General features: G+C 46.6%; 1 protein-coding gene across 1 annotated transcript; it reads right to left on the bottom strand.

The window, feature by feature from the left end:
- Positions 1-34,815: 34,815 nt before the first annotated feature.
- LOC130022403 (zinc finger protein 420-like) lies at positions 34,816-36,513 on the bottom strand (the record flags this gene model as incomplete). The annotated part of the gene is made up of 1 exon (XM_056113156.1): positions 34,816-36,513. A coding segment is annotated over one exon (1,698 nt), but the record flags the coding sequence as incomplete, so codon positions are not given.
- Between the last annotated feature and the right edge of the window lie 35,576 nt (positions 36,514-72,089).

Here is a 72,089-nt window from a genome sequence, read left to right as displayed (position 1 = left end):
CCCTCACCCGCTCCTCACCTTCCGCAACCAGGCGACCCGCTGGTACCTCCCCACAGAATGCCAATCCCTGGCGGATAAAGGTCGTGGATTTTGTGATGTCACCTGCACGTTCGCCCAGAGCCTTATAGGGCCAGGCTTCAAATATCCCTGACCAGGTACTTGCCTGCTCAGAAAGGTTCATTTTTCCTCATTTTCGGGATAGTATCAGGTGATCCAGATAGCTGGGGGTCGCCAGGTCTGGGATAGATAGAGAGGGATGAGCTGAGCAGATAACATGTCGAGCAGAGAGTCTTTTTATTTACGAAGGAAATAAAATTCACAAAAGTACTTTGCAAACAGCCACCAAGACCATCTCTGTGAGTCCCGATGTTCATGCATATATTCATTTACAACCCTCAGCCACATGCTAGAAATAGGTCCCCAGGAATCTTTCTTTTTTAAGTAAATAGATTTCATTTGGAGGATTTTTAAGCTGTGGAGTGGGGGGAAAGAATGAAAGAAAAAGAGAGAGAGAGAGTAAAGTTAGACATGAAAGCATGAATGTACACATCCCAAGAGGGGAGATGCGGGCAACACATGTGCTCGGGAACCACATGTGCTCGGCCATGTGGGTGCAAGCAGCACATGGCTCCGGCAGCATATGCGTCCCCCGGGAATCTTTCTGGCAGGTGCCAATAAAAAAGACGGGCTTCAATAAGGTCCCTCACCATTGGGGGCTGAGGAGCTGCCCCTCAAAGTGATCTGGCAGTTTCACACACACATGTCTACACTGAAAGCTGTGGGACAGGGCCTGGTACAACCCCTGCTTGAGAAGTCTGGGATGGTTAAGACTTCTTCCATCAGCAGGTCGGGATCCTCGAGACCCACAGCCCCCCATGTTCAACTCCGCACACGGGCCATGCTGCCCTATCGCAGAGCTGGAGACGAATATGCCCCCAAGCTCACACCCGAGACCCACGTGCCGTGTTAAATCCTCCCAATGCAACCAGCAAAGCTCTACATTCTCCTAAAGCCTCTGGAGCAAGGCAGACCCCAGGAACCCACTGGATATGGATGAGGGGGACTGATAAACAACAACAAAATTGTCCTGAAAGCTGGAACGATCCCATTGGTCACATTACAGGCACTGAAGGTGAGAGGTCCTCATGTCCTGCCACTGATTGGCCTTCAGTTTCCCCCCTTCACCTGAAGTATCAGTTTGTTCTTTAAACGCTTGTCTGTATGAGGCCTGATCCACTTGACATCATTAGGAAGTAAAGGTGCATATGGAAGACTCCAGTCTGTGACATCATCCATTTCACGAAGAGCCTTAAAGTGCTAGGTTCCAAGTGCAGACAGACCACTATGGCAGCCCAGGTGAACCAGTGCAAAGGGAATGAGCTCAAATAAAAAAGAGGAGAGGCAAGTGCTGGAGGGGCTGTGCCTGATAGTCTTCTCGTCAACAAAATTCTAGACCTGCAGGATGGTTTCTAACATTTACCCAACTCGGTTGCAATTCTGACCCATGGATGGATTTTTCCAGGCAACGACCTAACGTTTCAGCAAGATGGACAAGCAAAATAGACGGACGGCAGGTCACATAGCTGTGTGATTTTTTTCCAACTCAAAGAACAGACACAGTAAATGGAAATAAGTCCCTCTGCAGAAAATTGAAGCACCACTTTAGAGTGAAAATAAAAGGGGCCCGAGACTAGGTTTGTTACTAGCTTAGTGTGAAGCTTAGTGGGATAGCTTAGTGGGATACACGTGCGAAGGCAATGATGCATCCTCACACAGCCGAGACAGAGCTTTGAAAACATCTCACCTGAAGCAGATTCCTCTCGAGGATCAATAAGTTTTCTGTTATCTTGTTCTCTTTACTTAGGTGGGGAGAGGGTCACACCAGCAGTGCTCAGGGATTCCTGCTGCTGGGACTCTCGGGGCCGAGAGAGATAACCACGTAAAACCCGCCTTTCTTCGAACACTCTTGAACTTATTCGCCAACGTGGCTTGGCACATGCCTCAGGAAACAGCAAGCGAACGTTCAAGCTCGCAAAACAATGCAGAGAAGCCATCAAGGATGACCTCAAAGACAGGAGAACAGCGATGCTGGTAGATGCGGCAGAAGCCATGAAAAGCCTTCATAATGCCTGCCTGTCCATCACCAACTACAAGACCAAGATGACTACCCTCCAACATCCTGATGGATCTATCACATCTTCCAGAAGGGCAATGGAGAAGATTATTCATGACTTCTACTCAGATCTCTTTAATAGCCACGTCCACTTAACCACATACCACATTCTGCACGATTGACATATTTCTCCCAATGTTCTCCCTTCCAAATTTCAACACGCCATCTCTTCGGTAAAGAAACAAAGAGCAGCTGGCCCTGACAAGATCAGACCTGAACACCTGAAGAACTTACCATCAGTACTCATCAATACACTGGCTCAGCTCTTCACACGCTACCTGTCTGAATGCAAAGTTCCATCCCAATGGAAAACCAGCAAGACTGTACTACTATACAAGAAGGGAGACATCTATGACATTGGCAACTATCGCCCAAACTGCCTATTGTCTGTCATCTGCAAACTGTTCACTCGAGTCATCTTGAATAGGATCAGCAGAACACTAGATGAAGAACAACGATGTGAACAAGCCAGGTCCCGAAAAGGATTCAGTGCCATGTACAATATCCACACGATTACTAAGCTCATTGAGGTTTCTCAGGAGTTCAACATGCCGCTCTGTCTAACGTTCATTGATTTAAAGAAGGCCTTTTTTTCTGTTGAGATGGAAGGGGTCATAGAAGCCCTAGCCAATCAGGGTGTACAAACTCAATACATCAGGATCCTCCATGAGCTGTATTGCGGATTCACTACCAGGATCTCACCATTCTACAAAGAAGTAATTATCCATGTCAAGAGAGGGGTTGGGCAGGGTGATACAATTTCACCAAAACTCTTCAGTGCCACCCTTGAGAACATCATGCGATGACGGGAATGGGAAGGAATGGGAGTGAAGATAGATGGTCGGCAACTACACCACCTCCGCTTTGCTGATGACATCGTTCTAATAACACTAAACATCAGCCAAGCGGAAAAAATGCTGACTGACTTCGACCGTGAGTGTCGAAAGGTCGGATTACAACTAAATCTCACAAAGACAATGTTCATGAGAAACAGTCTTGTTTCTTATGTTCCATTCACTATCAACAGAATCACCATCTCTGAATGCAACATTCAGCACCCACTGAGGTTAAGGACCCTCTAGTCCCAGCATTAGGCTCCAATATTTTTCCTGTGATGCTGAGACCATAGATGTGGTTGTGGGTATGGAGCCGGACCCCACCTTTCATGTCGCATGCTCGGTCCACTGAGCACTCCAATGGGATAATAGTTAGTTTCAACAAGAGAATCTTAAAGCACACTTGTATGCAATACCCCTGTTCCTAAAGAAATTGCTGTAATGCCACATTCTAAAACTGTGATTTGAGTTCTGAAATCAAACAAAATGCACAATGAGAATTAGTCCAATGTTGAATGGAATGCATTTGAATGACCAAGCAGGTGGAGGACAACTCTATATTTCTCACAGTCCAAGCAAGTCTACAGAAAGGGAAAATCTGCGGGAAGTGTTGCTAGGAGGATCTCGGCAATCCCTAAAAATGCCTTTTGGGTTTTGTTTTTAATCAGACCCAGTGATGCTTGGGATACCATAGGGGATGCTGGACATCGAAGGTAGGCAGCATCTGTAAGGCGAGAACCCACCGTGATGCACTGCTGTTCTCGTCCTAATTAACTTCACTATGGGCTCACAGTAACAATTTAACACACACACAATAGAACAATATTTGGTGCGTACAAGCGTACAGCAGGTAGGCATTTGCCTTGCATGAGGCTGACAGTGGTTGATCCTTGAACACTCTCAAAAGCAACTTACGAGAACCACCAGGAATAACTGCTGAGCATCCCCAGGCCCCAAAACAAAAGAAAACTAAATTTCTTCCCATATTCAAAACCCATGGCAATGATCCAAAGGCAAAGATATGCATGGTGTCAGATTGACTGAGAGGAGTCCAGAAAGGGCAACCGACCCTTTAGGTGTACAGCCAGGCTAGTTATATAGCCAGGGACACAAGGGCCTTGAAACACATGGACTACTCGACATACCTTACAGATAAGGAAGTATGACAACAAAGTCAAGAAAGCAAAGCACAGGATCTATCCGTAATAAACAGCTCCGGGGAGAAGACACCCCTACCCCACGCCACACCTCCACATAACATCGTCTAGCGATGAGAAGGGGGTACTCAATGTCCAATGAGAAACTCAAAGATGTTGTGGATTGGAGGACTCCTGGGATGGCCACATGCAAGGCAAGCATCCTACTTGCCCTACTATTTCTATGGCCATTTCTAAATAAATGGGAGAAAACGGGAAAAAATGGGAGAGCAATTAAAAAGCTTTCAGGTTTAATTCTCGGTCATACAATGAAACACCCGTCCCTTCACCGTCCCCTTTTCCCACCACTAAAAACCCAAGTATACCGCCATTCCACAGCCTCCCACTAACTGTGGGGTAGATAATTTCCACATTCTTCTCTCTACTTTGATTACATTCAATATTTTGTCACGAGACCACCAGTATTATTTGGGATTTTACCCCAGCACTCAGATCTGGCGAAAACACAATTGACAATTCTTTTTCGATTGCTGGTTATAAATAACATATGATTTTGGAATTCTGAAATTGTAACAACTAAATCTGGAGGGATTTCTGTCAAAACCTGCTGGGTTCCGAGATTTGTTCCAGAGGCTCTGGAGTTATGGCCATTAAACAGCTTTACCATGAGCCAGAGAGGCGGTTCGTGGGAATGACATAGGCTCTTGTTGGGGAGGGGAGGAATTGGCCGGCTCCACCCCATCCTGAGATGTCCCACGTATCTTCCTGAGTGAGGGCGCAAACCTGACTTTCCAAAGGCCTTTGGAGTTTGGAGGCCACCGAGCCGCCAAATGGGAGCAGTTGGGGGGACAGCACCAATTTCCCCTGGGGTGGACCAGGAACAGTAACCTACTGCAGGGTCCAGATGCATTTCTGCTAAAAGGCACTGGGTTTCAAGATTTGTCTCTGAATCTCTGCGATCATGGCCATTAGGTACCTTGATCATGAGCCAGAGAGTTCAATCATAGGTGCCAGACAACTCGGGGTTTCGTTGGGGTGGGGAGAAAAGGGCCGGCTCCACCACCATCCAGTTAGGCCCTGCACGTCTCCTCACAGCAGTCCCAAATTGAACCGTCCAGAAGCCATTAGAGATGGCGGCCACTGAGCCGCCAGGCACGAAACCTATTGCCACCTGAAATACCCAGCTTTGGTAACCTACTGTGCGGACCAGACACATTTCTGCTAAGAGCCGCTGGGTTCCGAAGATTTGTTATTGAGACTCTGGGATCATGGCCAAGTGATCAGAGCCAGACAGTCCATACATGGGTAGCAACTTGGGGTCTCATTGAGGGGGGGAGTAAAGGGTAGAGTCCGCCCCAATCCCATGAGGCCCCACATGTCTTGTCACTGCAGGCCCAAACCTGTCTGTCCAATGGCCTCTGGAAGATGGTTGCCACTGAGCCACCAAGTGGGATCAGGCGGAGATACACACCCTTTGCCCCTTGTGGTGGTCTGTAACTGGCAGCTCATTGCGGGAACCAGACACATCTCTGCAAAAAGCCGCTGGGTTCTGAGATTTGTCTCTGAGTCTCTGGGATCATAGACTTTAAGCAGTTTGATCAGGAACCAGAGAGACCTTGCCTCCAATTATATAGTTGAGCCGGAAATGGTTTGTTGGTGTGTCTTGCACATACCTAACTTTTGGCCGTTTACTTTCTTGGAAGACTTTGCCCAAAGTTTTTGTTGTCTGGCCAAAAGCACAGCATCTATTTCGGAGTATCTGGAAGTCTGATGGTGCCATCATTCTGCTAATGCACTTTCCTTACAGGCACAGATTGACCTGCTGGTGGTACCAGACACCCGGGAAGTAGAAATTCTATATTTGGAAAAAAAACACCAATATTGGGGTTGGACTCACTATAAAGTGAGTAGGATGCTTGCTTTGCTGATCCAGGTCAAACTTCCCTATCCCATAGGAACCCAGAAGCACTGCAGAATAATTCCTGAGCTGCAGAACCAGAAGTAAACCTTGAGCATCAAAAAATCCCTTCCAACTCCCCTGAATTTAAAAAAAGCTATTGAAATTAATCCAAAGTGGGGCTGAAGTGATAGCAGAACAGGTAGGACGTTTGACTTGCACATGACCAACCCGGTTTTGAATCCCAGCAACAATATGGTCCCCTGAGCTTTACCAAGAGTAATTCCTGAGTGCATAAGCCAGGAGAAACCCATGTGAAACGCTGGGTGTGACCCAAAAAGCAATAAATAAATAAATAAATAATAATAATTCAAGGAGTAAATTTTCAGAGGCAAATATCTCTCACTTTTCCAAACACGCCCCAAAGTCCCAAACCCAGCACGGAAGCCAATGAAAATGACTGACGCCAAAAGTGTCCCTTTCCTTTGGGGGCTGCCCGTGAACATACCTGGAGTTTCGATAAGTGTTATGTCCAGTCCAAAGGCTCCAAACATGGTCCTGCGCAGTCTCGAGTAGGGAGGAATGAGATGGCCAAGACCCCCACTCTCTGCAGGCTCCTCACACCAAGGCCTGAAGTCCATGTGCCCACCCTCCAGTGCCATCTTGGATATGGTTGCGATCATGGCTGCAGGAGCCCTCAGAATAATGCACCCTCACCCATGGCACTTGAGCCAAAGAACAGCCCCCAATGCACGCCTCAAAAGCTCCACATCCTCTAAAGCCTGGACATCCAGAACAAGTAAAAAAAGCATGAAAGTGCCCTACAAGCAGGTGTGACCTGCCGCTCAAGTTCCCAAACCGGGATTTTCAGGGTGCTCAAGCATTCCAAATTCTAACACAGGAAAGACTGAAGAATGAAGGTTTACCTGTTTTTCCATTTTCAAAGAATTCAGTGCTGCATCTTGGTTGATTTCTGCCATAATTCCCACCAAACAGCCCCTCTGGGCCAAGCCAGAAGCATAGCAAACAATAAGAGAGTAGTGAGCCGTGACAGCTCTGAGCAGGGGGGTGTTTCTATACCTGTTCATTCAGTCACCTTCCTCCTTATTTTCGTCACCAGGACCCATTATTTACAAGTTAACACACAAGCAATTCTAAGCCCTAGAGTACTGGCATAGGTGCAGCCCGGGTGAAAATCAGCAGGTACATTTCAATGACAAGAGAAGCCTGTTCCGAGCAGGCAGGCTTACTTCCCTGTTAACTGCACTTTTTTTTAACACCCTTGACCATTGTGTCCAAAGGAAACTTGCTTGTCTGACTTGTCCTGTTCTGTCCTTAGAGACCGTTATTAAGGGATCAAATCATCTGGTATGAATTTTTATATGTTTATTATGGCGTGAAGGGTACATGAAGCCCTTCCCACATTACTGGCATATATGCAGTTTGTCTCCAGTATGAATTCTCACATACTGAGTAAGAGAATAGCACCAAATGAAGGTCTTCCCACAAGTCGGACACTAATAAGGTTTCCCTCCACTGTGAATTTTCCCATGCTTAGCAAGGATTTAGAATGGCAGAAGGCCTTGCCACATTTCTCGCATATATAAGGTTTTTCTCTGGCATGCTTGAACATACACACAAAGCAGTGCAGCTCGCACTTTGTCCGAGCTCGCAAAGCAGTGCAGAGATGCGATCAAGGAAGACCTCAAAGAGAGAAGAGCAGAAGTACTGATAGATGCGGCAGAAGCCGCGAAAAGTATTCGTAACGCCTGCCTGTCCTTCACCAACTACAAGACTAAGATGACTGCCCTCCGACGTCGTGATGGATCCATCACATCCTCCAGAATGGCAATGGAGAAGATTATCCATGACTTCTACTCAAATCTCTTCGATAGCCATGTCCACTTGCCGACATACCAAATTCCACAGGATGGATATGTCATTCCCAGCATTCTCCCTTCCGAAATCCGACACGCTATTTCGTCAGTAAAGAAACAAACAGCACCCGGCCCAGACAAGGTCAGACCTGAACACCTGAAGAACCTGCCGTCAGTACTCATCAATACACTGGCTCGCCTCTTCACCCGCTACCTGTCTGAATGCAAGATTCAGTCCCAGTGGAAAACCAGCAGGACCGTACTACTGTTCAAAAAGGGAGACATCCATGACATTGGCAACTATCGCCCGATCTGCCTATTGTCTGTCATCTACAAGTTGTACACTCGAATCATCCTAAATAGGATTGGCAGAACACTAGATGAAGGAAAACCATTCGAGCACGCTGGGTATTCATAGTGGAGAGAAACCATGAGAACGCTATTCAGGTCTCCCAAAGAAGAATAGAAAGAGCTATGCTTGGAATACCACGTTTCACTCAAATGAAGGAAAGAATCTGGTGTTCTGACATGCGTCGACGATCAAGAATCAGGGACGCTGTCTCGTTTGCCAAGATGTCAAAAATCAGATGGGCTGGTCACGTAATGAGATTTAAAGACGACCGCTGGACTAGAGCTGTTACTGACTGGATTCCATGGATGTCAAAAGACCGCGTGGCCGCCCACCTACCAGATGGTCAGACTTCTTCGTGAAGATCATGAACGATCGGTCTGAGACTCTTCGTGTTCCCAGAGCGAACAGATGCCATTGGGCTACACTAGCACACAACAGGGACAAATGGAGATGTTACTTGCGCCAGCTAGAGCAAATCGACGACTAACAGGAAGTTAAGTTATTCTCTGGCGTGAATGCTAGTTTGTACACTAAATCTGTGGCTTCTCAAAATGCCTTTCTACATTTCTTACATGTATATGATTTCTCTCCTGTGAGTATTCTCCTATGTACATTAAGTATTGAGGACAAACAGAGGCCTTCCCACATTCCTTACATATAAAGTTTCTCTCCAGTGTGAATTTTCCTATGTACACTAATATTTGAGGTTGTAGCAAATGCCTTCCCACATTCCTTACATATATATGGTTTCTCTCCACTATGAATACTCCTATGTACAGTCAATTGTGAGGAAGAAGTAAAGGCCTTTTCACACTCCATCCATATCTAAGACCTCTCCAGTATGAATTCTCATGTGCAGAGTAAGGGAAGAGAACCGTGTGAATGCCTTTCCACATGTCAGACACTGATAAGGTTTCTCTTCAGTGTGAATTTTCCTTTGTTCATGAAGTGTTGAGGCTGCAGCAAAGGCCTTCCCACATTCCTTACATATATGTGGTTTCTCTCCAGTGTGAACATTCCTATGTTCACTAAGAGTTGAGGCTACAGCAAAGGCCTTCCCACATTCCTTACATATATACGGTTTCTCTCCAGTGTGAATTCTCCTATGTAAACTAAGTCTTGCGGCCCAAACAAAGACCTTTCCACATTCTTTACATCTATACAGTTTCTCTCCAGTGTGAATAATTGCATGTCTACTGAGGCTTGACAACTGAGTAAAGACCTTGCCACACTCCTCACATATATAAGGCTTCTCTCCACTATGAGTTTTCATGTGTCTATTAAGATATAAGGTCTGAATAAAGGCCTTCCCACAAGTCTGACATTTATATGGTTTCTCTCCTGTATGAATTCTCCTATGCAAAATAAGATTCGCTGATCTACTGAAGGTCTTTCCACATTCTTCACATGTATAAGGTTTCACTCTTGCATTAATATTCATATGGTCATGATGGGGTAAACCTTGACTCACACTTTGCTCTTGGGGCTGACTTTTCTGGGATTCTGTTCACTGTGGTTTACTAAGGGAAAAACACAGTGCTGGGAACATGGGGAGGCTACCCCACCTTCCTTACACCTAGATGGGTTCTTCTCACAGTGATTGTGGTTGAGGGTATGTTGCTGTGAGGGACTCACTATAAACAGTGATCCTCTCCCTAGCAGGTGCCCCATTGGGGAAATTTTTGCCTGTGAACTGAGAATAACGCACTCCAAGGAACTTTTTCCAGGAGAGGACTTCTTCAGAGTGAGGTAGCTCTCACCATTTTGATCAGCCTCAGAAGACATCCCGCCTGTCTCGGCGTTCTCATGGGGCTGAGGGTAGGATTGCTCACTAGAGACATTGTCACACAGTGTAGGATCAGAGACATTCCACTTGGGGTGGCAGTTTTCCTGTAGAACAACAGAGGATTCTAATTATTGACTGAGATTTCCTGACAAAAAATGAGCCCTTCAGCTGTGGTTTCACACATATGCACCACACAAATGCAATTTCTGACAAATGAATTGTCTTACAATAGAATAATTTCATGTAACTGTAAGTTGGACACACAAAATGGATGGATGCAGAGTCAGTAAATTCTGTGGCTTTCTCCCCTTTAAATTAATGAAGGAATACAACTGGAAATAATTCCTTCTATAGAAAATGGAAGCATCTATTTCAAGAGAAAATGAAATAGATCCACATGCGGGTTTGGTTAAAGTTCCGTGTGGAACCTGTGATGCAGGGGTGAAGACAACGCTGCATCATCACGCAGCTGAGACAGACCACGTGGCCATTGCAAAGCTCTCACCACAAGTGATGGCTTTCAGGATCAATGAAGTTTTTTGTTCTTTCTGTTTTGTAGTTTCTATTTATTGGGGGTGGGGTTGGTGGAGGGGAACACCATGCAGTGTCTAGGATGATTTCTGTGGGTCTATGCTGTCTATAAGGTGTGCTGGGTAAGGAATATCCGTCCATGTGCAAAGCAATTATATTTCTCACTGCACCATCTCTAGGGCGCAGAAATTAGCTTTCTAACCAACTACCACTTTCAAGCAAATCAAAACTCACAGTATTTTTAAACATGGTTGATTTCAGCACCTAGTGAAGCTAAGGGTCCTCTACTTCAAGCATCAGGTTTTGGAATTCCTCCCTGCCATTCCCAGCCTTCCATCTTAACAATCACATACTTGGTCCACTCCTGCTGGCATAATAACATTTATTCTGAATTAGCGAATATTACCAACTCACTCGTACTTGCTGACCCTATTCCCAAATCAAAGTGCTCTAATGCCAAATCCTGAAGTCGCGGTGTCCGTTCTGAAACTGAACAAAACATGCAAATCAAGCACATGTCAAAAAATGTAGCATAATGATGCCATGTACTTAACAGTACATCTCTGTGGTTCTCAAAGTCCAAAGAGTCCCACACTAAAGAAAAGATTCGGATAGTGGAAAACTGTGAGGATCTTGGCAATTCTACACTAGGTTATGTTTTTGTTTTTGAGTAGACCTGGTAATGTTCAGGGAACCAGGTTATTGAACAAATTATAGAACAGGTCACCTTCAGGCACTGCAAGGCACTCCCTGCTGTACTATCGTTCAGATCCAAACTAGCTCTGTTATGGTCTTACTTATTCAAAAGCCATGGAAGCAAATTACAGGATCATTCTGTGACTGACAGTCCAGGGAAATGAAGAGCAGCATAAGTGCGGCACAGACCCAAGGATCCAGGAGACCAAGGCCCCGGTCTCAGCAGCGTGTTTCCTACATGTTCATCGCACCCATACACTGCACAGGGCCTGAGCCAGGAAGGGTCCTCAGACACTCACCCGCACATACGCCTCTCCTCCCCGACATCAGGGCTCCTCCTTCCAGCCAGGAGATCACCGCAGGTTTTATCCCAGAGTGCCCTGCCCCAACAGAGATAGAGGCATGGATAAGTGACAGGGAGATGGTGACAGGTAAATCCCCATATTTTCCTGATACAAGTGGGCATATATCTGAAAAGCATGAACAGAATGTCCATTTCCAAAATGCCACATATTTTAGTTATTCGAGAGGTAAGACCCAAGAAAATACCACAAATACTCTAGACCTGACCTTGTGTATGGCCGACAGGGGGTTGATCAGCACAGTATGTTGTTGGTTTTTGTCTTCTTTGGGGTCTCACCTGGCCATGCTGAGGGGTGACTCCTGACTCTGTATTCAGAAATCACTGCTGCTGGTGCTTGGGGATGACATGGGATGCCTGGGATTTAATCCACGTGCACCGCTTGCAAACATCTGCCGCCCAACCCCAGGGAGCCTACGCGGGTCTGTTTAGACAAGGTTGGCTCCACACTGCTCTCACCGACAGCCTGCAGATGCTGGTAGGTCTCCAGCATCACGTCACTGTAGAGCTTCCGCTGAGAGTTCTCCAGGCATGACCATTCCTCCTGGGTGAAGTTCACAGTCACGTCATTGAAGGTCACTGCATCCTGAGTCAGCACACAAAAAGGGTGGGAGTCAGAGTCTATCTTAACCTCATTCCCACTACTCTGAGGCTAGGTACCAGGGTCCTATATTGTCGCAGGGCCTTTCCATTCCAAATGAACCAGCCTCCATGCACACGCATGACTGACGGGCCCCAAAAATCACATAAGGCAACTGGATCTGCTAAAGTGGGAGTAAGTTTTACAGAAGGTTCTTGGATGTATCTGCCTTTCCTGGTAACCCCCCGGCCAATTCGAACACCACTGGTCCAGTGAGCACTGTAGAGAGGATCACCTGAACACAGAATTGTACGATCCAAAAGGCTATCCCGGGGTGTAGCAAAAACCACTGCACGCTCACCAATGCAACCCCACAGCACATGACCACTAGGATTGAGATCTCGACAGTACATATAGACAATTACTCAGAGCAGTGCATGGCATGTGTGCCTGTAGGAACTCACTGCTCAGGACTGCCCAAAATCCTGCTCAAACAAGGTAGAAGTTTTGTGACCCCAACATCTCTACTGGCCGCAGAGATCCTTGGCTCTTTCTCCTTGGGATCGGCGCATGCCCAGAAATCCACACACAAGATTATGTGAACGCAAGACTGTATGACCGAGCAGGTAGTCTCTCCAAAGTAGGAAGGACAAAATAGGAGAAAAGCAAGTCTGGGGGCCCAAGTCACTGTAGTTGCCAGTACGCAAACGAGGCCATCACACCCCAGGGTGCTCTGAGGCCAGTCAGTTGTGAATCTAGAGCAAAGAGTCAAGAGGAAAGCTGATGACAAAAACAATGCAAAAGAAACCAAAGAAACAGGTTGGCGTAACACGACAGCTATTCTGGGGACAGCATGTAGGACTGGCGATCCCGGACATCCCATATGGTTCCACAAGCACTGCCAGGGGCAATGCCAGAGTGCAGCACAGGGAATGATTGCGAGAATCCTTGCTCTGCCACCCCTAATAAAACAGAAAACCCAAGATGAAACCTTTGGACCTCCAGCATCCCATTGATCACCTAGACCTTTCAGGAAAGAGCATTGAGCACAGAGCTTTGAGTACTCCTCATGCACCACTGGGTTGGCCCCAAAGCCAAATAAAACAAAACAAACATACACAAAAGCAGCTTCAAACACCAGAATGGGACAGTCCGATCAGAAGTCTCATCTTGGAATCCGTCCAAAAGAAACTCAAAACAGAAGGCCCAGGAAACCTGGGCACTCCTGATACTACCTCATGTCATTCTATCCGTCTACTTCTACCTGCGGACGGTTTATCAGAAGCCGTGTCACCATCTTCTACTGTCACTATTGTTCTGAGTATCAGCAGGGGGCTCCGTGCAAAGACCTGGAGAAATCAGAACAGTGAGCACCAGAGAGGAGCACCTCCTCCCAATTCTGAGCCAGACCAGCCATACCCTCGGGCACAGGCTCACAAATCCACCTCTGGGAGACAATGGAAGAAGCTCCTGTCTCCGCTGGGGATGCAAATTTTGTTGGCATCTGTGCTGTACTTCAGGAGAGGAGCCTGGGCCCAGGCTACAGGGGAGGAAAAGACAGCCTTCTCTGATTCCCGGATTCTTCTCTGGCTCCCACAGGAAAGTCCCAATAGGCCCTGCCAGGGGCCGACTCTCAGTCCAGGAGCTCCCAAATAATAGCGCCCCCATTCAGGCTGGCAGCAGTGCAGCCCCCAGGGAACCGTAGCCTGGAATGTGGCTCCACCATGTGACTTAGAGTGGACAAATCTTTGACACTCGTTTACAGGGTGGAAAAGGACATGAACCTGGGCACTCTGTCCCGGGGACCTCAGTATTTACCACAATGGCCTGTGTCGTCTGCTCAGGGAGAGATAAAGAGTCAGGGGTGCTTTGCAGCTTGATGTGAGGGAGCTGAAATTCATGAGCCTAAAACAGATATACAAGTATTGTGGTTAGATGGCAATAATGTGAATTGGGCGCTTGACTAGATGAACCGATCAATCCTCTGCATCCCATATGGCCCCTAGCAGCGCCAGGGACAATACCTGAGCTTAGAGACTCGAGTAAGTCAAGAGCATCTCCGGGTATGTGCCCTCTCTCCCCCCTTAAATATAAAGAACCAAAATAGCCCCGCCCAAATACATTTTCATTGGCAAACCTCAGCCACCTGCAGGCCACCTTCCCCCTCACATACCCCGCATGATCGCGGCTCTCATGGCAGACAATGAAAATGACCAGCAACAAGTCTCCTGCCATTAGGTGGAGGGGCTGAAGCTCTGCCCCTCAAATCTGGAGATTCCGCAGAAGCGAGCTTAGGGCCGATGGTTCAACCATGGGACTGCTGGGACGGTTGGAACAGCCAAGCCCTCGGATGATTCCCGCATTCAGCCACTGTTGCCCCATCCCGGAGCTGGAGACGATCATGGCCAAAGAGGCACCATAGAATCACGAACTCAAAGCTGTCACTCCTGAACCCTGAGACAGACCCCCCTGCACCCCCAAAGCTCTGTGTCCCCCTAAATCCTCCACCACACCTCACGATCCACCTGGATGTTGGCGAACAAGTGAAAAACCAGTGAAAAAGTAACCCCCAAGTTGGTTCGGCCCCTTCTCTCAGAGTTTGGAAAAGGGAAGGCGCGGGGTGCACACAGGAGGTTGCTTGAGTCCGGCAACTAAATCCTTCTTCAGACTCCCCCTTCCAGGATGGGGCACAAATTTACTTGTCCCTTGCCAAGTGAACAACAGTCCCAGTATCTGATTCAGGGATGGAAAATGAACCATGACATTTATGACATCACTTATGACATCAACTTCTGTTTCCATTAGGTACCTTAAAGAGCCAGAGTCTAGGCCCTGAGAACCTTTTTGCCACCCAGGTGAATCTGTGCTGCAAGGTGGATGGACTCGAAAAAAGGAGTGGAGAGGCAAATGCTGGACTGGTCAGTCACACAATGGGGGCCTGGGGGTAAGGAGAAGTCCCCTGATCCTGCATTGTCACCTAACATTGAACCAATGATATCTAAACACAGAATGTTTCCCTGACTCTTGTCAAATGATCCCTGAGCTCATAGACAAGAGTAAACACTGAGCACTGTAGGCTGTGGTGAAAAATTTAACAAGAAAAAAGGCAAATTCTACCGAAGGGAGGGGGGAATTGATGTACAAAGAAAAATTTGAGAGTGAAACATTAAAAGAGTCAAATTTCTGGTCCTTAAAAATCCCCTATTCTTGGGGCTGGAGAGATAGCACAGTGGGTAGGGTGTTTGCCTTGCACGCGGCCAACCCGGATTCGATTCCCAGCATCCCATATGGTCCCCTGAGCATTGCCAGGAGTAACTCCTGAGTGCAAAGCCAGGAGTAATCCCTGTGCATCGCCAAGTGTGACCCAAAAGAGAAAAAATAATCCCATATTTTTGATCTATCCGTGCTACAGAAAGTCACAGTTTCTCCTGAATCCCTGTTGTTCTTTCACCATTGTGCATATATATGTGTATATGTAAGTGTGACTTTGTTTAATTTTTGTTTCAAGGCCATAACCGGCAGATTCAGGGCTTACTCCTAGCTCTACACGCAGGAATCACTCTGGTACAGACCATATGGGATGCAGGGCATAGAACCTGGGTCGATTGCTTGGATGGTTCCTTACCCACTGTACTATGGCTCCGGGTCTAAGTAAACGTGCTCCTAGCACACCCACTAGGATTCCTGAGCAAATGTCATTACTCCTGGAAAACCAAAACTTTCTTGCTTAAAAACAACAAAATCCTTTACCCTGGTTGGATTCTAGTTCTAAACAATTTAGGTTTAACATTGGTTCATCATTTCTCCTCTGCTACAAGGAGCTGAGGCTTACTGAGTAACACCCATCCCAATCACACCCATTTCCTTAGTATTCATCTTTAATTCCATGTGCTCTGCTTCCCCTATACATTATTTACCCATTTTCCCTAATCACAACCTGTGAATTGTAAAGTCAGATTCTCCAGAGATCTCTGGATTTTGTATTTGTAAATAAAATGTTGACTTTCTCTTTCCTTTATATCCTCTACAGTTTACTTTAGAAAAATATCCTTTTTTGCTCCTGAACAAGGACCAGTGCAGTCCCAAGTTGGGAAGATTGTGCTGGGAGGATTGGGATGGCCATGCCCCTAGCCCTCAGCTTTGTCTAAACAAAGGAAGGCAATATTATGCTTTTGTAACTTCAGAGTTAATTAACTGCAGATACTATATACTCCTGGGCATTGTCATGTATATGAGACTTAAGCCTCATCTGCCCTTTGTTCTTAGCACCCCAAAAGCAAGAGACTGGATGGACCCAGGAGAGCTGTGAGCTACCCTGGCATCAAAAAGGGACAGGTAAGCACCATACCAGAGGGGTGACTGATCATTTATGCAGATAAACATTTGGCAGAGAAAATTCTCATGGGGAGATTTACCCAAGGAGACACTCTGTCTCCCAGGGACATCTACGTTGCTTTTATCTTTTCCTCTAGTTGTATAAGTTATCAACATTTGTAGTTGTTTGGATAAACACAGTAAGAGACAAATATCCCAACACTTATTTCTCTGGGCTTTGACAGCAAATAAGACTTTTTTTTCCTTTTTGCTTGTTTGGGTCACACCCGGTGATACAAGAGGATACTCCTGGCTCTGTGCTCAGGAGTTACTCCTGGCATTGCTCAAGGAACCATATGAGATGCTGGGAATCGAACCCAGGTTGGCCGTGTGCAAGCCAAACACCCTACCTGCTGTGCTATCTCTCCAGCCCCCAGAGCAAATAAGGCTTTTAACACTTACTTCTCTGGGCTCTGAGAGCAAGCAAGGCTTTTACTGTAAATCCCAGACTAAGTGTTCAGGCCAGTTCACCTTGTCCTTCCCCATGGGGATCCTGTCTCTGATGTTGTAAGTGTTTGCATCAAGACCATGCACACATGCTTTCTAGAATGTTCCATTTCGAAGCTGGGGTAGTTTTCCCACTTGCCCCTGGTCCATACAAGTTCCTCGGCAGAACCTCCCTTTTGGGGTGTTAGGAACTACAGTAACTGAAGCCCGAGTCAAGTATTTATGACCAAGCAATTATGCCCAGGAGTAGATATACTTGAGTCCATCTACTCTGAAATACTAGGAGTATAAGCATTGATGGTCTTTCTGTGTTTAACCAAAGAACAGTGCTGTAGAGTGAAAAAATAAAAATGCTATAGGGGAAACAGGAAAGCAGGTACAAATACACAGCCACTTCAACTACAAAGCAGTACAAATACAAAGTTGAGAATAACCAGAAAGTTATGGCATATAAGTAATCAAGACTGGCCTGGGGAACTGAGACAACGCGAAGAAAAATACAAAGGAAATGTTAAAGATAAACTTTAACTAAATCAGGGATGTTAGCAAGGACATGATAAGCTTCTCTGGGAGGAGCAAAAGGGGCAATTCACAGATGAAGCCTAAGACACTTTCGGTTAATATCCAGCAGATCACCAACAGCCTGGCCCGTTTCCTTCTTTGATCCTCTGTTACCCTTCATCGGCCAGGGTAGGGAGACCAATCATAGCCTCCAAAGGCATGCAGCGCATGTCCAGACATTATTTGAACACAACTCTCAGTGTAATAGCCGGGTTTTGCCTAATCAGGGAGAGATGAAGAGTCGGGGTGCAATTTTCACATTGGTTTTAGGATACAGAAATTCTACGTTAGAAAAAACAACAATGTGTAGTCAGAGATATTAAGCTGGGAGGGGCGCTTCCCATGCTGACCCTGATTGATATTCAGCATCTGACATGAAACCTAAAGAACTTAAAATAAAAAGAATTCCAGAGTGCTGCTCCTTAAGGAAGCCCCGAGATTACATATTTGTGCCCAAATACAACTAAAAATAGCCCCAAAGTAAATTTTCAGTTGCAAACCGCAACCACCCCTAGAACCCCACCCAAGGGATGGTCTGGAAATCAAGGGTACTAATGAATAGTGACTGAGGGCTACAGTGTCATTTGCCATCAGGGAGCTGCCCCTCAAAAATGAACAGTCCTTTTATAGTTTTGGAGGCACCACCGGCGATATGGACTTGAAACTTCTAACTGCGCTCAAGCACCCATCCTGGTCGAGCTTGGAGATCGATCTTGGGTGGGCCAGATGCAAAGCAAACGCCCTAACCGCTGTGCTATCTCTCAGGTCCTCTAAGTGAACCTGCAGCTTCTACAGCAGTGAGGTTGGGGCCAAAGCGTCTAAGACAGGGCCCAGCGCAGTCCCGAGCTGGGAGGGTAGGGACTGCCCAGCGCCCGCCCCACCCACTCGGCCCTGCGCCCACCTGCCACCATCCCACGACGGAGCTGCAGGGGATCCCCAGAATCACACACTCAAACCCGCGACCCCTGTGCCCCAGCACAGGCCCCACTGCACTCACCAAAGCTCCGAGTCCCACACAAAACCCCGCCGGGCGGCAGGAACCAGGAACCGCGTGGATATCAGTTGAAAAAGCTTAAAAGTGTCCTTAGAGCTGGCTTGGCTCCACCCCTCAGTGCAGAAACTGGGAGGCGCGGTGCAGGGTGCTCACGGGAGGCTGCTAGTGTCCCGCCACGAAACCGGCCTTCACAGACCCCTTCCACGACAGACAGACAGCCTCTTCTCCCTTCACCTGCTTAACAAATGGAGGCCTGATCCAGCATCTTGCACGCAAACATGTAAATGCCCTGCTGTGTGGTCACTTCTGCTTCTGCAAGCAGCCTTAAAGGGCCAGACACCAGCTGCACAGAGAACAACTAGGAAAATGCAGGTAAATGTGGAAGGCTAGTTGGCTGGAGCGAGAGCACAGTGGATAGGGTGTTTGCCTTGTACGCAGCTGACTCAGGTTCAATCATCTGGATTCTATATGGTCCCATTTTGGTGTATAAGAGATTGTTAGGATTTTACTGCTTACAAAGTGTAAGTCTCAAAACATTCACCCTCAATGTTTGTGTAAATCAAATGGAAAACTGAATACAATGAGTGCAGATATGCTACAGCGAATGAAGTGCTTCCTTGCATGTGGCTCTACCTGGACACAAATTATGGACAGCACTGCGGGATGTGACTCCCGGAACATAACAGAGAAGCGCCTGAAGAATAGAGGTTTGGCTGTGTATACAATGGCAAAAATGGCTAACCACAGCATCCTGATTGATCTCTGCCATGATCTATGCAAAGCAGGGCCTCTGAGCCAAGTCAGAGTCACAGCCAAGAATGAAACCATGGTGAGTCTTTACAGTAACCAGCAAAATGCAATGTTTGTACCTATTTACTTCTTATTTAATTCCGTCCACCTTGCATTATCACTAAGATCCATTATTTACCAGTTAACATACTGGGAAGTCCACATGCCAGGACATTGTCATAACCATGGTGCAGGGGATAATCAGCAAGTACCTTTCACTTACGGTACTAGTATCATAGGAAGCTTTCACGTATAACAGGATTATTTCCTTCCTTACTGTACTTTTGTATCTATCCCCCACCTACTTGTTGAAACTAAAATTGTTTTACCTAAGGGCCCTGTTCTGACGCCGGCCATTGTTATCATGGAAGTGATTGATCCAACATAACTATTATATTTACTAAAGCTTGAGGGAACATGCAAGCTTTCCTATATTCCTTACGTACAGGACTTTCTCCAGGATTTTCTTTAAAGTTACAGGTGAGAATAATTCCCTTTCCACGTTCTTACATAAATATATATATATATTCTTACATATATAAATATGTATATTTATATATAACTTCTCTCCAGTGTGAATTCTCCTATGCATAAGGCCCGAGGATCCAGGAAAGTCCTCCCCACAGTCTTGACATATGTAGTTTTTCACTGCAAAATGACTTTTCACATGTGCAGTAAGGGCTGGAGACAAACTGAACACATTTCCACATTCCTTACACTTATGAGATTTCTCTCCACTGTGAATTTTCCTGTTCAGAAAGCTATGCCAATTGCATCAAAATCTTCCTGCAGTCATTTCATATATAAGGCCTCAATCCAGGATAAATTTTTCTCATGCAGAAAAAGGTTGAGGATTGAGTAAAAATCTTCCCACACCCCTACATATGTCTTCATCGAGAATGAATTTTCCTATGTTTAATAAGGAGTTAGGGGAAAGTGAAGGCTTTGCAAAAGTCACAACAAACATAAGGTTTGTCTCCTATATGAAAATTTCAGTGTCACAAAAGGATTGTGAAATAAGCAAAGGCCTTGCCACACTCCTTACATATATACATGGATTCACTGCAATGTGCGTTTTCTTATGGACAAAAAAGTTTGAATAGTAAGTGAAGACCCTCCCACAGTAGTGACACGAACAGTGTTTCATTCACCTGTATGAACATTCCTATGCTCAGAAAGACCTGAGATGAAAGGACTTTCCACCAACCTCACATATATAAGGGTTTTCTACAAAACAGAATTTATGAAAACTAAGACTTCAGGAAGAAGCAAAGGCCTTCCTACATTGCTCCCAAATATAAGTTATCTCTCCAGTGTTCCAGTGTGAGTTTTTCTGTGTAGTAAGGCTTGTGGAATAAGCAAAGACTTTCACTGTGCATATGCATATGGTTTCTTTCCAGTGTGACTTTTTCTGTGCATACTAAGATGTATGAGGCAGAGAAAGGCCACAGCACATTCCTTACATGCATACGGACTCTCCAGTATGAAATCCCCTATGTATAAGGTATGAGGATCCATCAAAGGCCTTCGCACAGTGCTTAAACAGTTTCTCTCCTGTGTGGATGTTCACATAGTCCCACCGGGATCATGCTGGACTCAAAAGTTTGTCCACAGTGCTTACATTTCTGGGAATTCCGTCCAATATGGGCTTCTATGGGAAAGTGACAGTGCTGAGGTCATGGGAAGAGTGATCTTCTGATCACCCTGAGAACACATCCCACCTGTCTCGGCATCCCTGTGGGGATGAGGGCCAAATTGCTCACTTGAGCCTTTATCACAGTGTGCAGGAAGAGACATTCCACCAGGGCTGGCTACTGCCATGTAGAAGAACACAGGATTGCACTCATTAGTCTTTGCCATGAGAGTTTTCATGTCAAAAGAAATTAAGCTCTGTAGGTAGGTAGCTGGTAGGGTACGGAACAATGAGTTTCTTGGGGAAATAATAAATCCAGATGGGGATGAAAGCAGTGACTCCGAAGCCAACCCTGAGGATTCAGAGAGGAACTGGCTTAGTAGAAACCCAGAGAGCTGGAGACATGGAAGAGGAACAAAGGCTGGTAAGAACATCAGAGAGCAAGGTCTGGCCAAAGTTATACCCCTTGACAACACGCGAGCAGTGGACTCTCAGCTTCAAAGAAAACCCCAGGAGGCAGTTTCAGAAACATGATTTCAAACTGAGAGTATCAGGCTAGTACAGTGCGCTGCATGCAGTCAATCTAGGTACAATGTCCAGAATTCCAAAGGGTCCCCTGAGCACCATTTGACTAATAGATGAATGGAATTTTCCTTTATCCAATCGTAAATGTTTCCTTTTTACCTCTATTATTAGTAAAATAACATGGGTGGGATCCAGGAATCTGACCATCCTTGTGAGAAATCACAGGTAAACGAAATGGTCTCCTGGGATGTGGAGAGCTTGGGACCTGACCCATATTCCCACTTATAAAATATTTCATCATGGCGCCCCTTCTATCCTTTAAAACAACATTCTGTGCACAGTTACATGTATATAAACTCTCCAACTGAGACCAGAGCAACTGTAGATCTGGGTAGGGCGTTTTTTGCAAATGGCCAACCTAGGTTCAATCCCCAGGATCCTGTAGTTTCCAGGAACACTATCAGAAATAATACCTGAGTGCAGAGCCAAGAGAAACCATTGAGGATCACCAGGTATTGTAGTATAATAGTGGTCTGCCCTTGCTCCCTGGCAGGTGAGATCTTATGTTTCTTGATTGCCCATAACCTTTCAATTACCTTTGTCAACTGATCAGACTTTGACTTGTAAATATTGTCTTTCTCTTCTCCTTAATGTCTTTTGCATGGGTAGCTATTTCAGAGCAATTGCTTTTTGAATGGATACAGGAAGACAGTTACAAAGAAAAGCCTGAGCTTGAGAGTTGGTCTCCAGATAATATTACCTCTTGGACATCTGCTCTCTAGACTGAAGCCTCAGCTGCCCTTACTTCCTCAATCTCATAAAGAAGGGTCCGATGTGGGCAAGTGGTGAGCTAGCTACGCTGGGATCGAAATGGGCCTGGCCAAAGTACCATAATGCTTATCTATAAGAGCCTGGTCATGGACAAATTTTGTCACGAATCAAAAAGTAATAACTAGACTTGAACGCTGCTGGGATTGGGAGTGATTGATCCGGCCTGAGTCTGAATCTGTGGTGAGAAGTCCCCAGGAGAGTCACCAACAAGTCTAAAAGTTTCTACGACTATGTCCATACAAAATGTTAATCATTAGGAAGTAAAACTAAATATGTCAATTAAGTTGCTGGTCGAAGGAGAGGAGTAACACACCTTTAGGGCTGCTTTTTCTTCATGGGCTGCAGGTAATGGGGAAGTCTAGAAAATCATTTTTCATTGCGCTTCCCGTGGGGAGGCATGGATTGTGGTCGTGGTGAGAGAAGAAGAAGAGCAGCTTCAGGGAGACAGGGGGAATGAAGGAGACTGAGAAAAGAGATGGTCCTCCTCCACTCAGATCCCCTATCTTCCAGTATATAGGCGTTACATCGACCAACTGCCCCCGGTGCTGTGTAATCCCATTAATGGCCAAGACCCAGAGACTATAAAACCCTGCTCCTGAAAGAAAACACGCAGTCTCCTGCCTCCATGTCTGGCTTTCTCACTGGTGCCTTTTGGAGGAGGGTGTGTTGAGTTTCCCTCCCAACCCCGAGCAGAGCCCCGGCAGCTCACGACCTCTGGTTCGAGCCACAGCCATGCTTAAGACCACTCTCCACAAGTTCGCACAAGCCTCACACATGAAGAACCGGCAGAGGAACCCAAGTGTGCAGGACCTGGGCCTGAGATCTCCAAGCTGCACTGGGACTGGGCCTCCTCCACCCAGATCTCCCATCTTCCAGTATGTAGGCGTGACACCCACCAACTCTCCCCGGTGCCGTGTAATCCCATCAATGGCCAAGACCCAAAGACTATAAAACTGTGCTCTGGGAAGTGCACGGCCACACGAAATTTTTTTTTATCTAGTCTTAATCTGGAAAAACTGGCAGGCTACCAGAAGTATCCTGCCCACACCGCAGAGTCTGGCAAACTCCCCATGGTGTATACAATATGCCAAAAACCAGTAACAATCATGGTTCTCTTTCTCCTGACCCTGAAAGAGCCTCAAATGTGGTACTTCTTAAAATCTCAGGGATAGGAAGAAGGAGACATTACTGGGGCCTGCTTGAGTCAATCCATGAACAACAGGATGACGAGAGAGTGAGAGAAGAAGAGACACAGAATTAGAGGACACGGTTGCGACATAAAGAGAAGGCTGAGAGCTGAGAGTAAGAGTGGCTGGGGAGATTGGAGAGGAGTCACAGAGAGCATTGGAGAGTGAGTTAGAGAGAGGGTTGGATAGAGCTGGGAGACAAGAGACTGAATAAACTGCAAGTAATCAGCAACCAGCCTGGTCCTCATTCTACTTTCATCGGTCCAAAGCAACAACTGTCCAGGGTGGAGAAGTGGCTCAAGAGCACAAAATGTGGACAGTGAGAGAGAGCTACCAGGAGAGACCTGTTAACGTGTAAATCCTGTTCAAACTCCCACTTCTCATAGGTTCCCCCAGGCCCCCCTGGAGTGACTCCTGAGTGCAGAGTCAGGAGTAAGCCCAGAGCACTTCTGGCTGTGATCCGAAAACAAAAACACAAAAAAGTGTTCTGGGGGGGGGGGCTGGGGCGATAGCACCGTGGGGAGGGTGTTTACCTTGGACACGACCAACCCAGCTTTGATTCCCAGCATCCCCAATGGTCCCCCAAGAACCGCCAGGAGTAATTCCTTAATGCATGAGCCAAGAATGACCCTTGTGCATCACTGGGGGTGATCCAAAAAGAAAAAAAAAAAGAAAGTGAATTGTGTAGTTAATCAGAAAAAAGAACACAACTATCTCGACTTAGCAAAGAAGCATTTTTATGATGGCTACAGAGAAAGCACAGACCACGAGTTGCTTGTCTGGCACATAGCTGACCGAGGTTCAATCTCTACCACCTCACAGGGTCCCCAAACCTAGCATTATCAATGAGAACAGAGCCGAGGTAAACTCTAATCTCCCTTGGGTGTAGTCAACCAAAAATAAATCAATAAATTTAGGTGCCACAGCTATAGTCTGGTAGGGTACTGGCCTTGTACACGGCTGACCTGTATACCCCGGCACAACACTGAGTACCATTTGTTACCTTTTGGCAGCAACCACAGGGTATGACTATATATATATATATATATATATATATATATATATATACACACGCAGCCAACATGGCCGACCCGAGTTCGATTCCTCCACCCCTCTCGGAGAGCCCGGCAAGCTACCGAGAGTATTCGATATGCCAGACACAGTAACAACAAAGTCTCCAATGGAGACGTTACTGGGCCCGCTCGAGCAAATCGATGATCAATGGGAGGGCCTTTACTTTACCATTACACATATATATGTATACATATACACATATATATGTATATATACACATATATGTGTGTGTTTGTGTATGTGTGTATATCTATATCTACGTATATATATATATATATATATGTAATTTGTTCACTAGTCAACCTCCACCAACCAGTTTTGTAGAATGCAGGTTTGGATTTTGCTAAAGGTGGCAGAACTTTGAGCTTACCTGAGAGGTGCTTGGAGGAATCCTGCTTTTTACAGGAGACTGTATTATGGTAGACTCCTTGCAAGGATAGGTCTTGCATTCCTGGCCTATCTCTGACTGCAGGAATTCAAATTCTATATAAATAATGTGAACCTTGTGAGAAAGTTACAGCAGGGGGCAGGGCTGAGGCCCAGCTGGTAGATAGAGGTCAGGACAGGGTTGCTGGCACCTGGGGCCTCCTGGTGCAAACTTGAGCCAGAAGTACAGGCTGCAATTTCAAAGGCTATCAGCGGCACGAAAGAGCTGACAGTGAGTGGCAGGGCATTTGTCATGAACGCAAAAGACTTAACTTCACAACCTGAATTGCCAAGGAGTGATCCCGGAGAGCTGCTGGGTTTGGCAAAATCCCGCATAGCCAATCCTCCTGCCCAAATAAAGGCAATGAGGAGTTAACTGCCAACAGTAGAGGTGCAAAATCTAGTAATATGTTCTGAACGATCAGTCCTCTGGGTTTGTTGTTTCGGTTTTGGGACCACATCCAGAAATGCTCAGAGCTTACAGGCCAGGTTTTCAGGCTATGATTTACCTATGGGTACGTGATTTTATAAAAGAAAAAGAGGATGAAAAATTATACTTGGAGCCAGAGTGATAGTACAGTTGGCAGGGCATATGTTCGGTCCCCGGCATCACATACAGTCCCCCAAGCACTCCCAAGAGTGACACTGATATTTGTGATTGAGGGGTGGTTTTTGTACCCTTTTACTTAGTTCCTATTTAATCAGATTTCCCCTGAATTCCATCATCAAGACCCATTATTTACAGGGGCTAGAGCAATAGCACAGAGGGTAGGGCGTTTTCCTTGCATGTAGCTGACCCAGGTTCGATTCCCAGCATCCCATATGGTCCCCCGAGCACAGAAAGGAGTGATTCCTGAGTGCAAATCCAGGAGTATCCCCTGAGCATCTCTAGGTGTGACCAAAAAAAGGACCAATTTTTTACAGGTTAACATACAAATCAAGTCCAAGTGCTGGGACACTGGCATAGGAAATAGTAATCATTACTATTATTATTATGGTTTGCTATATAAGGAAACTCAGGAGGTTAATTCAGGTTCACCAGGAGCTCAGACCTTAGTAGGCGTATGAAAATACACAGTGGCAAGAAATCTTAAGAGTTTACAGAATGGGAAGATCTTTGTGTTTCCCTGAATTGCAATCATCAGCAATTCCCTTTCCCTCATAGTACTGAAGACACCAGTTTAATTTGAACTTGAGAACTGTAACGTAAAGAATGAACTAGGAGTGTATATTTCAGACATCAAAAGGTTGAAGCCGAGTGTTTGCCGTAGGATCCCCCAAGCACCACACTCCCAGAGTAATTCCTGAGTGCATATTCAGGAGAAACCCCTGAGCATCACCCAGGTGGGACACAAAAATGAAAAAAATGGTCAAAGGGCAAGCCATGAGGAACCCAGAGATAACGGAGGCATTGTGTATCCCACCCAAAGGCTGGGGGAGATTGAATGATGCATTCAAGGTAAATCGAAATTTAGATTTTAGGGACTGCTGGGAGTTTGTCTTGCAGGGGATGACAGGATATAATCCCTTTCCCTCCCAGGCCCACCTGGAGTTATCCTGCCTGGGGAGCCAGAAGTAACTCCATTTCTGGTTGTGCCTTATCCCCACCCCTACAAAATAGTACTTGTTTTATGTATTGAACAGAAAGCGCTATGTCAGGGGGATCAGGTTTATAAATTACAGATGTGAGCGATTTCAGTGATCCCTGTGATCAAGGCTTTCTCTGCCTGTAGAAGTTTTTTCTGGGCTCACCTCCAGTATCACATGGTCCCCTGGTACCACAGGGAGTAATCAGCTACCTGGGAAGCACCGGGAACCTTAGGATTTGCATCTTTGGGGAGGGAGACATAGTCAACAGTGCTCAGGGATTATTTATTCCTGCCTCTGCACTCAGGAGTCACTACTCTGGGGCCAGTGTTGAGGGCTCCTAACGTCCTAAGGTCCAGCAACTCCTAATGGTTTGTAGGGAATTGATGTAGGCATGCAGGCAGATAGGGATGGCTCCCCCTCCCAAGGTAAAGGCAGTAAATTTCCCGGGAATAGCTCTGAAGTTGTGAAGGCCAACCTTGCAGAAAACAGGAACTAAGGCCTGATCACCTATGATCACACCCTCACCTATGGCCAGCAACAGACCCAGAGAAGCTCCTGCAGAAAAAAAAGGCCAGGAAAGGAATTTCAAAGAAGATCATCACCACTCTCAACCTGCCTAGGCAACCTCCTTAGCAATGGGACTTTGACCTAGGTAAAAGCCTACATTGGATTCCCTTCTGTTCGAGGGAGACTTCTCATTGGCTTTCGCAGACATTTGCGGGAGCAGGGCAAGTGGAGGTTCCCTGAGTGTGGGAACCAAAGTCGAACTCCAGAAGGATGTGGGGCCCCCCAACACTGCTTCCGACCCCCTCACTCAAATAATATAGTCAGATCAGGAGGTGTGGACCAGGTGGGGTGGGGTGGGGGTTGGGGGATGACCCCAGACCTCAATGGTGCTGCTTCATTCTCGTGGGGTCCGTGTGCCAAGAGCCACCTCTGATGGATTCAACTCTCATACACCCGCAAAGTAAGAGAGGGGATGAGAGAGTCCAGCATCTTCCGGCCCTGGCCGCGTGTGACTGAGCCTTGGGTCAGGGAATAAACTGGGGATCTGTGTCCGGGTGTCCCTGCTGCCTGAGGCTTGCCCCACTCACTCTATGTGTGGAAGGATACCCAGTTAGCAGTGCTCCAGAGCCAGCTACCCGAGAGCGAACAGGGTGACACAGGAGAGGCTTGCCTTCCTGCAGTACGATGTGTCCAACCAACTTAGTTCTAAAGGTCTCCAGACCCCACTTCCACATATCACAGCACCCCACATTGCTGAGAGTGCCATCTTCTGTCCTGAGTTTTGAGGTTCTTATACACATGAGAAGTCCCATTTCTTTTGTTCTCCATGGAGGAGAAGCCAGATTCAACTCCAGCATCTCCAGATGTCTGGGGTAAAGGTAACAGCAATCAGAGAAGGTAGGGTGTGTTAAGGAGAATTTTAATTAACATACGTGGTGAGAGGGTCACACCAGCATTGCTCAGAGATTCCTGCTGCTGGGACTCTCGGGGCCGAGAGAAATAACCACAAAAAAAAACTGCCTTTCTTCGAACACTCTTGAACTTATTCGCTAATGTGGCTTGGCACATGCCTCAGGCAACCACAAGCGAACGTCCAAGCTCGCAAAACAATGCAGAGAAGCCATAAAGGATGACCTCAAAGACAGGAGAACAGCGATGCTGGTAGATGCGGCAGAAGCCGGGAAAAGGTTTCATAATGCCCGCCTGTCCTTCACCAACTACAAGACCAAGATGACTCCCCTTCGACATCCTGATGGATCTATCACATCATCCAGAAGGGAAATGGAGAAGATTATTCATGACTTCTACTCAGATCTCTTTAATAGCCACGTCCACTTGCCCAAATACCACATTCTGCACCATGGATATATCATTCTGAATGTTCTCCCTTCAAAATTCAACATGCTATCTCGTCGGTAAAGAAACAAAGAGCACCTGGCCCAGACAAGATCAGACCTGAACACTTGAAGAACTTACCATCAGTACTCATCAATACACTGGCTCGGCTCTTCACAGGCTGTCTGAATGCAAGGTTCCATCCCAATGGAAAACCAGCAAGACCATACTACTATACAAGAAGGAAGGCATCCACGACATTGGCAACTATCACCCAATCTGCCTATTGTCTCTCATCTACAATCTGTTCACTCGAGTCATCCTGAATAGGATTAGCAGAATACTAGATGAAGAACAACCATGTGAACAAGGTGGGTTCCGAAAAGGATTCAGTACCATCTACAATATCCACACGATTACTAAGCTCATTGAGGTTTCTCAGGAGTTCAAGAAGCCGCTCTGTCTAACGTTCATTGATTTAAAGAAGGCCTTTGCTTCTATGGAGACGGAAGCGGTCATGGAAGCCCTAGCCAATCAGGGTGTACAAACTCAATACATCAGGATCCTCCGTGAGGTCTATTATGGATTCACTACGAGGATCTGATCACTCTACAAAGAAGTAATTATCCATGTCAAGAGAGGGGTTCGGCAGGGTGATACCATTTCACCAAAACTCTTCAGTGCCACCCTTGAGAACATCATGCGACGACTGGAATGGGAAGGAATGGGAGTGAAGATAGATGGTAGGCAACTATACCACCTCTGCTTTGCTGATGACATCGTTCTAATAATACCCAACATCAGCCAAGAGGCAGAAATGATGATCGACTTCGACCGTGAGTGTGGAAAGGTCGGACTACAGCTGAATTATGAAGCATCACAATTACGAAGACAATGTTTATGAGAAACAACCTCGTTTCTGATCCTCCATTCTCTTTCAATGGAACCATCATCTCCGAATGCAAGTTATATATACCTAGTTCGAGAAAGAAACATGATGAATGACCTGGCACCTGAGTTGCGCAGGAGGATGAGAGCGTCTTGGAATGCCTTCAAGAACGTTGAAGAAATAACTAAGAGGACAAAGAACCTCCAGATTCGAGTACATGTCTTCAATTCCACTGTTCTTCATGCAGTAACATATGCCTTAAAGACCTGGGCCCTATGAAAACAGGATGAGAACGCTACTTGGGTCTCTCAAAGAGGAATCGAAAGAGCTATGCTTGGAATATCACGCATCACTCAAATGAGAGATAGAATCCGGAGTTCTGATCTCCATCGACGGTCAAGAATCAGGGACGCTGTCTGATCTTCTAAGGTATCAAAAATCAGATGGGCTGGACACGAAATGAGGTTTACAGACAACCACTGACCTAGACCCATTACTGACTGCATTCCACGGGACGTCAAAAGACTGCGTGGACGCCCACCTACAAGATGTTCAGATTTCTTCCTCAAGACCCTGAGAAATCGGTTTGAGGCTCTCCATGTTCCTAGAACAGATGTCATTGGGCTACACTAGCACGCAACAGGCATGCATGGAGACGTTACTGACACCCACTCGAATAAATCGATGAATAAAGGGAGATCAATTGATATATTTTTTAGGTTTTAGAATTACTGCTTTTATGCACCAACATGGTTGGAACTGGAAGATACTGTTTTGAGTGAAGTTAGCCAGAAAAAGAAACAAAAACAGGATGCTGTTCACTCATCTGTGGAATACCGAACACTGGATGTGGAAATGTAATGTAAAGGGGCTGCTTAAATCATCCCTGATTCCAGTGTTTAGAGAGAAGCCGGACAAAGAAGGAAAGAAATTTGGGGCGGAAGAGACCCGGAAGTTTACAGGGATCAGGGATTCATTGATGCCAGTGACATGAGTGAGGGGTGTAGCCATTTACCCAAAACACAGATGCAACAGAACTGAAAACAAGAGATCTAAGCTGTAACCACTGAAACCTAGTCATATGCTTGTCCAGATGACAGGTGGGGGCAGAGTGGGCACCTGGGTGGGGAGGGAATACGGGAACACGGGTGGAGGGAAGTTGATGCAGGAATTGGTGTTCAAAGACTGTACGCCTAAATACAACTATCAATAACATTTAAAATGCTGGCATTTTAATAAAGAGTTTTAAAAACAATACAATAAAATAAATTTCCAGATTTCAGCACCCACTGAGTTTAAAGACCCTCTAGTCCAGGCATCAGGCTCTGATATTTTTCCTGTGATGCTGAGACCATAGATGTAGTTGTGGGGATGGAGCTGGACCCCACCTTTGAAGTCGCATGCTCGGTCCACTGAGCACTCCAATGGCATAATAGTTTAAACAAGAGAATCTTACAGCACACTTGTATGCAATACCCCTGTTCACTAAAGAAATTGCTGTATTGTCACATCATAAACCTGTGATTTGAGTTCTGAAATCAAACAAAATGCACAATGAGAATTAGTCCAATGTTGAATGGAATGCAGTTGAATAACCAAGCAGGTGGAGGACATCTCCATAGTTCTCACAGTCCAAGCAAGTCTACAGAAAGGGAAAATCTGTGGGAAGTGTTGCTGGGAGGAGCTCAGCAATCCCCCCAAAAATCCTTTTGGGTTTTGTTTTTAATCAGACCCAGTGATGCTTGGGATACCATAGGGGATTCTGGACATCGAAGGTAGGTGGCATCTGTAAGACGAGAACCCACCGTGATGCACTGCTGTTCTCGTCCTAATTAACTTCACTATGGGCTCACAGTCACAATTTAACATACACACAATAAAACAGTTTTTGGTGCATACAAGCGTACAGTAGGTAGGCATTTACCTAGCATGAGGCTGACAGGGTTTGATCCTTGAACACTGCTAAAAGCAACTTATGAGAACCACCAGAAATAACTGCTGAGCATCCCGAGGCCCCATAACAAAAGAAAACTCAATTTCTTCCCATATTCAAAAAACCATGGCAATGATCCAAAGGCAAAGATATGCATGGTGTCAGATTGACTGAGAGGAGTCCAGAAAGGGCACCCGACCCTTTAGGTGTACAGTCTGGCCAGTTATACAACTGGGAAAACAAGAGCCTTGAAACACATGGACTACTTGACATACCTGACAGATAGGGAAAAATCACAATAAAGTCAAGAAAGGAAAGCACTGGATCTGTCCGTAATGAACAGCTCCAGGGAGAAGACACCCCTACCCCATGCCACACCCCCACATTACATGTTCTAGGAATGACAAGGGGACGCTCAATGTCCAATGAGCAATGAAAAGATGTTGTGGACTGGAGGACTCCTGGGTTGGCCACATGCAAAGTAAGCATCCTACTTGCTCTACTATTACTCTGGCCATTTCTAAATAAATGGGAGAAAACAGGGGAAAATGGGAGAGCACTTAGAAAGCTTTCAGGTTTAAGTCTCGGTCATACAATGAAACACCCGTCCCTTCACCGTGCCCATTTTCCATCACTAAAAACTCAAGTATAACGCCATTCCACAGCCTTCCTCTACCTGTGGGGCAGATAATTTCCAATTATTCTCTCTACTTTGATTACATTCAATATTTTGACACAAGACCCACCATTATTATTTGGGATTTTATTCCGACACTTAGATCTGGTGAAAACGCAACAGTAGACAATTCTTTTTCAATTGCTGGTTATAAATAACATATGATTTTGGAATTATGAAATTTTAACAACGAAATCTGGAGGAATTTCTGCAAAAACCTGCTGGGTTCTGAGATTCGTTCCTGAGTCTCTGGGATTATGGCCATTAAACAGCTTTATCACGAGCCAGAGAGGTGGTTTGTGGGAATGACTTAGGCTCTTGTTGGGGTGAGGAGGAATTGGCCAGCTCCACACCCATCCTGTGAGGCCCCACGTATCTTCGTGAGTGTGGGCCCAAACCTGACTTTCCAAAGGCCTTTGGCGGATGGAGGCCACTGAGCCGCCAAGGAGGAGCAGTTGGGGGGACAGAACCAATTCCCCTTGGGGTGGACCTGGGACAGTAACCTACTGCAGGATCCAGATGCTTTTCTGCTAAAAGGCACTGGGTTTCGAGATTTGTCTCTGAATCTCTGGGATCATGGCCATTACTCACCTTGATCACGAGCCACAGAGGTTAATCGTAGATGCCAGACAACTCGGGGTTTCGTTGGGGTGGGGGGAAAAGGGCCGGCTCCACCACCATCCCATTAGGCCCTGCATGTCTCCTCACTGCAGTCCCAAACCTAACCGTCCAGAAGCCCTAAGAGATGGCGGCCACTGAACCGCCAGGCACAAAACCTATTCCCACCTGAAATACCCAGCTTTGGTAACCTACTGTGGGGACAGAACACATTTCTTCTGAAAGCCACTGGGTTCTGAAATTAGTTTCTGAGACTCTGGGATCATGGCCGTTAAACAGAGTGATCAAGAGCCAGAGAGTTCGTACATGGGCAGCGACTCGGGGTCTCATTGAGGTGGGGAGGAAAGTGCAGAGTCCAGCCCAATCCCATGAGGCCTTGCATGTCTTGTCACTGCAGGCCCAAACCTGTCTGTCCAATGGTCTATGGAAGATGGTGGCCACCGAGCCACCAAGTGGGATCAGGCAGAGACACACACCCTTTCCCCTTGTGGTGGTCTGTCGCCGGTAGCTCATTGCGGGTATCGGGCACATCTCTGCAAAAAGCTGCTGGGTTCCGAGATTTATCTCTGAGTCTCTGGGATCGTAGCCTTTAAGAGGTTTGATCAGGAACCAGAGAGACCTTGCCTCCAATTATATAGCTGAGCAGGAAATGGTTTGTTGTTGTGTCTTGCACATACCTAACTTTGGCTGTTTACTTTCTTGGAAGACTTTGCCCAAAGTTTTTGTTGTCTGGCCAAAGGCACAACATCTATTTCGGAGTATCTGGAAGTCTGATGGTGCCATCAGGCTGCTGATGCAGTCGCCTTACAGCACAGATTGACCTGCTGGCAGTACCATAATCCCGTGTTGTAGAAATTCTATATATGGGGAAAAAAACACCAATAGTGGGGTTGGAATCACTGTGAAGCGACTAGGATGCTAGCCTCCCCATCCGATAGGTACCCAGCAGCACCACAGAATAATTCCTGAGATGCAAAACCAGAAGTAAAACTTGTGCATCAAAGAATCCCTTCCAACACCCCTGAATAAAAGCAGCTATTAAAATTAATCTAAAGAGGGGCTGAAGTGATAGCAGAGCGGGTAAGAGGTTTGACTTGCACGTGACCAACCCGGGTTCGAATCCCAGAAACAATATGGTCACCTGAGCTTTACCAGGAGTAATTCCTGAGTGCATAAGTCAGGAGAAACCCATGCGAAACGCTGAGTGTGACACAAAGAGCAAAAAAAAATTATAATCCAAAGAGTAAATTTTCAAGGCATATACCTCTCACTTGTCTAAACACACCCCAAAGTGCCAAACCCAGCACTGAATCCAATGAAAATGACCGACGGCAAAAGTGTCCCTTTCCTTTGGGGGCTGCCCATGAACATATTTGGAGTTTTGATAAGTGTTATTTCCAGTCCAAAGGCTCCAAACAGGGTCCTTCACAGTCTCCAGTAGGAAGGAACGAGATGACCAAGACCCCCACTCTTTGCAGGCTCCTCACACCAAGGCCTGAAGTCCATGTGCCCAACCTCCAGTGCCGTCTTGGACCTGGATCGATGGTGGCTGCAGGGGCCCTCAGGATAACGCACCTTCACCCATGACACCTGAGCGACAGAACAGCACCCAATGCACCCCTCAAAAGTTCCACATCTACGAAAGCTTGGATATCCAGAACAAGTAAGAAACAAACTTGAATGCACCATACAAGCTGGCTAGACCTGGCGCTCAAGTTGCCAAACCAGGGTGCTCAAGCATCCCAAATCCTAACACAGGAAATACTGAAGAATGAAGGATTACCTATTTTTTCCATTTTCAAAGTATTCAATGCTGCATCTTCGTTGATTTCTGCCATAATTCCCGCTAACCAGTCCCACTGGGCCAAGCCAGAGCATAGCAAACAATAATAGAGTAGTGAACCATGACAGCTCTGAGCAGGAGTTTGTTTCTGTACCTGTTTATTCAGTCAACTTCGTCCTTATTTTCATCACCATGACCCATTGATTACAAGTTAACACACAAGCAATTCCAAGCACAAAAATACTGGCATAGGTGTAGCCCGGGTGAAAATCAGCAGGCTTCAGCAAAGTACTTCCCACATTCCTTACATATATACGGTTTCTCTCCACTGTGAATTCTCCTATGTATAGTCAATTGCGAGGATGAAGTAAAGGCATTTCCGCATTCCTTACATATATTATGGTTTATCTCCAGTGTGAATTCTCCTATGTACACGAAGGCTTGAGGCTTCAGCAAAGGACTTCCCACATTCCTTACATATATACGGTTTCTCTCCAGTGTGAATTCTCCTATGTACACTAAGTTTTGAGCCCAAAATAAAGGTCTTTCCACATTCCTGACAAACATAGGGTCTCTCTCCAGTGTGAATTTTCCAATGTTCACTAAGTCTTGAGGCCAAAGCAAAGGTCTTTCCACATTCCTTACATATATACGGTTTCACTCCAGTGTGAATTCTCCTATGTTCACTAAGTCTTGAGGATTGAGCAAAGGCCTTCTCACATTCCTTACATATATACGGTTTCTCTCCAGTGTGAATTCTCCTATGTATAGTAAGGCTTGAGAATTGAGCAAAGGCCTTCCCACATTCCTTACATATATACGGTTTCTCTCCAGTGTGAATTCTCCTATGTACACTAAGTCTTGAGGCCAAAACAAAGGCCTTTCCACATTCATTACATATATACGGTTTCTCTCCAGTGTGAATTCTCCTATGTACATTAAGGCTTGAGGCTGTAGCAAAGGCCTTTCCACATTCCTTACATATATACGGTTTCTCTCCAGTGTGAATTCTCCTATGTACATTAAGGCTTGAGGCTGTAGCAAAGGCATTCCCACATTCCTTACATATATACGGTTTCTCTCCAGTGTGAATTCTCCTATGTACACTAAAGTTTGAGGCTTCAGTAAAGGACTTCCCACATTCCTTACATATATACGGTTTCTCTCCAGTGTGAATTCTCCTATGTACATTAAGGCTCGAGGCTGTAGCAAAGGCATTCCCACATTCCTTACATATATACGGTTTCTCTCCAGTGTGAATTCTCCTATGTACACTAAGGTTTGAGGCTTCAGTAAAGGACTTCCCACATTCCTTATATATATACGGTTTCTCTCCAGTGTGAATTCTCCCATGTACACGAAGGCTTGAGGCTTCAGCAAAGGACTTCCCACATTCCTTACATATATACGGTTTCTCTCCAGTGTGAATTCTCCTATGTACACTAAGTTTTGAGGTCAAAATAAAGGTCTTTCCACATTCCTGACAAACATAGGGTCTCTCTCCAGTGTGAATTTTCCAATGTTCACTAAGTCTTGAGGCCAAAGCAAAGGTCTTTCCACATTCCTTACATATATACGGTTTCACTCCAGTGTGAATTCTCCTATGTTCACTAAGTCTTGAGGATTGAGCAAAGGCCTTTCCACACTCCTTACATATATACGGTTTCTCTCCAGTGTGAATTCTCCTATGTACACTAAGATTTGAGGCTTTCGCAAAGGCCTTCCCACATTTCTTACATATATACGGTTTTTCTCCTGTGTAAATTCTCCTATGTTCACTAAGATTTGAGGCTTTCGAAAAGGCCTTCCCACATTCCTTACATATATATGGTTTCTCTCCAGTGTGAATACTTCTATGTATACTGAGGCCTGAGGATCGAGTAAAGGCATTAGCACACTCCTGACATATATAAGGCTTCTCTCCACTATGCATTTTCATAGGTCTATTAAGACTAGAGGTCTGAATAAAGGCCTTCCCACATGTCTGACATTCATGAGGTTTCTCTCCTGTATGAATTCTCCTATGCATAATAAGATGTGATGATTGATCGAAGGCCTTCCCACATGCTTCACATGCAAAAGGTTTCGCTCCTGAATTTATATTCATATGGTCATGATGGAGTAACCCTTGACTCATACTTTGTTCTTGGGGCTGACATTTCTGGGGATTCTGTCCACTGTGGTTTTCTAAGGGAACACCACAGTGATGAGAACATGGGGAGGCTCCCCCACATTCCTTACACCTATATGGGTTCTGCTCACGGTGACTGTGGTTGAGGGTATGTTGCTGTGAGGGACTCACTATAAACAGTGCTTCTCTCCATAGCAGGTGCCCAATTGGGGAATTCTGTGTCTGTGAACTGAGAATAACACACTCCAAGGAACTTTTTCCAGGAGAGGGCTTCTTCAGAGTGAGGTAGCTCTCACCATTCTGATCACCCTCAGACAACATCCCGCCTGTCTCGGTGTCCTCATGGGGCTGAGGGCAGGATTGATCACTCGAGACATTATCATACAGTGCAGGATCAGAGACATTCCACTCGGGGTGGCAGCTTTCCTGTAGAACAACAGAGGATTCTAATTATTGACTTATTCACTGAGTCTTCCTGTCAAAAAAACTGAGCCCTCCAGATGTAGTTTCACACATATGCACCGCAAAAACGCAATTACTGACATATGAATTGTCTTACTATTGAATAACTTCATGTTACCGTAAGTTGGACGCACAACATTGATGGATAGATAGTAAATTCTGTGACTTTCCCCCCTTTTAAATTAATGAAGGAATACAACTAGAAATAATTCCTTCTATAGAAAACGGACACATCCATTTCAGGAGAAAATGAATAGATCCACATGTCGGTTTGGTTAAAGTTCCGTGTGGAACCTGTGATGCAGTGGTGAAGACTACGCTGCATCGTAACGCAGCTGAAGCAGACCACCTGGCCATTGCAATTCTCTCACCACAAGTGATGCCTTTCAGGATCAATGAAATTTTTTTTCTTTCTTTTTTGTTGTTTCTATTTACTTGTGGTTGGGTGGGTGGAGGGGCACACCATGCAGTGTCTAGGATCAGTTCTGTGGGTCTATGCTGTCTATAAGGCGTGCTGGGTAAGGACGATCCATTACTAAGCAAAACAAGTATATTTCTCACTGCACCATCTCTAGGGTGCAGAAATTAGCTTTCTAAACAACTACCACTGTCAAGTCAATCAAAACTCACAGTACTTTTTATACATGGTGAATTTCAGCACCTAGCAAAGCTAAGAGTCCTCTACTCCAAGCATCAGGTTTTGGAATTTCTCCCTGCCAATCCCAGCCTTCCACCTTTACAATCACATACTTGGTCCACTCCTGCTGGCATAATAATATTTATTCTGTATTCGTGAATCTTACCAACTCACTCGTACTTGCTGACCCCATTCCCAAATCAAAGTGCTGTACTGCCAAATCCTGAAGTCGCGGTTTCAGTTCTGTAACTGAAGAGAACATGCAATTCACACATGTCACACATGTCACAATATGTAGCAAAATGATGCCATGTAGTTAAGAGTGCATCTCTGTGGTTCTCAAAGTCCAAAGAGTCCCACACTAAACAAAAGATTCGGATAGTGGAAAACTGTGAGGATCTTGGCAATTCTACACTAGGTTATGTTTTTGTTTTTGAGCAGACCTGTGATGTTCGGGGAACCAGGTTATTAAACAGATTATTGAACAGGTCACATTCAGGCACTTCAAGGCGCTCCCTGCTGTACTATCGTTTAGATCCAAACTATCTCTGTTATGGTGTTATTTATTCGAAAGCCATGGAAGCAAATTACAGGATCATTCTGTGATTGACAGTCCAGGGAAATGAAGAGCAGCTTGAGTGCGGCACAGACCCAAGGATCCAGGACACCAAGGCCCCGGCCTCAGCAGCATGTTTCACACATGCTCAGGGCACCCATACACTGCACCGCGCCTGAGCCAGGAAGGGTCCTCAGACACTCACCCGCACATACGCCTCTCCTCCCCGACATCAGGGCTCCTCCTTCCAGCCAGGAGATCACTGCAGGCTTCATTCCAGTGTGCCCTGCCCCAACAGAGACAGAGGCATGGATAAGTCACAGGGAAAAGGTGACAGGTAAATGCCCATGTTTTCCTGATATAAGTGGGCATATATCTGAAAAGCATGAACAGAATGTCCATTTCCAAAATTCCACATATTTCTAGTTATTCAAGAGTTAAGACCCAAGAAAATATCACAAATACTCTAGACCTGGCCTTGTGTATGACCGACAGGGGGTTGATTAGCACAGTATGTTTTTGTTTTTTGTCTTGTTTTGGGTCTCACCTGACAATGATCAGGGCAGACTCCTGACTCTGTATTCAGAAATCACTGCTGCTGGTGCTCGGGGATGACATGGGTTGCCGGGAATTTAACCCACGTGCGCCACTTGCAAGAAAATCACTTTCCTCCCTGTACTGTCTCTCTAGGCCCTGCAGCACATGGGGTTTCCTGAGCCCCTCATGAACTTTTCACGGATTTCAGTAAAACTAAGTGGAAATAAATCTGGAAATGGCCAAGGGTGACAAGAGACCCTTATTTTTTAAGCTAAAAATGTATCCAGAAAGAGAGCACAGCAGGAGTTTCTCACGGACAATCCAGTTGCGATACCCGATATCTCCTAGGGTCCCTCATGCCAGCCAGGAGCGATCCCTGAGTGCAGAGTCCAGAAGCAAAACCTAAGTCTTGCTGAAGTCTCACAAGAACCATTAGAAGTAAATCAAAGCACTGAAATAGGGCTGCGTCTAATGAGTTGAGAGACGAGATATCAAATATCCTGTGGTGTGAAAGAGATAGTACAGCAGATAAGACAGAAGCGCTGCACACACATGTGGGTTTGATCCCAGGCAGCCCATATGGTCTTGGAGCAAGTCCAGGTGTGGATCCTGAATACAAAGGCAGGAATAATCCCTAATCCCTAAGGAAAAAAGAAAATGCAAAAACCGTCTGACTTGAGTGACTGGAGCAAAAGTACGGGGGGTTAGGCATCGACAGTTTAACTTGCCAAGAGGTTTCAATATATGGTTCCAAATGGCCCCTGAACACTCTTAGGTGTCATCCTTTAGCACAGAGCCAAGATAACTGTGGACTGTGCCCCCCAAACAAAGGCAACAGCAAAACCAATTAAACACACAAAATTTTGTGTAGTACACAAAGTAAATTGTTGCACCAATGGATGGAAGTATTTAAAGGGACCTGAGTGATAACTGGGCAGATAGGGATCTTCCCATGGACACAGTCGAAAACGGTTGATCTGAATCACCCCATACGGTCCGGCTACCCCACAAGAGTAATTCCTGAAGACAAAGCTGAGAGTAAGCCCTGAGTATCCACAGGTGAACCCTAAAAAAAAACGAGGGAGGGAAGAGCTACTGCACGCCAGTCACAGAGCTACTGTTGGACACACAGCTGCCGCCCAACCCCAGGGAGCCAACGTGGGTCTTTTCAGACATGGTTGGCTCCACACTGCTCTCACCGACAGCCTGCAGATTCTGGTAGGTCTCCAGCATCACGTCCCTGTAGAGCTTCCGCTGAGAGGCCTCCAGGCATGACCATTCCTCTGGGGTGAAGTTCACAGCCACATCATGGAAGGTCACTGCGTCCTGAGTCAGCACACGAAGAGGGTGGGAGTCAGAGTCTATCTTAGCCTCATTCCCACTACTCTGAGGCCAGGTCCCAGGGTCCTATATTGTCGCTGGGCCTCTCCACTTCGAATGAACCAGCCTCCATGCTCACGCATGACTGACGGGCCCCAAAAATCACATAAGGGAACTGGATCTGCTAAAGTGGGAGGATGTTATACAGAAGGTTCTTGGATGTATCTGCCTTTCCTGGTAACCACCCGGCCAATTCGAGCACCACTGGTCCAGTGAGCACTGTAGAGAGGATCACCTGAACACAGACTTGTACGATCCAAATGACTATCCCTGGGTGTAGCAAAAAACACTGCACGCTCACCGCTGCACCCACACAGCTCATGACCACTAGGATTTAGAACTCGACAGTCCGTATAGACAACTACTCAGAGCAGTGCATGGCATGTGTGCCTGTAGCAACTCACTGCACTGTACCGCCCCAAATCCCGCTCAAATAAGGTAGAAGTTTCTTGATCCCAACATCTCTACTAGCCACAGAGATCCTTGGCTCTTTCTCCTTGGGATCGGCGCATGCCCAGAAATCCACACACAAGATTATGTGAACGTAAGACTATATGACCGAGCAGGTAGTCTCTCTAAAGTAGGAAGGACAAAACAGGAGAAAAGCAAGTCTGGGGGCCCAAGTCACTGTAGTTGCCAGGGCGCAAACGGGGCCAGCCACCCCAGGGTGCTTTGAGGCCAGTCAGTTGTGAATCCAGAGCACAGAGTCAAGAGGACAGCTGATGACAAAAACAATGCAAAAGAAGCCGAAGCAGCAGGTTGGCGTAACAAGACAGCTGTTCCAGGGACAGCATGTAGGACTGGTGGTCCACAACATCCCATATGGTCCACAAGCACTGCCAGGGGCAATACCAGAGGGCAGCCCAAGAAATGATTGCAAGAATCCTTGCTCTGCCACCCCAAAGAAAACAGAAAACCCAAGATGAAACCTTTGGACCTCCAGCATCCCATTGGTCACCTAGACCTTTCAGGAATGAGCATTGAGCACTGAGATTTGAGTACTCCTCATGCACCACTGGGTCGGCCCCAAGGCTAAATAAAACAAAATAAACATACACAAAAGCAGCTTCAAACAGCAGAATGGGACGGTCTGATCGGAAGTCTCATCTTGGAATCCGTCCAAAAGAAACTCAAAACAGAGGGTCCAGGAAGCCTGGGCACTCCTGGTACTACCTCATGTCATTCTATTCCTCTACTCCTACCTGGGGACAGTTTATCAGAAGCCGTGTCACCATCTTCTCCTGTCACTGTTGTTCTGAGGATCAGCAGGAGGCTCCGTGCAAAAACCTGGAGAAGTAGGAACATTGAGCACCAGATAGGAGCACCTCCTCCCACTCCTGAGCTCAGACCAGCCACACCCTCGGGCACAGCCTCACAATTCTGCCTGTGGGAGTCAATGGCAGAAGCTCCTGTCTCCGCTGGGGATGCAAATTTTGTTGGCATCTGTGCTGCACTTTTAGGAGAGGAGCCTGGGCCCAGGATACAGGGGAAGAAAAAACAGCCTTCTCTGATCCCCAGATTCCTCTCTGGCTCCCACAGGAAAGTCCCTGTAGGCCTTTTCAGGGGCCGACTCTCAGCCCAGGAGCTCCCGAATACTAGCGGCCCCCTGCAGCTGGCAGCAGTGCTGCCCCGTGGCAACCGTAGCCTGGAATGTGGCTACACCATGTGACTTAGAGTAAACAAATCTTCGACACTCTCTTGCAGGGTAGACAAGGACATGCACCTGGGCACTCTGTTCTGGGGACCTCAGTATTTACCACAATGGTAGGTGTCGTCTGCTCAGGGTGAGATGAATAGTCAGGGGTGCTTTGCAGCTTGATGTGAGGGACCTGAAATTCATGAACCAGAAAAAGATACACTGGTATTGCTGTTAGAAGGCAATAATGTTAACTGGGTGCTAGACTAGATGAACCAACCAATCCTCTGTATCCGATATGGCCCCCAGCAGCACCAGGGATAATACCTGAGCTTAGAGACTCGAGTAACTCATGAGCATCTCCGCATATGTGCTCTCTCTCCCCTTAAAATATAAAGAAGCAAAAATAGCCCCCGAAGTACATTTTCATTGGCAAACCTCTGCCACCTGCAGGCCCCCATCCCCCCCATATACCCTGCATGATCGCGGCTATCACAGCAGAAAATGAAGATGACCAGCAACAGGTCTCCTGCCATTAGGTGGAGGGGCTGAAGCTCTGCACCTTAAATCTCGGGATTCTACAGAAGCGAGCTTAGGGCCGATGGTTCAAACATGGGACTGCTGGGACGATTGGAATAGCCAAGCCCTCGGATGATTCCCGCATTCACCCACTGTTGCCCCATCCCGGAGCTGGAAACGATCGTGAGAAAAGAGTCACGCCAGAATCACGAACTCACAACTGTCACACCTGAACCCTGAGACAGCCCCCACTGCACCCCAAAGCTCTGCGTCGCCCTAAAACCTCCATCACACCTCACGATCCATCTGGATGTTGGCGAACAAGTGAAAAACCAGCGCTAAAGTGCCCCCCAAGTTGGCTCGGCTGCTCGGCTCAGAGTGTGGAAACGGGAAGGCGCAGGGTGCTTACAGGAGGTTGCTCGAATCCTGCAACTAAATCCTTCTTCAGAGTCCCCGTTCCAGGATGGGGAGCAAATTTACTTGTCCTTTGCCAAGTGAGCAACAGCCCCAGTGTCTGAGTGAGGGATGGAAAATGAACCATGACATTTATGACATCACTTATGAAATCACTTCCGTTTCCATTAGGTACCTTAAAGAGCCAGAGTCTAGGCACATAGAACCTTTTTGCCACCCAGGTGAATGTGTGCTGCAAGGGGGATGGACTCGAATAAAGGAGTGGAGAGGCAAATGCTGGACTGGTCGTTCGTACACTGGGGGACTGGGAGTAAGGAGAAGTCCCCTGATCCTGCATTGTCACCTAACATCGGACCAATGATATCTAAACACAGAATGTTACCCTGACTCTTCTCAAATGATCTTTGAGCTCAGAGACAAGAGTAAACACTGAGCACTGTAGGCTGTGGTGAAAAATATAACAAGAAAAAAGGCAAATTCTACCGAAGGTGGGGGGGAAATGATGTACAAAGACAAATTCGAGAATGAAACATTGAAAGAGTCAAATTTCTGGTCCTTAAAAATCCCCTATTCTTGGGGCTGGAGAGACAGCACAGCGGGTAGGGCGTATGCCTTGCACACGGCCAACCTGGGTTTGATTCCCAGCATCCCATATGGTCCCCTGAGCACTGCCAGGAGTAACTCCTGAGTGCAAAGCCAGGAGTAATCCCTGTGCATCGCCAAGTGTGACCCAAAAAAGAAAAAATAATCCCATATTTTTGATCTATCTGTGCTACAGAAAGTCACAGTTTCTCCTGAATCCCTGTTGTTCTTTCACCATTGTGCATATATATGTGTATATATAAGTGTGACTTTGTTTGATTTTTGTTTCGAGGCCACAACCGGCAGATTCAGGGCTTACTCCTAGCTCTACAAGCAGGAATCACTCTGGTACAGACCATATGGGATGCAGGGCATAGAACCTGGGTCGATTGCTTGGATGGTTCCTTACCCACAGTACTATGGCTCCGGGTCTAAGTAAACGCGCTCCTAGCACACCCAGTGGGATTCCTGACCAAATGTCCTTACTCCTGGAAAACCAAAACTTTCTTGCTTAAAAAAACAACAAAGATCTTTGAAGCCGTAAGCATAAGAGAAAGAACACATGGAGCGTGCGGGATCCCGGAGGAAAAAAAAAAAGAAAAAACAGGTTCCAAAAAGAGCCAAGTTCACCCGCAAGTTCCAGATGGAGTAGGCGCCGCATCTCGCCTTCCCCAGATGGAACCCCGGTGACCAGAAGCCTCTACAAACACAGCTCGAGTATGCGGGAACGAGGACTTTTTCTCAAAACCGCGCTTACGCGGCCGCGCGACATCTCTCTATATGCAAAGTGATCAATGAGAAGTAAACCACCCAATCTTTCTCCCTGAAAGTCAGAGTTAAGTTTGGAGCACGGCCACAGCCCCAGAAACACAAGGACTTAATGCAGAACCCAGCAGCTTAGAGCAGAAAAGTGAAAGGACTATGCGTTAATCCAGGCCATCAAGTCTGCCGGAGGGGAAAGGGTGTTGCCCCATTCGCCCTCTCCTCTCTGGAAAGAAGGATGGCGGCCGCATGGGAGCCGTGTGGACAGCAGGTATGAGCCGGGGGTGTGGGGGCGACTAAAACCTCATGGGAAGGGGGGCGTTCCGGTCCGTCCTTCACGCCCTACCGAGGTCACCAGTTGCCCCCCACGAGCGGCTCTCCAGCACGGCCACAGCCCCAGAAGCACAAGGGCTTAATGCAGAACCCAGCAGCTTGGAGCAGAAAAGTGAAAGGACTATGCGTTAATCCAGGCAATCATTTCTGCCCAGAGGGGAAAGGGTGTTGCTCCCTTCCGCCCTCCTCCCTCTGGAAAGAAAGATGGCGGCCACATGGGAGCCTTGTGGACAGCAGGTATGAGCCGGGGGTGTGGGGGCGACAAAAACCTCATGGGAAGGGGGGCGTTCCGGTCCGTCCTTCACGCCCTACCGAGGTCACCAGTCACCCCCCACGAGCGGCTCACCAGCACAGCCACGGCCCCAGAAGCACAAGGACTTAATGCAGAACCCAGCAGCTTGGAGCAGAAAAGTGAACGGACTATGCATTGACCCAGGCCATCAAGTCTGCCGGAGGGGAAAGGGTGTTGCCCCATTCGCCCTCTCCTCTCTGGAAAGAAAGATGGCGGCCACATGGGAGCCTTGTGGACAGCAGGTATGAGCCGGGGGTGTGGGGGCGACTAAAACCTCATGGGAAGGGGGGCGTTCCGGTCCGTCCTTCACGCCCTACCGAGGTCACCAGTTGCCCCCCACGAGCGGCTCTCCAGCACGGCCACAGCCCCAGAAGCACAAGGGCTTAATGCAGAACCCAGCAGCTTGGAGCAGAAAAGTGAAAGGACTATGCGTTAATCCAGGCAATCATTTCTGCCCAGAGGGGAAAGGGTGTTGCTCCCTTCCGCCCTCCTCCCTCTGGAAAGAAAGATGGCGGCCACATGGGAGCCTTGTGGACAGCAGGTATGAGCCGGGGGTGTGGGGGCGACAAAAACCTCATGGGAAGGGGGGCGTTCCGGTCCGTCCTTCACGCCCTACCGAGGTCACCAGTCACCCCTCACGAGCGGCTCTCCAGCACAGCCACGGCCCCAGAAGCACAAGGACTTAATGCAGAACCCAGCAGCTTGGAGCAGAAAAGTGAACGGACTATGCATTGATCCAGGCCATCAAGTCTGCCGGAGGGGAAAGGGTGTTGCCCCATTCGCCCTCTCCTCTCTGGAAAGAAAGATGGCGGCCACATGGGAGCCTTGTGGACAGCAGGTATGAGCCGGGGGAGTGGGGGCGACTAAAACCTCATGGGTCGGGGGGCGTTCCGGTCCGTCCTTCACGCCCTACCGAGGTCACCAGTTGCCCCCCCACGAGCGGCTCTCCAGCACGGCCATGGCCCCAGAAGCACAAGGACTTAATGCAGAACCCAGCAGCTTGGAGCAGAAAAGTGAATGGACTATGCATTGATCCAGCCCATCAAGTCTGCCGGAGGGGAAAGGGTGTTGCCCCATTCGCCCTCTCCTCTCTGGAAAGAAAGATGGCGGCCACATGGGAGCCTTGTGGACAGCAGGTATGAGCCGGGAGTGTGGGGGCGACTAAAACCTCATGGGAAGGGGGGCGTTTCGCTCCGCCCTTCATGCCCTACCGAGGCCACCAGTTGCCCCCCACGAGTGGCTCTCCAGCACGGCCACGACTCCAGAACACAGAAACCAATTTCTTAACTATCTGACTTTCAGTAGAAATACTTCCAGGGTCAATAAGTAAAATAGCAGAAATCCAAAACCAACATTTAATTCTTGAACCCAGCTGGAGAAAGCAAATCACTTCACAATGCTTTTTCAGCATGTCTGATTGGGGGGGGGGGGTAAACTCTAAATAATAGTGGTGAATCTTTTATTGAAACAATCTAATCAAAGCGGATAGAGTGTTAACTAGAATTCATCTGCCTCACAGGGACGGGGAGGGGTGGGGGGTGGGGTTTTATTGGGGTTCTTCATGGGAAAAAATAAGTATTGGTAAAGGGAAATGTGTTTGATATTTGCATGACTGAGACATAAACCTGAAAGCTTTGTAACCTTTCCCACAGTGATTCAATAAATAAAAAAAAAAAAAAAAAAAAAAAAAAAAAAAAAAATCCTTTACCCTGGTTGGATTCTAGTTCTAAACAATTTAGGTTTAACATTGGTTCATCATTTCTCCTCTGCTACAAGGAGCTGAGGCTTACTGAGTAACACCCATCCCAATCACACCCATTTCCTTAGTATTCATCTTTAATTCCCTGTGCTCTGCTTCCCCTATACATTATTCACCCATTTTCCCTAATCACAACCTGTGAATTGTAAAGTCAGATTCTCCAGAGATCTCTGGATTTTGTATTTGTAAATAAAATGTTGACTTTCTCTTTCCTTTATATCCTCTACAGTTTACTTTAGAAAAATATCCTTTTTTGCTCCTGAACAAGGACCAGTACAGTCCCAAGTTGGGAAGATTGTGCTGGGAGGATTGGGATGGCCATGCCCCTAGCCCTCAGCTTTGTCTAGACAAAGGAAGGCAATATTATGCTTTTGTAACTTCAGAGTTAATTAACTGCAGATACTATATACTCCTGGGCATTGTCATGTATATGAGACTTAAGCCTCATCTGCCCTTTGTTCTTAGCACCCCAAAAGCAAGAGACTGAATGGACCCAGGAGAGCTGTGAGCTACCCTGGCATCAAAAAGGGACAGGTAAGCACCATACCAGAGGGGTGACTGATCATTTACGCAGATAAACATTTGGCAGAGTAAATTCTCATGGGGAGATTTACCCAAGGAGACACTCTGTCTCCCAGGGACATCTACGCTGCTTTTATCTTTTCCTCTAGTTGTATAAGTTATCGACACTTGTAGTTGTTTGGATAAACACAGTAAGAGACAAATATCCCAAAACTTAGTTCTCTGGGCTTTGACAGCAAATAAGGCTTTTTTTTTTCCTTTTTGCTTTTTTGGGTCACACCCGGTGATACAAGGGGATACTCCTGGCTCTGCGCTCAGGAGTTACTCCTGGCATTGCTCAAGGGACCATATCGGATGCTGGGAATCGAACCCAGGTTGGCCGTGTGCAAGCCAAACACCCTACCTACTGTGCTATCTCTCCAGCCCCCAGAGCAAATAAGGCTTTTAACACTTACTTCTCTGGGCTCTGAGAGCAAGCAAGGCTTTTACTGTAAATCCCAGACTAAGTCTTCAGGCCAGTTCACCTTGTCCTTCCCCATGGGGATCCTGTCTCTGATATTGTAACTGTTTGCATCAAGACCATGCACACGTGCTTTCTAGAATGTTCCATTTCGAAGCTGGGGTAGTTTTCCCACTTGCCCCTGGTCCATACAAGTTCCACGGCAGAACCTTCCTTTTGGGGTGTTAGGAACTACAGTAACTGAAGCCCGAGTCAAGTAATTATGACCAAGCAATTATGCCCAGGAGTAGATATACTTGAGTCCATCTACTCCGAAATACCTGGAGTATAAGCATTGATGGTCTTTCTGTGTTTAACCAAAGAACAGTGCTGTAGAGTGAAAACATAAAAATGCTATAGGGGAAACAGGAAAGCAGGTATAAATCCACAGCCACTTCAACTACAAAGCAGTACAAATACAAAGTTGAGAATAACCAGAAAGTTATGGCATATAAGTAATCAAGACTGGCCTGGGGAACTGAGACAACGCGAAGAAAAATACAAAGGAAATGTTAAAGATAAACTTTAACTAAATCAGGGATGTTAGCAAGGACATGATAAGCTTCTCTGGGAGGAGCAAAAGGGGCAATTCACAGATGAAGCCTAAGACACTTTCGGTTAATATCCAGCAGATCACCAACACCCTGGCCCTTTTCCTTCTTTGATGCTCTGTTACCCTTCATCGGCCAGGGTAGGGAGACCAATCATAGCCTCCAAAGGCATGCAGCGCATGTCCAGACATTATTTGAACACAACTCTCAGTGTAATAGCCGGGTTTTGCCTAATCAGGGAGAGATGAAGAGTCGGGGTGCAATTTTCACATTGGTTTTAGGATACAGAAATTCTACGTTAGAAAAAACAACAATGTGTAGTCAGAGATATTAAGCTGGGAGGGGCGCTTCCCATGCTGACCCTGATTGATATTCAGCATCTCACATGAAACCTAAAGAACTTAAAATAAAAAGAATTCCAGAGTGCTGCTCTTTAAGGAAGCCCCGAGATTACATATTTGTGCCCAAATACAACTAAAAATAGCCCCAAAGTAAATTTTCAGTTGCAAACCGCAACCACCCCTAGAACCCCACCCAAGGGATGGTTTGGAAATCAAGGCTACTAATGAATAGTGACTGAGGGCTACAGTGTTCTTTGCCATCAGGGAGCTGCCCCTCAAAAACGAACAGTCCTTTTATAGTTTTGGAGGCACCACCGGCGATATGGACGAGAAACTTCTAACTGCGCTCAGGCACCCGTCGTGGTCGAGCTTGGAGATCGATCTTGGGTGGGCCAGATGCAAAGCAAACGCCCTAACCGCTGTGCTATCTCTCAGGTCCTCTAAGTGAACCTGCAGCTTCTACAGCAGTGAGGTTGGGGCCAAAGCGTCCAAGACAGGGCCCAGCGCAGTCCCGAGCTGGGAGGGTAGGGACGGCCCAGCGCCCGCCCCACCCACTCGGCCCCGCACCCACCTGCCACCATCCCACGACGGAGCTGCAGGGGATCCCCAGAATCACGCACTCACACCCGCGACCCCTGCGCCCCAGCACAGCCCCCACTGCACTCACCAAAGCTCCAGTCCCCCACAAAACCCCGCCGGGCGGCAGGAACCAGGAACCACGTGGATATCAGTTGAAAAAGCTTAAAAGTGTCCTTAGAGCTGGCTTGGCTCCACCCCTCAGTGCAGAAACTGGGAAGCGCGGTGCAGGGTGCTCACGGGAGGCCGCTAGTGTCCTGCCACAAAACCGGCCTTCACAGACCCCTTCCACTACGGACAAACAGCCTCTTCTCCCTTCACCTGCTTAACAGATGGAGGCCTGATCCAGCATCTTGCATGCAAACATGTAAATGCCCTGCTGTGACGTCACTTCCGCTTCTGCAAGCAGTCTTAAAGGCCCAGACACCAGCTGTGCAGAGAACAACTAGGAAAATGCAGGTAAATGTGGAAGGCTGGTTGGCTGGAGCGAGAGCACAGTGGATAGGGTGTTTGCCTTGTAAGCAGCTGACTCAGGTTCAATCATCTGGATTCTATATGGTCCCATTTTGGTGTATAAGAGATTGTTAGGATTTTACTGCTTACAAAGTGTAAGTCTCAAAACATTTACCCTCAGTGTTTGTGTAAATCAAATGGAAAACTGAATACAATGTGTGCAGATATGCTACAGCGAATGAAGTGCTTCCTTGCATGTGGCTCTACCTGGACACAAATTATGGACAGCCTGCGGGATGAGACTCCCAGAACATAACACAGAAGGGCCTGAAGAATAGAGGCTTGGCTGTCTATACAACGTCAAAAAAGGTGAACCACTGCATCCTGGTTGATGTATGCCATGATCTATGCAAAGCAGGGCCTCTGAGCCAAGTCAGAGTCACAGCAAAGAATGAAACCATGGTGAGTCGTGACAGTAACCAGCAAAATGCAATGTTTGTACCTATTTACTTCTTATTTAATTCCTTCCACCTTGCCTTATCACTAAGATCCATTATTTACCAGTTAACACACTGGGAAGTCCACATGCCAGGACATTGTCATAACCATGGTGCAGGGGATAATCAGCAAGTACCTTTCACTTACGGTACTAGTATCACAGGAAGCTTTCACGTATAACAGGATTATTTCCCTTCCTTACTGTACTTTTCTATCTATCCCCCACCTACTTGTTGAAAATAAAATTGATTTACCTAAGGGCCCTGTTCTGACGCCGGCCATTGTTATCATGGAAGTGATTGATCCAACATAACTTTTATATTTACTAAAACTTGAGGGAACATGCAAGCTTTCCTATATTCCTTACATACAGGATTTTCTCCAGGATTGTCTTTAAAGTTACAGGTGAGAATAATTCCCTTTCCACGATCTTACATAAATATATATATTCTTACATATATAAATATGTATATTTATATATAGCTTCTCTCCAGTGTGAATTCTCCTATGCATAAGGCCCGAGGATCCAGGAAAGTCCTCCCCACAGTCCTGACAGATGTAGTTTTTCACTGCAAAATGACTTTTCACATGTGCAGTAAGGGCTGGAGACAAACTGAACACCTTTCCACATTCTTTACACTTATGAGATTTCTCTCCACTGTGAATTTTCCTGTTCAGAAAGCTATGCCAATTGCATCAAAATCTTCCTGCAGTCATTTCATATATTAGGCCTCATTCCAGGATAATTTTTCTCACACAGCAAAGATTGAGGATTGAGTAAAAATCTTCCCACACCCCTACATACGTCTTCGTTGAGAATGAATTTTCCTATGTTTAATAAGGAGTTAGGGGAAAGTGAAGGCTTTGCAAAAGTCATAAAAAACATACGGTTTGTCTCCTATATGAAAATTTCAGTGTCACAAAAGGATTGTGAAATAAGCAAAGGCCTTGCCACACTCCTTACATATATACATGGATTCACTGCAATGTGCGTTTTCTTATGGACAAAAAATTTGAATAGTAAGTGAAGACCCTCCCACAGTAGTGACACGAACAGTGTTTCATTCACCTGCATGAACATTCCTATGCTCAGAAAGACCTGAGATGAAAGGACTTTCCACCAACCTCACATATATAAGGGTTTTCTACAAAACAGAATTTATGAAAACTAAGACTTCAGGAAGAAGCAAAGGCCTTCCTACATTGCTCCCAAATATAAGTTATCTCTCCAGTGTCCCAGTGTGAGTTTTTCTGTGTATTAAGGCTTGTGGAATAAGCAAAGACTTTCACTCTATATATGCATATGGTTTCTATCCAGTGTGACTTTTTCTGTGCATACTAAGATGTATGAGTCAGAGAAAGGCCACAGCACATTCCTTACATGCATACGGACTCTCCAGTATGAAATATCCTATGTATAAGGTATGAGGATCCATCAAAGGCCTTAGCACAGTGCTTAAACAGTTTCTCTCCTGTGTGGATGTTCACATAGTCCCACCGGGATCATGCTGGACTCAAAAGTTTGTACACAGTACTTACATTTCTGGGAATTCTGTCCAATATGGGCTTCTATGGGAAAGTGATAGTGCTGAGGACATGGGAAGAGTGATCTTCTGATCACCCTCAGAACACATCCCACATGTCTCAGCATCCCTGTGGGGATGAGGGCCAAATTACTCACTTGAGCCTTTATCACAGTGCGCAGGAAGAGACATTCCACCAGGGCTGGCTAATGCCATGTAGAAGAACAGAGGATTGCACTCAATAGTCTATGCCATGAGAGTTTTCATGTCAAAAGAAATTAAGCTCTGTAGGTAGGTAGCTGGTAGGGTATGGGACAATGAGTTTCTTGGGGAAATAATAAACCCAGATGGGGATGAAAGCAGTGACTCCGAAGCCAACCCTGAGGATTCAGAGAGGAACTGGCTTAGTAGAAACCCAGAGAGCTGGAGACATGGAAGAGGAACAAAGGCTGGTAAGAACATCAGAGAGCAAGGTCTGGCCAACGCTCTACCCCTTGACAACACGTGAGCAGTGGACTCTCAGCTTCAAAGAAAACCCCAGGAGGCAGTTTCAGAAACATGATTTCAAACTGAGAGTATCAGGCTAGTACAGTGCGCTGCATGCAGTCAATCTAGGTACAATGACCAGAATTCCAAAGGGTCCTCTGCGCATGATCTGACAAATAGATGGATGGAATTTTCCTTTATCCAATTGTAAATGTTTCCTTTTTACCTCTATTATTAGTAAAATAACATGGGTGGGATCCAGGAATGTGACCATCCTTGTGAGAAATCACAGGTAAACAGAATGGTCTCCTGGGATGTGGAGCGCTTGGGACCTGACCCATATTCCCACTTATAAAAGATTTCATCAAGGCGCCCCTTATATCCTTTCAAACAACATTCTGTGCACAGTTACATGTATCTAAACTCTCCAACTGAGACCAGAGCAACTGTAGATCTGGGTAGGGCGTTGTTTGCACATGGCCAACCTAGGTTCAATCCCCAGGATCCTGTAGTTTCCAGGAACACCATCAGAAATAATACCTGAGTGCAGAGCCAAGAGAAACCATTGAGGATCACCAGGTATTGTAGTATAATAGTGGTCTGCCCTTGCTCCCTGGCAGGTGAGATCTTATGTTTCTTGATTGCCCATAACCTTTCAATTACCTTTGTCTCCTGATCAGATTTTGACTTTTAAATATTGTCTTTCTCTTCTCCTTAATGTCTTTTGCATGGGTAGCTATTTCAGAGCAATTGCTTTCTGTATGGATACAGGAAGACAGTTACAAAGAAAAGCCTGAGCTTGAGAGTTGGTCTCCAGATAATATTACCTCCTGGACATCTGCTCTCTAGACTGAAGCCTCAGCTGCCCTTACTTCCTCAATCTCATAAAGAAGGGTCCGATGAGGGACTAGATGAACCCAGGGCAAGTGGTGAGCTAGCTACGCTGGGATCGAAATGGGCCTGGCCAAAGTACCATAATGCTTATCTATAAGAGCCTGGTCATGGACAAATTTTGTCACGAATCAAAAAATAATAACTAGACTTGGACGCTGCTGGGATTGGGAGTGATTGATCCGGCCTGAGTCTGAATCTGTGGTGAGAAGTCCCCAGGAGAGTCACCAACAAGTCTAAAAGTGTCTATTACTATGTTCATACAGAATGCTAATCATTAGGACTAAATATGTCAATTAAGTTGCTGGTCGAAGGAGAGGAGTAACACATCTTTAGGGCTGCTTTTTCTACATGGGCTGCAGGTGATGGGGAAGACTAGAAAATCATTTTTCATTGTGCTTCCCGTGAGGAGGCGTGGATTGGAGTAGTGGTGAGAGAATGAGATATGAGCCGGGGGTGTGGGGGCTACTAAAACCTCATGGGAAGGGGGGCGTTCCGGTCCGTCCTTCACGCCCTACCGAGGTCACCAGTTGCCCCCCACGAGCGGCTCTCCAGCACAGCCACGGCCCCAGAAGCACAAGGACTTAATGCAGAACCCAGCAGCTTGGAGCAGAAAAGTGAAAGGACTATGCATTGATCCAGGCCATCAAGTCTGCCGGAGGGGAAAGGGTGTTGCCCCATTCGCCCTCTCCTCTCTGGAAAGAAAGATGGCGGCCACATGGGAGCCTTGTGGACAGCAGGTATGAGCCGGGAGTGTGGGGGCGACTAAAACCTCATGGGAAGGGGGGCGTTTCGGTCCGCCCTTCACGCCCTACCGAGGCCACCAGTTGCCCCCACGAGCGGCTCTCCAGCACGGCCACAGCCCCAGAAGCACAAGGGCTTAATGCAGAACCCAGCAGCTTGGAGCAGAAAAGTGAAAGGACTATGCGTTGATCCAGGCAATCATTTCTGCCCAGAGGGGAAAGGGTGTTGCTCCCTTCCGCCCTCCTCCCTCTGGAAAGAAAGATGACGGCCACATGGGAGCCTTGTGGACAGCAGGTATGAGCCGGGGGTGTGGGGGCGACTAAAACCTCATGGGAAGGGGGGCGTTCTGGTCCGTCCTTCACGCCCTACCGAGGTCACCAGTTGCCCCCCGCGAGCGGCTCTCCAGCACGGCCACGGCCCCAGAAGCACAAGGACTTAATGCAGAACCCAGCAGCTTGGAGCAGAAAAGTGAACGGACTCTGCATTGATCCAGGCCATCAAGTCTGCCGGAGGGGAAAGGGTGTTGCCCCATTCGCCCTCTCCTCTTTGGAAAGAAAGATGGCGGCCACATGGGAGCCTTGTGGACAGCAGGTATGAGCCGGGAGTGTGGGGGCGACTAAAACCTCATGGGAAGGGGGGCGTTTCCGTCCGCCCTTCACGCCCTACCGAGGCCACCGGTTGCCCCCCGCAAGCGGCTCTCCAGCACGGCCAGGACTCCAGAACACAGAAACCAATTTCTTAACTATCTGACTTTCAGTAGAAATACTTCCAGGGTCAATAGGTAAAAGAGCAGAAATCCAAAACCAACATTTAATTCTTGAACCCAGCCGTAGAAAGCAAATCACTTCACAATGCTTTTTCAGCATGTCTGATTTGGGGGGGGGGTAAACTCTAAATAATAGTGGTGAATCTTTTATTGAAACAATGAATCTAATCAAAGCAGATAGAGTGTTAACTAGAATTCATCTGCTTCACAGGGACGGGGAGGGGTGGGGGGTGGGGTTTTATTGGGGTTCTTCATGGTAAAAAATAAGTATTGGTAAAGGGAAATGTGTTTGATATTTGCATGACTGAGACATAAACCTGAAAGCTTTGTAACCTTTCCCACAGTGATTCAATAAATAAATTAAAAAAAAAAAAAAAAAAAAGAAAAAGAGCAGCTTCAGGGAGACAGGGGGAATGAAGGAGACTGAGAAAAGAGATGGTCCTCCTCCACCCAGATCCCCTATCTTCCAGTATATAGGCATTACACCCACCAACTGCCCCGGGTGCTGTGAATTCCCATCAAAGGCCAAGACCCAGATACTATAAAACCCTGCTCCTGAAAGAAAACAAGTAGTCTCCTGCCTCCGTGTCTGGCTTTCTCACTGGTGCCTTTTGGAGGAGGGTGTGTTGAGTTTCCCTCCCAACCCCGAGCAGAGCCCCGGCAGCTCACGACCTCTGGTTCGAGCCACAGCCATGCTTAAGACCACTCTCCACAAGTTTGCACAAGCCTCACACATGAAGAACCGGCACGGGAACCCAGGTGTGCAGGACCTGGGGCTGAGATCTCCAGGCTGCTCGTATTGGGACTGGGCCTCCTCCACCCAGATCTCCCATCTTCCAGTATGTAGGCGTTACACCCACCAACTGTCCCCGGTTCCGTGTAATCCCATCAATGGCCAAGACCCAAAGACCATATATGCTTATCAATAAGAGCCTGGTTATCCCCCTTTTTGATTCATGACAGAATTTCATTTCATGTATGTGTGTGTGTGTGTATATACACACATGTATATATATATGTGTGTGTGTCTGTGTATGTGTGTATATCTAAATCTATATGTATACTTAATTTGTTCACAAGTCAACCTCCACCAACCAGTTTTGTAGAATGGAATGCAGGTTTGGATTTGGGCGCTACAGGTGGCAGATCTTTGACCTTACCTGAGTGGTGCTTGGGGAATCCCGCGTTTTACAGGAGACTACCATGGCAGACTGCTTGCAAGGACAGGTCCTGCATTCCTGGTCTATCTCTGACTGCAGGAATTCAAATTCTATATAAATAATGTGAACTTTGTGAGAAAGATATTGCAGGGGGCAGGGATGAGGCCCAGCTGGTAGATAGAGGGCAGGGCAGGGTTGCTGGTACCTTGGGCCTCCTGGAGCAAACCTGAGCCAGAAGTACAGGCTACAATTTCAAAGGTTTGCAGCGGTCTGGAAGAGCTGAGAGTGAGTGGCAGGGCACTTGCATGAACGCAAAAGACTTAACTTCAGAACTTGAATTGCCAAGGAATGATCCCGGAGCACTGCTTGGTTTGGCAAAATCCCGCATAGCCAATCCTCCTCTTTCCCAAATAAAGGCAATGAGGAGTTAACTGCCAACAGAAGAGGTGTGAAATCTAGTAATATATTCTGAACGCTCAGTCCTCTGGGTTTGTTGTTGTTTTGGGACCACATCCAGAAATGCTCAGAGCTTACAGGCCAGGTTTTCAGACTATGATTTTACTCCTATGGTTACGTGATTTTATAAAAGAAAAAGAGGATGAAATATTATACTTGGATCCAGAGTTATAGTACAGTTGGCAGGGCATATGTTCGATCCCTGACATCACATACAGTCCCCCAAGCACTGCCAGGAGTGATTCCTGAGTGCCAAGCCAGAAATAACACCTGAGCATTACCACTGTGTCCCAAAAAGAAAAAAGAAAAAAGAAAAATTAAATTTAACGCAAATGAGATTTTAAAGGCCATAATTTCGCTAAGAGCCTCCAACTCCAACTCCTTCATTTTCCCCTAACAGCCATCTGTTGAAAGGGCTCTAGAAATTTCACATGTAAGAACTTTCCATGAAGATATAAACAGGAGAGAGCACACCAGACTGAAGCAGATGCCAGCCACCTGGAAGGCCAGAGGGCCTTCCCTTGTATCCAGTGTCCACTAGTCCCCTGAGCACAGAGCAGGACACAGACCTCAAGTACTACCAGGTGTGGCCCCAAATCTCACCTCATCTTCTCCCCAAGTAGTGAGATACACCCAAGGAGAGGAGCTCAGAGGGCTGAGCACCTGATTTCCCTTTGGGGGACATGGCATGTCTCCCCTTGCATCTCAGACACACAGATACAAGAGGGGGAGAGTCTCTGACTATCTCCAAATTTGTAGCAAATGGAGCGGGTGAGGGGGAGAGGGAAAGACAGGAGAAACACTCCAACTCCAAAAAGATGCATAAAAAATTCTCATGTGTCAAGACAAATTCTGAAGTGTGAGGGTTGGAGTCATAGCTAGTGATGCTCAGGGGACAATATCACCTAGTGATGTGGCAGGGATAACTCTGGTAACCACAAGAAAGACAAACGCCCTCCTGGCTGTACTACTGCCCCAGCCCCTAAGAGTGAGACATTTAGAACCTATTGCAGCTGGTCCCTGGAAAACCCCTTTCTTCAAGTACTCACTTCAACAGCAGGGCACGCTCCTGTTCTTGGAGAGATGTACAGTGGAGATGCTTGGAATCTGGACAGGTGAGGCACAAATTCTTTTTTTCTGAGGAAATATAATCACATAGGGTTAGCAAAGCTAATAAGTTGGTAGGGTGCTTTTCTTTCAAGCAGCTAAGCCGGGGTCAATATGCAACAGGACATAGGCTCACCCACTCCAGCACTGCTAAAAATGATGCATGAACTCAGAACCAAGAGTAACCCTTGAGCACTGAGTGTTGCTGTGGCCAAAAAAAGTACAATAAATTAAGTAATGAAGACATTTTTGGGGCCGGAACGATGGTACAGCAGGTAGGGAATTTGCCTTCCAAGCTGGGTTCGATTCCCAAATTCCCATATGGTCTCCCAGTACTGCCAGGAGTGATTCTTGAATACAAAGCCTGAGTAAACCCTGAGCATCGCTGGGTGTGACCCTAAAAATCTAAAAAAGAGAAATTTCTGTGGAAAGAGTTTGGAGACACAGTATAGCAGGCGAGGTGCTTGTCTTGCACTCGGCCAAATCAAGTTTGAATCCTGGCATCCCATACGGTGCCCTGAAACCCGCCAGGAGTGATCCCTGAGTGCAAAGGTAGGAGAAGTAACTGATTCTTGCAGTTGTATTTCCTACAGACTAAATAATTATTTCATTTAAACGAATAAAGGTGTGGTGGCCAATAGTGATCCTAAATTGCATTATTAGAGGGGTTATGGCACACTCTGGAAGTGCCCAAGCTACTTCCTGCTAAGATTGCATATTTGGTTGCAAGACCCACTGTAGCACCACCCTGATGCACCTCTCCAGACCGCAACCTGAGTTGGCTGAAAGCTCCACATCTTGGGGCCTGAGTGACAGCATAGACAAATGAGCATTTCTTTTGAAGGTGGCCAACGTGGGTTTAATTCTGGCCATCGCTTATGGTTCCTAGCACCACTAGGAGTGCTTGCTGAATTTAGAACCAGGAGTCACCATAATGCCTCACTTGGTGTGACCCAAAATGCAAAATAAATAAAAAAAGGAAAGAGAAGCTCCCCACCTCCCTGAACTCCCAGAACCCACTGAATGCACAAGGACCAGTGAAAATCAAAGACTCTGCCAAATGCTTTTAAGCCCCAAGCATATGAAGAATGTGCCCAGCCCCACCCCCCCATCCAGACCTGACATCCCCCAAGAACGACAGGACAGAGGGTAGGGTGTTTTTACCTTCATGCTGCTGACCCAGATATGGGGTACTCTGAGCAACCCCAGGAGTGACCCCTGAGCACAGCCAGGTAGGGCTCAATACCCCCCCACGAGGAAAAAGAATGCGCCCCCAGGTCCCTGTGATGAGGGAATCCCACGCTTTAGCACTACTCCACAATCAGCCTAAGGAATGAAAGGGGGTCAGTAACGGGATGTCCTGGGGACACTGCTGGGATGATCCATCCATCCCTGTGACTGACCAGGTGCTGGTCCTCGCCCTGAAACTAAGATAACGCTGAGGTGCCTGACCCACCCCATCATATCTGGGGGAGACTGAGGCTCCCTCTAGCTCTGACTCTTTCTCCTTGTGAGGGGCCCGAGCAACGGGTCAGCAGGGAGGGCGCTGGCCCCACATCCCGACACCCCAAAGGGTCCTCGGATCCCCAGGGAGGGAGTCCTGAGCGCCACCGGTTACTGGGCCCGCTCGAGCAAAGGGGCTAAAACACACAAAAAAATTAAAACAAATTTTGTTTCCACTTTTCTTCGTTCGGTTATTGTCCTTGTTTCTGGAGCTTTCAGAACGACCTTAGCGCTTCAGATTCGTTTTTCTCCTCAAACACGTGCTTCCTCTACCCACCCACCTTTTTGGGGAGCTCTGGGGGGCTTTGGTCAGGGGTTACTCCCGGCTCTGGGCTCACTCCAGGCCGTGATCGGACGCTGTGAGGTGCCGGGATCGAACCCGGCCGGCCGCGTTCCCCCCTTACGCATCTTCTAAGTAACTTCTACTCAGTAAAAACGATCGTTTTTCCCCAAAAATCAATTTATAAATAAGATAAACCTTTCGGCAGCAGCTCTCTGTGCGACCCGGGTGAGGGGCCGCCACCCCGGGCCACCGCCGCGGAGCGACCCCGCCGCCCACAAGGCGGAGACCGCAGAGGTTCAGGCGCTCAGAGCGACCGCTCGGGCGACCTGCGGGGAAACCGACCTTCCCGGACCCCCCTGCCCCCTGGGTACCCCCTCAGCCGCTCCTCACCCTCCTCACCTAAGCCAGCCCGCCAGCACTTCCGCCGACTTCCTAGACGCGCAGGGAAAAAGGGTCCCGACACTGTGACGTCATAGGCAGAGCGCCCAGAGCTTTAAAGGGCCAGGCTTCAAATATTCCTGACCAGGTACTTGCCTGGTCAGAAAGGTTCATTGTTCCCCTTTTCTGGGATAGTATCAGGTGATGGGGACATCTGATATTTGTCAGGTCTGGGATAGATGGAGAGTGACGGACTGAACAGAGCAATCAGAAGTCTTTGTTTTGACGAAGAAATTAAAATTCACATTCTTTGCAAACAGCCACCCGGACCTCTGAGTCCCCACGTTTATTTATATCACACTGAAAGTTCAGGTCTTGAGTAGCTTCAACTGTTTATTTTCACAATGATAGGAGAGATTCAGAAACTAAGTGAATCACGTGGCTTAGAAAGCGGTCAGGGGTAGCCCAGAAGGGGACTCAGGGATTGGTGATGACTGGGAAGACATTTGTGTATGCAAAAATTCCTGTTTCTGTATTTGTATGTGCTCAGAGCAAACGGTGCTCTCCAGTTATTCCTTGAGAGCTATGAGCAGCAACTCTTCAAACAGTGCTCAAAGTCTACATAGCAGTGATTCTACATGGATCAGACAAATGAACGGAAAGTCCCTTAACTGCTGTGCAGCTAAATAATCTTTTAATATTTTAGTACTTGATGATTTATTAAGCTATAATTCTTCAAAATTTGAACCAGTGGGAAAGAATAACTGTACAGTAGTAGTACAGGAGAAAGCCTCTTTTTCAGACATGTTGATCTATTGATTTATTGATTGGCTATGATGATGTGGTGCTTGTTACCGTAAGAATATGAAATTGATTTAGTTTACAAGTTTACTTTATAGCGGAGTTATTCCAAAAACATACTCAATTTCTTGTAACCATTGCACTAGGGTGCCAAATCGTCACAGAGTGCAAATAGGAAAAATAGCTTAGGGTACCCCAAAGTGAAGTAGTAAACATCAATAGCTGATTACTTTGTGTATTCGCTTTTCTTTGCTTCGGTAACTATGCTTGCCTCACTATTCTTAGATAAATTTACGGGGTACCAGGATGTGGGTCTGGTGAATTTAATTTTGTGGGTGCTTATGAAATGGACAGGTGAGTCAGGATGTCCTTTTTTCTAACCAACAGACTGTGCTTCTCTTGGGAGGCTGCTGCTTTGCCTGGCAGAACAGCCTGCAAGCTGGTGTGAACAAACACTCCAAATTTTGGAGTTCATTCGAGATTTGATGGTGTGGGGGCCCAACATTCCAAGTCCCTGGGATGTCCACAGAAAGCCTTCAAAAGACCTGTTAGTGCTGGCGATCTTCTCTCTGGTACCTATAGTCAGCTGTGGGATGGTGTAGAAGGCTGGACGCAGCACAACCTCCCCTATCTTCAACTTCCCCTATATTCCCACTACCACACTGTCCTCCCATTGTTCATCAATTTGCTCAAGCAGGCCCAATAATGTCTCCACCGCGCGACTTGTTGTTACTGTCTTTGGCATATCTAATATGCCACGGGGAGCTTGCCAGGCTTTGCTGTGTGGGTGAGATACTCTCCGTAGCTTGCCAGGATCTCTGAGAGGGGCGTAGGAATCAAACTTGGAGCAGCGTCAAGGGCCACGTGCAAGGCAAATGCCCTACTCGCTGTGCTATCGCTTCAGAATAACTACTACACTATTCTGTTGGAAATATAGCTCTAAACATTTTAGGTTTATCACTGGTATGTCCATTCTCCCTTGTGACAGGGAGTTTAAGGTTTATTGGATTACACCCATACAATGCTCCTGAGGCACTCCCATTCCTCTATTTCTTGGAATATAGCTCTAAACACTTTAGGTTTAACATTGGTATGTCCTTCCTCCCTTGCCAGAGGGTGCTTAGGCTTACACAGTGCTCCTGAGGTACTCCCATTCTTCTATGTTTCTCTGTAACTTCCCTCTCTGTGCTTTGCTTTCCAAACTGGTCTGTCACCTATTTCTCCTAATCAGACTCTGTTAACTTGTAAGGTCTGAATCCTCAGAAATCTGAGAGAAAAACTGCTTTTCTCTTCTCCGTATGTCCTTGGGAAAATTACTTTAGAGCAACACCCTTTTCGTATAGACATACGAAGATAGTTAATACTCTGACATTGTAACTTGGGAGTTAATTGACACCAAACAATACTTCATACCTGGACATCTCCTTTCTCAATCTAAGCCTCAGTTGCCCTTAGTCCCTAGCACCCCAAAGGCAGTGTCATGATGAGGGACAGGATGGACCCAGGGCTAGCTGTGACGTACCCTGGCATCAAAATGGGCTAGACCAAAATGCCATATAAGAGCATGGTCATGGACAAATTCTGTCATGATCCAAAGAGTAACAACTAGATTAGTACCATGCTAGCGTTAAAAAAGACTGATCTGGTCTGAGCACTATAATGAGTTCTATAGTAAGATGTCCCCAGCTTAATGTATCTATTACTGTGTCCATATTAAACGACTACTAATTTTATTAAGGAGTAGAATTAAGATGAATGTTTATATGGTTTTTGGACTAAGGGAAGGAAAAACGCACCCATAGATGGCATTTCACCTTTAGGTGGGTCTTCTTGCTCAAAGAGTTTGTCCTAGAAGAAGTTTCCTCTGAGAGAGGGACCATACATCCATTGATTGTATGACCTCGCCTATGTGTAATTGCTACCCCAACTCCCTCATGATTTGGGAGATAATTAATGCTATAAGATTTGGCACGGGAAAAAAATCAAGAAAGGATCTGAGAGGGAAAATCCAAGAGAAGTGAAGGAGATTCATGGAAGGAGAATCAGAGGAGAACTGAGATGAGATGGGAAGAAACTGCAATTGATACCAACCAGCCTGGCCCTCATTCTCTCCGTCATCGACCTATGGCCGTCAGCTGGCCAAGGGTGGGGGAAGCAGCCTGAGACCATCAAATTCAGGCGGCGGTGGGTGGGGAGGGGAGAAAAGAGAGAGGAGAGAGAGAGGGGGCTTCGTATTCATTTTTTGAATACACAGCATTAACTGACAAACCAGTTCTTTGAAACAATTACCACTTGTGTTTGCTTACAGTAGAAGAAAAATTAAAGTCCTTTATTGACATGAAAAATAATAGATTTTTTTTTCAGTTTCAGTACCCAGTAAGGCTAAGTGCCTTTTACTCCCAGGATAAGACTCTAGATTTTCTCCTTGCAGTGTCCAGAGATCACATATGTAATGGCAGGGAGAGAGCCAGAACCCCAGCTTTCCAGTAACATGCTTGCTCCACTGATCTATCCCGCTGGGTATAATGATATTTATTTTTGAATGTGTGAATCTTACCAGCTCACGCATACTCAGTGACCCTATTCCAAGTCAGATTGCAGCTATGCCAAATCCTGAGGCTGTGATTTGAGTTCTTAAATAAATCACAGCAAGTCAGGTAAGAATTATTCGAATGACACTTGGGTGAACAGGCGGAGCAGGTAGATGACATCTCTGTGGTTCTCACAGTCCAAACAGGCACAGAGCAAAGGGACGATCCTTTGGGAGTATTGCTGGGAGGAGCCTGGCAATCACACACTAGCCTTTTGGCTGTTTTATTTGACTAGACCCAGGGATATTTGAGGATCCTATGGGAACTGCAACTCAAACCCTGTGCAAGGCAAGCACCCTCCACACTATACTATGACTTCAGCACAAACTAGCCTGACCCTCATTCTGGTTCACTCAATGACTTTTTAACATAAAACCGAAAGAATATTTCATAGTGGGTCAGACAGAGAATAGCAGGTAGGCATCTACCTTACATAAGGCTGACAGGGGCAGGATTCTCAGCACTGCCCACAGGAACCCCTGAGGACTGCCAGTAATAAACCCATTGGCAACATCAGACCCCAAACCGATACAAAACAAAATGTCTTCATATACTCAAAAAACATGCAAATGACCTGAGGGCAAAGACAAGCTTAGTGACAGAGAGGGCGGGGTGCAAGGTGGTTCTGCTGCTCCTGAAAAGGGCACCCCAACAATACAGGCTGTGCAGCAAGGCTGGTAAGGGAAAGGGGTACAAAGAACCCTGAATCTCATGAACACATGACTAATGAATAAGAATGGAACGAGCCAAGAAAGCAAAGCACAGGATCACCCCAGGGGAGCGAAGGGTTGTGTGAGTAGAGCACAGATGCCTGCATCCAGGAGCCCGAGGCCCCCTGGGATCAGCAGCATGTTTCACACACACTCAGGGCACACCCACGATGCCTGGGGCCGAGCCTGGGAGGGTCCTCAGACACTCAGCTGCATACACGCCTCTCCTCCCCGGCCTCAGGGCTCCTCCTACCAGCCAGGGGATTACAGCTGGCTTCTCCCCCAGAATACCCTGTCCCCACAGAATCAATGTAGAGATTAGTGACAATGAAAAGGTGAGAGTCCTAGCCCATGTGTCCCTGATATAACCAGCCAAGTTACTGAAAGTACGCAAACAACACAATCTTCACTTTTGCTGCCTTGCGCAACTGGTCCAATTCAATCCCCGGATCCCATATGATCCCCCAAGCAAACACCAAGACTGATAAGTGAGTGCAGAACCCAGAGTCACCCCGAAGTATCATAGCGTGGCTGAAAAATGAAACTAAACAAAACAAAATTGGACGCATACAAAATATAATGTGAGGTCCTTGAGAAAATTTTATTGGGGAGAGTTTTGAATTATTGAGTAAATAATGTATTATAAAGGTAACTTTAAAAGTATTGTGTATTTGTTTTGTTTTGTTTTGCTTTCACGGTCACAGCTGAGAATGCATAGGGGTTACTCCTGGTTCTGCACTCAGGAATTACTCGTGGCAGTGCTCAGGGGAACATAAGGGATGCTGGGAATCGAACCCGGGTCAGCCGTGTGCAAGGCAAACGCCCTACCCGTTGTGCTACTGCTCCAGTCCCCTGCCTTTTCTAAATAATTCAAGCACACCAGCAGTGAGCCCTAGGCAAAGCTCCTATTCACCAAAAAGTCAAATATCTTCCTTCCAGTATCTTACTTTACCAGCGTTACACAAAACAACAGCGAGGGAAGCCTGCTAAGGGAGAGATGAAATGAGAAAGGTGCTTTGCTCCTTAACATATTCCTACATACTCTTTTTTTTTTCTTTTTCGGTCACACCTGACGATGCTCAGGCTTTCCTCCTGGTTCTGCACTCAGAAATTACTCTTGCAGTTGCTCGGTGGACCATATGGGAAGCTGAGAATCAAACCCGGGTAGGCCATATGCAAGGCAAATGCCTTACCTGCTGTGCCCAATCAAAATAATCAATCAAAATAATCAAAATAAATCGCTCCAGCCCAATCAAAATAAATCTTTTATTTTATTTTTTTGGAGGCCACACAGGTGGTAAGTGGTAATTCCTGGCTCTGCACTCAGAAATCAATCCAGGTTGTTGCTAGCAGAATGAAACCTGGTCTGCAATGTGGAAAACAAAGGCTTTCAGTGCTTTGATGTAGGTCACTCACCCCAAGACCTGCAGTCCCCCTGCTCAACCCTGCTCCCACCCGCCTCTGCCTATCGCTGACCTGGAGGCGATCATGGCTGCAGGGGCCCCCCAAGGTCACGCATTCACACCCACGCACCCTGCACCCTGCACCCTGGTACAGCCCCCATCATACTCCTCAAAGCTGTGCCCCCGAGAGCCTCCACCGCTCCCCAGGAACCACCTGGATATCAGGGAACAAGTGAAAAAAATGTGTGAAAGCGCTCCCCAAGCTGGAGCAGGTAACCCTCTTATAGTACAGAGACAGGGAAGTGTGGGGTGCTCACAGGGGGCCTTGTTTCCTGCCACAAAATTGGCCTTCACAGTCAGCTTTCCAAGAAGATACTCTACTTTGTCCTTTATCCACAAGAACAATGACTGCTGGGCCCTGTGTCCAGGACAGCAGCAACTGGAGGGTCCTGAGTTCACTCTCACTGAGTGCAGAGTCAGGAGTAAACCCAGGTATCCAAGCTAGGACAATGATAGAAATCCCCCCCAAATTTATATTAAGCTAAAAACAAAGGGAAAGACGGAGGGTAGCAGGTATTGCAGCAGGTGGGGCAATGGTCTTGCCAATGGTCAGACCAGGTATGATCCCCGACAATCCCATAGTGTCCGCCACCAGCCAGGCATGATCCCTGAGTGCAGAGACAAAGGTCAACCCCTGAGTCCTGCTGGCTTGGCCCAAAAGAAATTTTAAAAAATCTAAAAGAGTCCAGTGAAGGCAGGGCGACATTGCAAATGATTCAGAAACATGCTTTGCATGCAGGAACCTCTGATTTGATGCTGGGCGACACCTGATCGCCAAAGATCACTTGAAGTCACCCCAAGCACTGAGACTAACAGCAGATGAGGGGGTGAGACTCTAAGAAATAAATGATCTTAGGGGCTGTAATGACAGCATAGTGGTCAGGGCTTGCATGCAAACCACCAGAGTTCGAATCTCAGCATCCCATATGGTCTCTGAGCACTGCCATGTGTAAATACTGAGGGAAGAGCTAGGAGTAACCCCTGAACACCACTGAGTGTGGCCCAACAACCAAAAAATAAATGAATGGAATTTAAAAGTTACAAATGAAAGAAAATAAAAATTCCTAGTGTGTCCCCGAAAAAATACCAAGAGCAAAAGCAAAACACCCAAGTTAAATGTGGAAAGAGAAGTAAATTTATTTCATTTGTTTTGAGTCACATACACAGCAATGTATAGGGTATATTCATGGCTCTGGGCTGAGGAAATACTCCTGGCCACGCCCGGGGTCCATATTGGATGTCAAGTATCAAACTGGTAGTGATTCCTGAGTGCAGAACCTGAAGTCACCATGTGCATTTCCAGATGGACCCCAGAATGAAACAAATTAAAAAAAAATTAAGTTGGACTCATAATAAGTAAGGCCCACAACTGGGGAGATACTGCAGCAAATTGGGGCTCACTTGTTCCCTGCACATACTTAGCATTCTGGTCCCCGTCCACTCCTCCAGGGTGAAGCTCATGGCCACATCGGGGAAGGTCACAACGTCCTGGCCGGCATACACAGGGAACAGGAATGAGGCCATCCCATCCCATACTATGGTGTAGGACCTGACCACAGCTCCCTCAGGCATAAGAAAGAAAAGTGGGAACAATAAAGAGTTGCCTGATTTTTGATTTACAATGATTCTCGGCAACATTATGGTTGATCTCTGCCATAAACCCCTTCAAAACAGGGCCTCTGGACCACGCCAGAATCAGAGCAAAGACTGAGACAATAGTTAACCTTGCCAGTCCAGAGTGAGGGGTGGTGACATATGTATGTATTTAATTTACTAAAGAGAAAAATCCCCAACTGCTAATAAAATTTTAGGATTAAAATTGATGAGAAAACAAACTTGCAATATCAATCAATGTAGTAATAAATTTATGTGAACATTGTTATATTTGATTGCAGGATTTTAAGACTCTAAGAATCTTTGAAACTTTCTGTTGCTTCAAGAGGTTTTTACGTATTGATTTTTAATTTTTATTTAGTCAGCTTCCTCTTGACTTTCATTACCAAAACCCATTATTTACAAGTTAACATACACGTGAAGTTCAAATGCTGGGACACTGCTAAAGCCCGGGTGATAATCACCAAGTAACTTTCCCTTATAGAACTGATGTCACTGGAAGCTTGTCACACGCTACCTGGATTACTTCCTTCTTGGCTGCACTCCTGCAGCCCCCTAACACTCCTGGTCCAAACAAAACTTGTCTTCTCAAGGGGCACTCCTCTGAATGTGGGAATAGTTATTAGGGATCACTCATCCAGTGTGCATTTTATGATGTCTACAAGGCTTGAGACGTATGCAAAGGCCTTCCCACATTAACAAACATAAGATTTCTCTCCAGTATATGTTTTGCTATAGCTAGTAAGTGTCATGGGTTGAGTGAAGGTCTTGCATTTTTCTTACATATTTAAGACTTCTCTCTACTATGACTTTTATTATTTTTTTACTTTTTCTTTCATAATTTTTTTCTTCTTATATTTATTTAAAAGTAAAGGCCCTCCCGTTGATCATCGATTTGCTCGAGCGGGCCCAGTAACGTCTCCATTGGAGACTTTTTTGTTACTGTGTCTGGCATATCGAATACATCACGGGGAGCTTGCCAGGCTCTACCGTGCGGGCGAGATACTCTCAGTAGCTTGCCAGGTTCTCTGAGAGGGGTGGAGGAATCGAACTTGAATCGGCCATGCTGGCTGCGTGCAAGGCAAGCGCCCTACCGCTGTGCTTTATTGAATCACTGTGGGAAAAGTTACTAAGCTTTCAGGTTTGTCTCGGTCATACAATGATCAAACACCTTTCCCTTCACCAGAACTCATTTTTCACCACTAAGAACCACAATATACCCCCCTCCCACCCCTCCCAATGACTGTGAGGCAGATAATTTCTAATTAGCTCTTCTCCACATTGATTACACTCATTATTTCGACAAAAGATGCACCATTATTGTTTAGAATTTCCCCCCCCAACAATCGGAATTGTTGAAAAAGCATTGTGAAATACTTTGTTTTCTATAGCTGGTTATGAGAATCATATAATGCCATGGGGCCACAATTATGTATTTCTCCAAAGAGCCAGATGATTACGAGATTGGTTTCTGTGCATCTGATGTTCTGGCTGTGCAGGACAGCCGCTCGTGGGGGGCAACTAGTGACCTCGGTAGGGCGTGAGGGATGAGCCGGTACCAACCCCCTTCCCATGAGACTACAGTTGCCCTGTCACCGCTGGCTCATACTTGGCTTTCCAATAAGCTCTGAGACGGCGGCCACATTATATGGGATCCAGATGCATTTCTGCGAAAAGCCACTAGGTTTCGAGATTTGTTTCTGAGTCTCTGGGATCATGGCCGTTAATAAGCTTGATCAGGAGCCAGAGAGGCCATTTGTAGGCGGCGACTCGGGGTCTCTCTTGGATGGGGAGGAAAGGGCCGGTTCCAATCCCATCTGGTGAAGCCCCGCGTGTCTCATCACTGCAAGCCCAAACCTGACTGTCCAGTGGCTTCTGGAGGATGGCAGTCACCAGGCTGCCAGGGGGAACAGGCCAAGGCATGAAACCTATTCCCACCTGGAGTGGCCCAGAGTCAGTAACCTATTGCAGGAACAGGATGCATTTCTGCCAAAAGTCTTTGGATTCTGAGATTGGTTTCTGAGGCTCTGGGATCAGGGCCATTAAGTAGTTGAATTAGGAATCAGAGAGGCCATGCCTCCAATTATATAGCTGAGCTGGAGGTGGTTTATGCATGTGTCTCCCACATACCAAACTTTGGCCGTTTACTTTCTTGGTAAACTTTGCCCCAAGTTTTTGGGGTCTGGCCAACGGCACTTCAGCAATTTTGGGGTACCTGAAAGTAAGAGGGTGCCATCCAGCTGCTGACGCACTCACCTCACAGGTACAGATTGACCTGCTGGCGGCACGATAGCCCTCTACTATGACTTTTAAAATGCATAGTAAGGCTACAGGGTAGAGTGAAGATGTTCAAACACGTCAGACATTTATATGGTTTCTTTCCAGTGTGATTGATTTCTGTGTTTAGTAAAACATCAAGCTTGAATAAAAGCCTTCCCACAGTCCTTATATATGTAGAGTCTGTCTCCAAGACCAATTTTCCTGTAATTCTAAGGCTTGAGGGCATAATTGTTGTAGTTACTGGTTTTGGCATATCGAATACACAGCGGATAGCTTGCCAGGCTCTTCCGTGCGGGCGGAATACTCTCGGTAGCTTGCCAGTCTTTCCGAGAGGTATAGAGGCTTTTGGGGTGACCTCTAATCACCCTTGAAGATCAAGGATCAGGGACGCTGTCTCATATGCCAAGGTATCGAAAATCAGATGGGCTGGTCACGTAATGAGATTTAAAGACGACCGTTGGACTAGAGCTGTTACTGATTGGATTCCACGGGATGTCAAGAGACCGCGTGGCCGCCCACCTACCAGATGGTCAGACTTCTTTGTCAAGGTCATGAACGATCGGTTTGAGGCCCTCCATGTTCCCGGAGCGAAGAGATGCCATTGGGCTACACTAGCACGCGACAGGGACAAATGGAGACGTTACTGGCGCCCGCTCGAGCAAATCGACGACTAACGGGAAGTTAAGTGATTAAGTGATTAAGTGAGGGCATAATGTAGGACTCTCCGCATCGTTTACACATGTAAGTTATGTGTAATAAGGAGGAGTAACTGAATGCGTTCCCACAGTCCTTACATATATAAAGGATTCCCCGAATTCATCTCAAAGATGATAAAAGTGATTCGATCCTAAGGTTCTCTGCCCCAAATCCCTGGGACAGGCACATGCCCAGAACTGCACACACAGCATCATCTGAACATGAGACTGTGTGACTGAGCAGGTGAGGCTCTCAGAGCAGGAAGGACAAAATAGGAGAATCACATGTCTTGGGGCCTGAGACACTTGTAGCCATCATGGTACATACATAAGTAGCACACCTGGATTCCCCTGATGCCTCTCAGAGGTGAATCTGGAGCACCGAGCCAAGAGAAAGCCCTGAGTATCTCTACTGTAGCACGAAAATAAACCTGAAAGAAAACAAAGCAGCAGGATGGAGTAACAGAACAGTGGGTCTGGGACAGCATTAAGGGCTGGTAATAACGCCGTCCCTTATAGTTCCTCAAGAACTGGCAGATGGAAATCCTTCATACAGAACCAGAAATAACCTGAGAATCACTGGGGATGGCCCCTTCCCTTCAACATCTTCCAAAAACAAACAAACAAACAAATAAGTCTAATCAGCGTTGGACCCGTGGCACACTATACAGTTGGTCCCCCAGTCTTGAAAGGAATGATCCTTGAGCACTACTAATACAGCTTATTCAAATCAACAAAAAAATAAAACAGTGGCCTCAACCAGAACTGATTAATCAGGCCAGGAGCCGGATCCCCCGGCTCCTTCCTAAAACAATCAGAGACTATCAGCCTGGGAAGCTTGTGCTACATGTCACTGCACAGCATCGTCTTCTCACTCTCCTGCCTGAAGATGGTGTGGCAGAGTCCATCTCACCATCTCCTGCCTGTTTTTCCTGTGGACCAACAGGAGGCTCCATGCAAGTACCTGAGCCGTGGGCACCAGAGAGGAGCACAACCAGCCCCGGCCCCCACCTGACCAGAAGTCCCTGTATTGGAGCCAGAAAGGTAGTGACCAGCTGGATGTTTGGACACTGGCTCACAGAAACATCCACGGCAAGACACTGACAGATGTTCCTGTCTCTCGGGGGAGAGAGAAATGGGTTGTGACCCAGCTGCTGTCAGGACAGGTGTGGTTGAGGCCTACAGGGGAGGAAACCCCGGTGCCGCCCAAGCCCGGGACTCTACCTAGGGAACCACACAAGAAGGTCCTAAAGGCCAGAGACTAACCCTGAGGCCAGGAGCTCCCATGTAGCTGCAGCCCCTACAGGCCCCAGTGACCACAGAGCAATTATTGGCTCTGCCATGGGGCCAGCCACAGGGACTTAGGGTGGGCAAAACTTCAGCTGCCCTCTTGCAGAGTGGACGGGACACGGGCCTGGGAGCTCTCTTTCAGGAACCAAGGTCACTTCTGGGCTCGAGTAGGCCCCAGGCAGTCCCAGCTCTGACCCTCTGGACGTGAACACATCCTGGTCTTGATTTACTGTTATCCCCAATCAGCACATGAGCCTCATCCAGCAATTGCTCCTATTTTGCAAGAATCACTCTGAAAACCATGTAAAAAGTGTGTTATATCACAAAAATATCCAAATAACCAGGGTGTTTACTATGACCCATGATGTTATGTGTGTCTAACAACAGGAATTTCTAGAGTGAGTCTACTTTGAAACCATGAATATTATATCTTGGGGCGTGGAGTGGTAATACAGTGGATAAGACATTCACCTTGCACTTGGCTGACCCAGGTTCAAAATACTAGAATATATATGGGCCCCTGATCCTTGTAGGAAATGATTCCTGACTTCAGAGGAAGGAAGAAGCCACGGACAATGAAGGGTGATTACCAAAACTACTGCAACTTCAAAAGGTAACTCTAATGAAACAAGAGAACAACAACAAAAATACCCAAGTGTCAATTCTGAGGCACACACACCAGGTCGCCAGATGTGAAGAATAGTGAGTTGGTAGGTCACAAGGTAACACGTTCAGTGTTCTGTCTCTCCAAAGAAATACAGACAGTGGTACCACAACAACTGATGGCCAATGGATAGTGCATAGTCAATCTTTAATTCAGAATCGAATAGCATACTTATAGAACATCTGAGGGGTTCTGAGGTACAGAACCTCACGTGTTGTGATTTACCATTTACACAGGTCAAGTGTTTCAACAGAGATAATTCTTTGCGGGGGGAATTAACTCAAGGAGACGTTCTGTCGGAGACTTTGCTGAGAAATTCACTCATCGGCTATATGCATCTGTGTTGCTTTTCTCCTTCCCTGCTCGTACATATTAAACAATTAAGTTTACTTCTTATTAATATTTGAAATTATCAATACACACAGTAGAGAAACATTCCAAAACTTACTTGACAGGGGTCGAGGAGCTAAGGTTAAAAGCAGGCTGGGAACCAGCTTTCTGGCGTTAACGACTATGGCAACTGAAGCCTGAGTAAAGTAATTATGATGGATGGCCAGCAGTATATATATTTTAGAGTCAATTAACTCATAAATATTAAGAGCTTATCACGGATGGTTTTTCTGTTTTGAAGCAAAGAGCATTGCTCTATAGATTATAGATTATACAGGTTACAGAGGAAAGAGAAATGCAAATAAATGACTGCAGATACAAAGTCTAGAGTCACCAGAAGGTTTCACTTTATGATTTAAGGATAGAATAGGAGTGCTCATAAGAACACTATAACCATCTTTGGGGGGAGCAAAAGTGGAAATTTACTGATCAAACC

The sequence above is a fragment of the Sorex fumeus genome, unplaced genomic scaffold (assembly GCF_029834395.1).
Source record: "Sorex fumeus unplaced genomic scaffold, SorFum_2.1 ptg000019l, whole genome shotgun sequence".
NCBI lineage: Eukaryota > Metazoa > Chordata > Mammalia > Eulipotyphla > Soricidae > Sorex > Sorex fumeus.
Note: the sequence above shows the minus strand (reverse complement) of the source record. Positions and strands in the feature narration are given on the sequence as shown.